This window comes from Coffea arabica, chromosome 3c (assembly GCF_036785885.1).
Source record: "Coffea arabica cultivar ET-39 chromosome 3c, Coffea Arabica ET-39 HiFi, whole genome shotgun sequence".
NCBI classification, from domain to species: Eukaryota; Viridiplantae; Streptophyta; class Magnoliopsida; order Gentianales; family Rubiaceae; genus Coffea; species Coffea arabica.
This window is the reverse complement of record NC_092314.1, coordinates 10,999,823-11,071,911: the sequence shown is the minus strand read 5'-3', so window position 1 is coordinate 11,071,911 and position 72,089 is coordinate 10,999,823. Positions and strand designations below refer to the sequence as shown.

At 36.1% G+C, this 72,089-nt stretch overlaps 3 protein-coding genes and 1 non-coding gene across 4 annotated transcripts; 3 read left to right on the top strand and 1 right to left on the bottom strand.

Moving 5' to 3' along the window:
- The first annotated feature begins 28,239 nt into the window (after positions 1 to 28,239).
- Positions 28,240 to 31,731, top strand: LOC113735591 (putative late blight resistance protein homolog R1A-3). Its single transcript, XM_027262585.2, has one exon. The coding sequence runs from the start codon at positions 28,240 to 28,242 to the stop codon at positions 31,729 to 31,731; it is 3,492 nt and encodes a 1,163-aa protein (XP_027118386.2).
- A 15,915-nt stretch (positions 31,732 to 47,646) lies between these two features.
- LOC140038205 (small nucleolar RNA R71) lies at positions 47,647 to 47,753 on the top strand. Its single transcript, XR_011842000.1, has one exon. It is a non-coding gene; the product is annotated as a small nucleolar RNA R71 (small nucleolar RNA).
- Positions 47,754 to 53,568: 5,815 nt separating this feature from the next.
- Positions 53,569 to 55,113, bottom strand: LOC140038052 (uncharacterized). The gene is made up of 2 exons (XM_072083229.1): positions 54,971 to 55,113; positions 53,569 to 54,109 (listed from the first exon to the last, which is right to left on the bottom strand). Exons 1-2 carry the CDS (start codon positions 55,080 to 55,082, stop codon positions 53,802 to 53,804), a joined length of 420 nt encoding a protein of 139 aa, XP_071939330.1. The 5' UTR covers positions 55,083 to 55,113; the 3' UTR covers positions 53,569 to 53,801.
- An 8,249-nt stretch (positions 55,114 to 63,362) lies between these two features.
- On the top strand, positions 63,363 to 66,827 carry LOC113734570 (putative late blight resistance protein homolog R1A-3). Its single transcript, XM_027261162.2, has one exon. The coding sequence runs from the start codon at positions 63,363 to 63,365 to the stop codon at positions 66,825 to 66,827; it is 3,465 nt and encodes a 1,154-aa protein (XP_027116963.2).
- Positions 66,828 to 72,089: the final 5,262 nt, after the last annotated feature.

Below are 72,089 nucleotides of genomic sequence, written 5' to 3'. Positions count from 1 at the left end.
TTTGGTAGCAGAAGGCAAGAGTGAAATGGTTTCGTAGTGGGGACCGGAACACCAAATACTTTCATGCGGTGGTTAAGCAGATGACAGGTTGTCGAGCCTGTGCAATAATAATTACCTACTCAAGAGAAATACAGCTTTTGTATATAGCGGTGAGTAGGGTCGAATCCACAGGGACTGGGGAGAAATTTGTTTCCTTTCAAGTCAAGTCAAACGGGGGTTTTCAGAATTAAATGCTAACTAAATAATTTAACTGCAGAAAAGTAAATAATTAAAAGAAATAATTAGGAGAGCTCTAGCCAAGGGTACACTTCAGAAATGGTTCATGCACTGATCATCGATTCACAGATAATTCCACATTTATTAATAGATTGGTTATAGTTGTCATACATGCGATAAACAACCAACCTTTTCTTACTTTCTCGATAGTTAAGGTACGATCGTTAACTATTTCTCTAACCCAAAAATAACCCTAAGTACGACCGTAGGATTTAATTTCTAGATTGCATTAAAAATTAGAAAGACCCAATCCTAACTAACAAACACGTTACGAGGGTTTGTTTAAATTAGATCGTATATTTCCCTGACATAAACCCAATTACGCCAGTTGCTACTGGGATAGAGATAACGAACAATTACCAATTACCCCTATTTAGCAAAATAGCCTATATGAATAATTAATTATTGCGCACTAATCAATCATACATAAGAGCTATAACAATTAGAAGCAGGAATAATATAAATACCAATAAATGAGGAAGCGATTAAAATAAATTCGATCTCACAGTAATTGCAGAACCAAATCTTCAGTTGTCCCTTGACTACAATTAAGAAGCTAGTTCTCCATTAATGGTTAATGGAGAACCAGCCGTGCAAATAATTGTTCCTAGCCAAAATCGGCCAACCAGCCAAAGCAAAACAATTTTTCTCTTTTTTCTTCCGTCTAAAGTAGATCCCCTGAATTTGTTGTTGGCTCCAGTCCTAATCCCGCGGGCTCCGGCTTTTTCTCCCTCAAATCCGTGCAAAGCAAATCAAAGACAAGGAAATGCTAACTATTGCCTTCTTTTTTGTCTCTAGCTACGAAGATGCTTAATTGGTTGCTGCCGAATTTGCCTCCTCCCAATTACCTAATTGATTGGTTTCCTAATACCAATCCAACTCTTAAAAAGATTTCTATTACAATTAATTTCCTCCACCTCTCCTTTTCCTTGAGAATGATTCACCAAAAATAAGGAGAGTCCTGTCAGCTAACAAACTAGGAAGTTGACTCAGATTGGGAGACTGTCCAATATCAATCCCGACTTTCTGGCCTTGAATGTAGGTTCCAAACGTACCACCATCAAATTAATTGAAAAATTATCACTTTTAATCACGTTTTGCTCCTTTTCCTACAATTGGCACCATTAACCAAATATAAGTAGAATCTATCAATTAAAATAATATTTGGTTAAAATCAAAGAGAAAAATAATTATAAATTTAGTAACAAATTATGACTTATCAGCAGAGGAAAGTGCACGAAATGATACACAGAATTAGGAAGGCAGATGGGCAATGGGTGGAGGATGACGATGCAATAGCAAATGAGGCGATCGCTCACTTTTCGGATCTTTTTTCTGGAGACACGACCTACGCTTCGAGTGGACTACTACATTTAATTCCATCCTTGATCACGGGGGAAGACAATTCGATGTTAGAGAAGGCGCCGACACTGGAGGAAGTCAAACGAGTTGTATTTGCAATGGATGGGGATAGTGCTGCAGGCCTGGATGGGTATACGGGTAGGTTCTTTACATTTGCGTGGGACATCATTGCTACTGATGTCCATAGGGCAGTGGTGAGTTTCTTTTGTGGAGCATAGCTACCTCGGTTTGTAACATCTACCTCTATACTGCTTCTTCCAAAAGTTTCGAATCCCCAAGATTTCTCCAAGTTTCGATCGATCAGCCTTTGTAATTTCTTTAATAAACTGATATCCAGGATATTGGTGGACCGTGTAGCTCTGATTTTACTAAAACTCATCCCCCCTCAACAGACGGGGTTTGTCAAAGGGCGAGCCATCACGAAAAATTATTTGTTAGCCCAGGAGCTGGTGAAGGACATTGGTAAGAAGTCGAGGAGGGGTAATGTGGATTTAAAACTGGACATAACGAAGGCATATAATCGCATGTCTTGGATGCATATTATTGCTATTCTGCGGAGATTTGGCTTTGGGGAAAGATTTATAGACATGGTATGGCGCCTAGTTTCGAATGTCTAGTTCTCGATTCTAATTAACGAGGTGTCTCATGGATTTTTTAGATCTAGCAGGGGTGTACGACAACGAGATCCCCTATCCCCCATACTTTTTATTATTGGGACGGAGATGTTATCACGCGGTTTTAATAATTTAACTCAACAAGTGGGTTTTTTGGGATTTAGGGTCCCAAGGGATTGTCCTACTGTTACGCATCTCGCTTTCGCAGACGACGTGCTAATTTTTTCGAATGGATCTACCGCTGCGTTAAAAAACGTTATGCAAGTTTTGGGGGAGTATCAGTAGTCATCGGGTCAATTGGTGAATGTCCAAAAAAGTGGGTATCTAGTGCACCCGGCTATATCCTCGACTTGCAGAAAGGTGATTGAGCGAGTTACACGATTTTCAAGGCAAGTTTTTCCATTTTGATATCTTGGTTTCCCTCTATACATCGGCAGAAGTAAACAGTCATACCTTGAGGAGGTTGGTCAGGCTATGCTGCGTCGAATCGTCCCCTGAAAATCTAATTTTCTTTCCTAAGGGGGGAAACTTACCTTGGTCAGGCATGTTTTGATGTCCACTCCAGTACATTTGCTGACAGCGACTGTGAAACCAACCTTGGTGTTCAAAATGGTGGAAAAGGTATGTGCAAATTTTCTTTAGGGTGAATTGGAGGCAAGGTTGAAATACCATTGGATTGGATGGTCTCAATTGTGTTACCTGCTTGGGGAGGGAGGAGTGGGGATTAGGCGTTTAGGTGATGTGTATGCGGCATTCTCTTGCAAACTGTGGTAGCAGTTTAGGACGGGCTCATCGCTTTGGGAAAGTTTTTTACGGGCTAAATACTGCAGAGATCTTGACCCATGTCAGGTTGAGCTGAGTCGGCAGGCCTCGGGGACATGGCAGAGGATGTTCAGTGTCAGTCGGCAAGTGGAGTTGTCTATGGTCTGACTGATCCAGGAGGAAATTTGTCATTTTTGGTATGATAACTGGCTGGGAACTGGCGCATTGTTTCTTAAAACTACAGTGCATCCAACCCTATCTTTCAAAGATTTCATTACACATGGGAAGTGGGATGCAAGTTTGCTCTCCCAGGTCATTACTCTTGACCTTCTCCCTTCGGTTTTACATCATTCGGTTCCCCAGCATGGGCGGGCGGATGAGGTCATTTGGAGCTTGTCGTCATCTGGCAAATTCTCTCTATCATCGGCGTTCAAGGAGATACGGCAAGGCCGAAGCTCCTTGATTGTTCTCTCTCGCATTTGGCATTGTCGCATTCCGACAAAGGTGTCATTCTTCATGCTGCGCTTGTTGCTCGGACGACTGCCAACCCCAGACGTCTTCGGTAAGATGGGATTTCATATGCCTTCCAAATGTTTCTGCTGTCATAATGGAGCAAATGAGACATTGGAGCATCTCTTCTTGGAGGGACAGATCGCGATGGAGGTATGGGCCTATTTTAATGACTTAAACGGGCTCCAGACTGTCGTGTCAACTTTGCGGGCTTGAGTAGTGGATTGGTGGATGGTGGGTCCGAGAGCTGAGAAAAGGCGCATACTCTTCAGGATTTTACCTTGTTATATTTGTTGGCACATATGGAAGGCAAGGAACCAAGCAGTATTTGATGGGATTCGGATGTGCGCGGTCACTATCCGACAAGCCATTATGTCAGACGTTGTCGCAGAACTGGAAATTCATTTTAATCATAGGCTGGGAAGGGTCACGTTTCCCCAACTATATGATTGGTCGGGTCAACAAGCGAGCGGCGTCAGCTATCAAATTGAACGGTGACAGGCAAAGAAACAGGGAGATTTAACGCTGAATACGGACGGGTGTTCCAAAGGCAACCCAGGTTGGAGTGGTGGGAGAGGGATATTGCGGGATTCTTCAGGCAGCCCCGTATTCGCTTACTCGGCATTCTTTGGGAGAAGATCCAGTTTGCACGCGGAAGCTTTGGCAATGCTAACGGGCTGCAGCTATGTGTAGAGAAGGGTTTCAGCAGTGTTGATATCCAATCAGATTCTCAAGTATTGGTGGGGATTGTACAACGCCGCTTGCGATGCCCGTGGCAGATTCGTCGAGAAATAGAGCAGATCTAGCAAATGGTGGGAGATGTGACACGGGTTTCTCATTGTTTTTGAGAGGCTAATCGTGTGGCAGACATTCTGGTTAGCGAGGGTGTTTATCATCAACAACGTGCTTGTACTGTCTATGAGCATATCCACAGTTATTCAAAACTAGCTAGAGAGGAATCCCGCCTGGATAGGCTAGGCATGTCAGCTGTTAGGAGGACATCAAGGGGGAGAGATTGACCGCTGATATTCAAGGATCATCCTTCACATTGACTGGAAGAGCTGAAGTTGAAAAGAGAAGATTTAATCTTAGTTTCAGATCTTAAATGCTTAAAATTTTTACTATGATGTAAATTTGTTGTTGAGTTGTGGGTTGATGGCAGGGAGTTTCGACCCTTTATAAGAGGAAACTCTATCGAAATTTTTTATACAAAAAAAAGTATGTTCAAAAAAAAAAAAAAAGGTAACCGCTACTTCATCTCTATGGAATAGAAGGCGCTCAAGTCATCTTCTTGTGCAAAAAATATATATATATCAGGCACCCTTAATATTTAATTAATATAACAACCGTAAGAAATAAAATCAGAAAATATTTGAATACTAGTAAATAAAAATAAATAAATATAATTAATTCGATCTCACAATTTTAGATGAATCAAATCCTTCGTTGTTTCTTGACTAGAATGAGAATCTTAGTTCATCTCCAAGGAAAATGCGCCAAGTATTGGAATTAATTGTCAAGACCATTTTCCAAGAATACAAGATGAAGTATTGAAAAAAAAAAAGGAAAAGACAAGTCATTCTAATTACTTGCCTCGTTGTTCCGCGAAAGAAAAGATAAAGAAGCAAAACATGCCTCTTCTTATTCCATTTCCTACTACTACTAAACTACTAATACTTATCCAACCAAAATTCAAATCTTAATAAGCTAAAAAATCATCTTCAAAAAGTCCTACAAATTAGTCTAGTCTAGTATTTCAACAAAAGTAGGAGGCTATCCATTCGATGGAGAATCCGACTTTCACTTCTTCAATTTAAAATAAGAGATCACGTGCCAAATCTCGAGCTTTCGAAAGTGCAAGTTAATGCTTTGACATGCCTACGTCGAACAGTATAAAATTTAGTGAAAATCACGTCTTTAATCCATTTTTTATCCAAATCCCTATGACCAATACCAATTACTAAAAATAAATAGAATATACCAATTAACGCAATATTTGGTAAAATAAAAGAGGAAAACAATCATAAAAGTTATAGCAAAAATGCAACCTATCATTATGATACTCGTTTGTGTGAAAGGGCGCTTCCTACCGCGCAAAAACTGCCTTGTGCATCTTCCAAACATTGGCCCTGCGCTGCCACTGGCACCTATGCTGTTGAACAGCCTCCTCCTTTGCGGAATGGGTCTCACCAGAGTCCTGAGAGCAGCATATTTTTTTGCAACTCAACTAGCCATTTTTCGGCACAACCATGAGCAGATGTCGAATCGCACACTCCAATTTATGTCACATTATTCCAGTGCATAACCTTTATGTCAATCACCAACAGTTTCGTTCCCCTCTTCAACTGTAGATTCCTTCTTCTTCAAGGATACAACAGTAATTTTTATACTCTACTAGGCCAATTTCATTGGCCCAATAAATGTGTGAATAGTAAAATGGTCTGACCCACGGCGCTTTGGGGGCCAAAGAGATCGCGAGATCAAACAGTATATCGACCATAAGGATCTCCTTCCCAGCCTTTGCTTAGCAAATCGTGCAAAGGGTCAGCAAGCTATCCCTCCTCATCGATCACTACGAAATTTGATACACTTCCTAGATTCTGATCAATAGCACCGGCAAAGTGAGGGTGTTCATATTTGAGACAAAACTAGAAGGACAAAATCAGTTGTAGGCGGAGAACGTCTTTCCGGTGACATGTCCAATCATCCTGCACTATTACGGCACATTGTATTCCTTACTTAATGACGAGAAGGGTCCACGAGTAGCCAAGTACAAGCTCTAAGACTTCAACACCAAGATGGGGATTAATTTCTGTAAGATCAATGTCTACATGAAATTGGCTACCACTAAAGTACCAGACAAGATCTAATTCTAACCACCGAGGGTGCAGATACTTTCTGATCAATTCACCGAGGAACATATAGACTTGTGACACTGCAACTATACCTCCAAGCAGCCTACACTTTGTCAATCCACATCAACATTAGTCAGGTCTGCTACCTCTCAACTCCTAATTGGGCAAAGTAATTCGCTGTCTTAGGCCTTTGCATCCATATTTGATGTTGGGTTTGGGCTCGTGATGACGGATTTGATCCAGGCCTATCGGCATCCCAAGTGGGCTACAATATTTCTCCATATTTGATGTTGGGTTCGAGATGATGGATCTGATCAAGAATCTGATTTAGGCCCATCGACATCGCAAGTGGTAGCAATGTGGGCCATAATATTTCTGTGGAGCAGTTGGACCATGTCATGGCCTAATCAATATCAATAGTCATGTCAACTATAAAGGTTCAGAATCAACCCAACTTAAAGTTTGAGGTCAAACTTCCAATTTAATTAGTCCAATGGACCACATATCGGCCCAATTATGTATTTATTTATGTTCCACTGCGCTTGCCCATGTAATAGAAAAGGTTTATCGTTCAATAAATTGATTGTTCTATTATATATTTGTTGCACACAATATTTCATGTTTTTTTTTAATTAAACGGCATAAATTAATAGATTTAGTCAATATATAACCGCAATCTCACTAATGATAGTATATCATCCAGGTATTAATATTTACAGTAGTGGGATTTTTGAGTATACTCTCCCACACTATGTATATCATAAGTGCATTTTCCTTGACACTATTGTAATGTTCATCCGTCAAGGTTTCGTAATCCTTAAACTAGACTTGTCAATCAGGGCTACTGAGCCGGGTTTTCATAAGCTCGAGTTCAGCTCATTTAATTTGTAACATTTTCGAATTTCAGACTATGAGTTTCGGATTAATAAATGTGAAACTCATACTCAATTTATATAATATTCGGTTGTGAGCCTTATTCGAGTTTAGCCCAAACTTACTTATTACCCCTTAATTTTCTTAATATAATTATTATAACTATTAAGTTGTAAAACTAATTTAATATTTACAAAACTGTAACATTAAAACTAAACATGAACAAGCAATAGTTTTTAAAAAGTATATAAACCAAAAAATTTTCAATAATATTTATATCTAATTCGTTCAAAATACATGAAAAATAGCAATAAAAAATGCAGTCATAAACCAATATATTTTTAAAGGTTGGAATTTCTTTATAGTCTTATGATTTGAATCCAAACATGCTTGATGATTTGTACTTCTCGATCAAAAGGAAATCAACCAATATTATGGCAATACAAAAATTCACTCAACCAATAAGAAAAGTCAGAGATTCAGTTATGCATACTAATATTGGCTCTCAAGAAAGTTAGTAGAAGAGTCTGTAAATGTATTTTTGTGTTTTATAATTTGTATATATTTAGTATTTAGTAATAATATATTTGGATATATAATTATACATAATATCAAAATATAAATATTATTCCCTCCGTCTCATTAAAAGTGTCATACTTTCCTTTTTGGGATGTTCCAAAACAATTGTCATGTTAGAAAAGTCAAAGCACCTTTTAACCTCTCTTTCCAATATAGCCCTTCTTTCTAATAATATACATGTTATCAGTCAAATTTAAATTTTGAATTTGTGGCAGTAAAACTTGAAAGAGAAATACGAACATCACAATCAAACCACTATTCTTAAAAAGTTGGATTTCCCAAACACAACTAAATAAATGGGATGGAAGGAGTATATATATATATATATATATATATATAGGTAATTAAATGGTCGGATCTATGTTGGATTTGAGCCTAATGAGGTTTGAGCCTATAATTCAGGGTCGAATCTATAAATATTATATATTTTTGTATTTTGTAATTTGTATATATTGGGTTTGAGCCTATAAGTCGGGTAACATTAATATTGCACATTATTGTTTATATTTATTATCTTAGTATTTACATTTATTAAGATAATACGGATATTTTATGATATAATTGACACTAGTAATTGCAGAAATCCCAAATTCTTTGCTTCCACAATTTCAAGGTTGAAGCCCTCAAAAAAAAATTTGCTTGGACTGTTTACTTGTTGGTCATGATTATTAATCTTCCAGATCAATGGTCATGATTATTAATACAAGGGAATTAGAAAAGAAAGTAGTCAGATTTAGTGGTTTGCTCAAGAAAGAAAACAATTGAAGAAAATTGGAGAGCTAGCTTCAAGATTCATGCTAAAAGGAAAATACTCTTCATGAAAGTCGCTTAATTCCTTTATATTTTTGTGTTTCATTATTTATTTTATGAAAGTTGCTTAATTCCTAATATACCCACACTAAATAAGATAATACCTTAACCATAATTGACGAAATTGTCATATTTAAAAGATGGATGAATTAAAAGAATCAACTCTTACTTCACATGTGCTATCAACACACGGCTTCTTAATTATAAAGTTAAACATATTAAGCTGTGGAGAGTCGATTTTTTTTACTCAAAATTCAGTATGTTTGGTTATCAAGAATTTCAAAAAAAATTTAAATTTTATTCGGCTTACATCATAAACATAATTTTCAAACACTTTTTTATTTCATATATATCACTTCACAAAAACTGATGCGATAATTATTTCAAATAAATATTTCAAATAACCTCCCATCCAAACAAACTTTGCAGCCTCGTGATAAGCAGTGGAATTATTGCAAAAACAGGACCCCGTTGTGTGGGAATGGAATACAATAATTCCCGATAATTCTATGAAACGGGACCCACTACTTGTGAAAGGTTCACAAGCACTGATATTAATGGCAGAAGAGGAGTAATTAGCGTTTAATGGATTTTTAAAAAATTAATAAGAATATATGGAGTTAACTAATTGAGGGTAATTTTGACATTTGAGAAAAATTTCCTTTGATAGGAATATTATTACTCTGGAAATATCACCAGCTCGAGCCCACCACTTGAATATGTTTGCAAGTACAACTTGTATTCCACTTTAGATTTCGGAAGGAATTTTTCTTTCTCACCCCATGTTTTTCCCCTATTGATTTAGTTATTTTCAATTTGAGGGAATATAAATGCATAATGGGATAATTTCACAAACTTCACTTGAATTTTTTTAAAAATTACAGAGAGCTCTTCTTAGGTTTTAAAAATTACTTATACCTCCCATATTTTTACTATTTATGGTGCAACAAGCTAGATTTTCTCTAGACAATTCTAAATTGCTCTTTTCTACAAAACTGAAAATGAAAAATATAGTATAGTCAATCACTTTCTCTTCCACACTTTGTACAAACCCACTATCTTAATCCCTAACAACTATTTAAGCATAAACTCAAGGTCCAAATCCAAGTAACCGCCAAAGAGATCCCACCCCTTACCCCCAAATCAACAACCAATTTTATACCCCAAACTTAAATGTAAATGTCCTAACACCTTTCCAATACAAGCTAATCTAGTCTAAAATCACCATTTGATAGGTTGCAATTTTACCATATATTTTGTAATTAATTTCCCCTATTACCTTACCAAATGTGGATTAACTGTCAGATTCCACTCACTTTTGGAAACTTGTAATTATTGTAGGGAGTAGAATAAATTACCATAAAAAGGTGCCAATTTGACGGTAGCTAGCAGAAGAGTTTGAGTGGTAACAGGAGACACGAGACCAATGAAAGACAGAATTGAAGATTGTTTCCTTATCTTCTGATAATGACAGTACAGCGGATGAGAAGCAGTTGAACTCTTTCCTTTTATTTCTCTTGGCAACCGTATAGTAGAGGATTTTTAGGGAGGAAAAATAGCAGCCAATTTTGACTCCTTTTTGGCTTTGGACAATTTCATCTTTTAGTGGCTAGGAGTCCACGTATGTTAGACATTTAGGTAGAAGCAATTAGGCATCTTTTGACTTGGTGGTATTCCGTTGTTCTTATTCTACCGTTTTTCATCTCAATTTCAGTGACAATGGCTGCGACTGGTTCTACAGTTTTGTGTGGGTTTTTCTTATCAAGGATGAACTAAATCCTTTTTTCTAGTCAAGGAACAACAGAGGCTTTGGTTTATCTAAAAATTGTGCGATCGAATTAATTTTATTTATTCTTCCTATTTACTGGTATTTGCATATTCTCTGTTTGCAGTGTTTATGGTTGTTTTGTTAATTAAATATCCTGGGCTCGGATATTGAATTAATTTAGCAACCTAATGTCAATTGGGGCGTTGAATCCGTAATTGTTTAACTGCTCTAAAATAGTGACAACTGGCATAATTAGATTTGTGTTAGGGGAATATGCAGGCTAATCTAAAATAACACTGGTAGGGTGTTAGTTGGCTAGAATAGGGTTTTATAATACGTAAGGTAGTTGGGAAATTAAATTTTACGGGCGTACCTAGGATTATTTCTTGATTAGAGTAGTGGTTAACGGGCGTACCTTAGTCATCGACACAATAAGGAGGAGTTGACTGTCATCGCTTGTTTGACAGTTATAACCTATTTATTAGTTAATAATTGTTATTATTAGTTGAATTGTTAATAATTATTGTTATCTCCGCATCGATGATCAATTAGTTGAACCATTGCCGAAATTGCTTCTTGACTAGAGCTGTCCAATACTATTTGAGTTTTTACCTTATTGCTATTTAATTGTTATTTAATTCTTATTCAACTGTAATATTTGGTTAGCATAGTTTATTGTTAATTTTCTTAAAATCCCCCCATAACTTGAACTTTAGTAGAAACGAATTACTTCCAATCCCTGTGGATTTGACCTTACTTATCCTATATACAAATTAACAAGTTCTCGGGAATAAATTCTGGTATATCGGATTTAACAAACTCTTTGAAATCAGGATAAATCTAGTAACCCATTGCACATCCAGAGTCCCTGTTGCAGTACTAGAATTGACTCGAAACTGCTTTTGTTGGCAACTAAGTTTATTTTATTATTGTACAGGCATCGACAACCTGTCAATTTTTGGCGCTGTTGTCGGGGACTGGTGTTAGTTAATTTGTTTTTTTTAAGTTTATTTCCGTTCTAATTTTCTGATATTTTTCTAGTGTATGCCCCGTTCCTCTTGGGCAGGTGAATTAATTTTTGACCATGAGATAAAGAAGACTGCGCATAATGCCAGCTCGAGCGATTCTGATCAAGAAGGTGATGCCATGACTAATGCTCGAATTTTAAGGGAATTGGCTGCTCCAAACTTAAATCAACAGTCATTATGCATTACCTTTTCAAATTTAGATGAAGAAACTCCTTTTGAATTAAAGTTTAGTCTAATTCACCTTTTACCGTCTTTTTATGATTTTTTGGGTGAGGATCTTTACAGACACTTGCACGAATTTGATGTAGTATGCACAAGTATGAAATCTTCGGCGATTACTGAGGAGTGGATAAAAATGAGCGTTTCCCTTTTCTCTCAAGGATGCGGCAAAAAATTGGTTCTATTATTTGCCACTAGGTAGTATAACAACTTGGAGACAGTTAAAGAAGAAGTTTTTGGAAAAATATTTCCCTGCGTCAAGAGTCGCCAATCTGAGGAAGGAAATATGCGGCATTACACAGCATCCGGGGGGAGTCTCTCTACGATTACTGGGAGTAATTCAAGAAATTATGCATCAAATGCCCTCAGCATCAAATAAGTGAGCAGTTGCTCATCCAGTATTTTTACGAGAGATTATTTTTCAGAGACAGGAGTATAATTGATGCTGCAAGTGGAGGGTGTTGGTGAATAAGACTTCTCGAGAAGCGTGAGAGTTGATCGAAGGGATGGCTGAGAACTCGCAGCAATTCAGTACAAGAGAGGATGTCCCGACACGTAGAGTGAATGAGGTAGAGACATCTTCTATCCAACAACAGTTGACTGAGTTGACATCATTTGTTAGGCAATTGGCTGTGAGAAGTGCCTCACAAGCCAAGGTATATGGGATTTGCATGGCTATGGGTCACTCTACAGAGATGTGCCCATTGACTCAAGAAAAGAATACGGAGCAAGTAAACATAGCTAGCCACGCGCCCGTGCCAAGAAAGTCATATGACCTGTATTTGAACACATATAATCCGAGTTGGAGAGATCACCCTAACCTCAATTATGGAGGGAATAGGCGATCAAATTTTGCACCGAACAGATAGCAAGGGTATCATCAGCAATACCAACCTTGGCCAGCACCATCACCATCTCCAAGATCAGGGCCGTCTTTGGATGAAATGATGAAGCAGTTAATTGCTAGCCAAGCGTAATTTCAACGAAAGATGGAATCTGACTTGTAAAGTCAAATGGGTCAGATACAAGCAGTGCAAAATCAAATGGTACAGATGTAAGCAATGGAGAGTCAGATGAGTTAGATGGCAATAGCAATCAACCGTTTGGAATCTCAAGTTTACGGAAGACTTCCATCTCAGCTTGAAGTTGACCCAAAGAACGTGAGTGCCATGACCTTCAGAAGTGAAAAAAAATTAAAAGGCCTACATTTCTGGAGGATAAGAATCATGATCAAATTCAAAAAGAGATAGAAGATGAAAGGCGTGAATTGGCATCTACACTGAGCAAATTGAATTCTCCAATTTATGAAGAATTGCCCTCACAGACCATCGTCGACGTTAAGAAAAATGAGGATGTAATTATTCGGACAAATGATATGGAATTGCAAGAGTTTCAAAAAAATGGATCTAAAGATGCAGTTGAAAAGGAACTTGAAGTGCAAGAAATAAGGCCTCATCATCAACTCGTTTAAGTGAATGAATTCAGTGAACAATCTCTAAATGCGGTGACATATTCTCCATTTCTTAATCAATATTCTCCTGACTCTTATTTTTCAATTCATGTTAGTGAGATTGACTTTATTATATTAGAAAATTTTAAATTTTATGACAGGAATAAGTTAAGAGTGGCGATGGAAAAATATCTTGAACCAATAAATACACGTGATGAAGGAATGAGTGAAGAATTTAGATTATTGTTGACTTGTTTGGCACCATCTACTAGTCCATGGAAGACCGTAGCTTGTGTGCTCAAGGATGAATCTATTTACGAGGGTTATCAGCACTATATAGAGGATAAATCACTGAAACGAGTTACAAGATTTTATCCTCCCTGAACAAACATGACAATGTCTACCCAAATATTGGTTTTGTTTATTTTTCGTTGTTCAATGCTTTAAATTTGTCGTTTCTCACTTGGGTACTAATTGATCTTGATGTTTTCCTCAACTATGACCAGAACAAGAAAACTTGGCGTGCCCACACGAGGAGGGCACACGTTAATCTCATAAGCCCCAACCTCATGGTTAGGAGACTTTTGTAAAACATGGCGTGCCCACGCGATGTTGATAAAACCTCAACATCTCGTGACATTGGCTGGAAGTGGAATCATGGCATGCCCACGCGAGGAAGGCACGCGTTAAATTGCAAAAAGTGACTCTCAAGTCAGAATACTTTTTCCAACCTTGGTGTGCCCACGCCGTGTTTGACGGCCCAAAAAAAATAAAAAATAAAACCAAAAACTATTTTTTTCTTTTCCCTTCTTTTTCTTACTTTCTTCTTTTTCTTTCCTCCTCTTTTCTTTCTATCTTCTTCCCCTTTTCCCCTGCTCTCCCCTGTTACTCATTCTCTTTTGGCCGCAAACCTTTTTGCCGCCGTCGCCGCCAACGCCGCTGTCTTGTAATCACCAAGCGCCACCCGCCGTTTCCCCCTCACTCTCTCCCTCCCCAGCCGGACGCTCCATCGTCACCAGCGCCGTGCCCGGCTCCCTCTCTACACCACTACCACTCCCGTTTTCTTCATTAGGACAACGGTGGAGGTATTTAAAAATCCATTCCCAATTTTTGGTATTGTTTGGTGTTGTTTGGGCTGGCCGTTTGAAATATTTCATTAATTGTGAGATGCCCAGCGGTATTAGTTGGGGTATTTTGACTAGATTTGTTAATTCTATCTGATTGGCCGCCTGATTGACAATTAAGAGCTTGTGGCTGAGTTGTTATTGTCAAATTTCTGAACTGCTATTGCTGGAATTGTCGAATTTTTGGGGCATTTTCTACGATTTTTGGTTGGTTGAATTATACAGTTAATTGTACCATTGGGGACATTTATTGAGTATTTGGGTGTACAAATTTTGCATTTGACTATTGAATTGGGGAACACCAGTGACTATTGATTTACATTTGTTGGTTGCTATCTTTGTTGGATATTCTGTCTTTTGTTGTTTGGAGTGATAATTGGTGACAATAGTGCGTGGCGCCACTTATGAGCACAAGTTCATCACGTAGATGAGCGAGTGATAAACATCGCCCATCAAGTGACTCAGATGTCTCAGAACCTAGTCGCCTACTTCCATCATATTGGCTTCACTCCACCGTTCCCGCCTATCTCTTAGCCACTCGAGAGGGAAGTTTCATTGTCCTATTTGCTCTAATTGCTATATTACCTCTATTGAGGACAATGTCGGATTTAGGTGTGAGGGGGACAACAGTGGTACTAGTATTTCTAGTTTTTAGTTTTAGATGTTCTTCCTTTATTTTTAGTTTGTTATTTGTCTATTTTTCATTTATTTTCTTTTTTTTTCTAGTGATCAGTTCTTCTGTGACTATCAAGGTTTGATGTTGGTTGTTTGGCTCCAATTCTACAATTGTCAAGTTTTAATAATAAAAGTGTATCAAGTTAATTTGGTTGAGTCTAAAAATATCTCTTTAGTGAATATCGATGATTTTGTGACTTTTATGATTTTTGGTTAACTTTTCTAGACATAGAGAATAACTGTTTGGCATTTTCAGGTAAATTGGTCCAATTAGTAACTTTAGTTCTCCATGTTTGAAGAAATAAGGCTAGCTGCTGCTATTTTCTTTGTGATATTTTGAATTATTTTGTTGTCTGACTGTGAATAAAAGGTGGTTGTACTCCGCTAGTTGTTACTACTGAGTAATTAGGGATCTTCACCAAAAGTGTCAATTCCCACGTAAAAAAATAGTAATTTCTATGAGTACATGGTCGTGTAGCGATAGGAGCTGAATAACCTGATTCCTTCATCTGACAAATGTTGGAGTTCTTGTCAAAAGACTCTAATGACTAGAGACTAGCCTATTATTACTCCAAAAGAAAAAAAAAAGAAGAAAACAGATCATAAAAACAAAAAGAAGTGTGAAGGTTGTGTCAATATGTGATTAAAGTCAGCTTGCCGATTTGTGGATTTAATGCTGAGATTTTGGTTAATAGTTAGACCATTTGCTGATAAATGTTGAGCGACCATTCCTTTTTCTTAGATTAGTTTGCCTTAAATTGGAGGAGTCCGCGATTTAGAAGCTAACCGGGGTGATGTTTCTTGGATCTTGACCATTGATGCTTGATATGTGTTTTTCTTGGTGTCTTGGCAATAAGGTAGATGGAGCAATAGCCATTATCAGGAGTTGGTGTATGTTTGTTGTTCTCATACTTGAGGACAAGCATGGTCTAGGTGTGAGAGGAATTAATAGGTTGCAATTTTACCATATATTTTGTAATTAATTTCCCCTATTACCTTTCCAAATGTAGATTAATTGTCAGATTCCACTCACTTTTGAAAATTTGTAATTATTGCAGGGAGGGGAATAAAATACCATAAAAATGTATCAATTTGACGGTAGCTAGCAGAAGAGTTTGAGTGATAACAGTAGACACGAGACCAATGGAAAACAGAATTGAAGATTGTTTCCGTATCTTCTGATAATGATAGTACGGCGGATGAGAAGCAGTAGAACTCTTTTCTTTTATTTCTCTTGGCAACCGTATAGTAGAGGATTTTTAGGGAGGAAAAATAACAACCAATTTTGACCCCTTTTTGGCTTTGGACAATTTCGTCTTTTAGTGGCTGGGAGTCCACGTATGTTGGATACTTAGGTCGAAGCAATTAGGCATCTTTTGACTTGGTGGTATTCCGTTGTTCTTATTCTACCATTTTTCATCTCAATTTCGGTGACAATGGCCGTGACTGGTTCTACATCTTTGTGTGGGTTTTTCTTATCAAGGATGAACTAAATCCTTTTTTCTAGTCAAGGAACAATGGAGGTTTTGATTCATCTAAAAATTGTGAGATCAGATTAATTTTATTTATTTCTCTTATTTACTGATATTTGCATATTCTCTTTTTGCAGTGTTTATGGTTGTTTTGTTAATTGAATATCTTGGGCCCGGACGTTGAATTAATTTAGCAACCTAATGTCAATTGGGGCATTGAATCCGTAATTATTTAACTGCTCTAAAATAGTAACAACTGACATAATTAGATTTGTGTCAGGAGAATACGCGGCTAATCTAAAATAACCCTGGTAGTGTGTTATTTGGTTAGAATATGACCCCTCTAATACGTAAGGCAATTGGGGAATTAAATCTTACGGGCGTACCTAGGATTATTTCTCGATTAGAGTAGTGATTAATGGGCGTACCTTAGTCATCGACACAGTAAGGAGGAGTTGACTGTCATCGCTTGTTTGACAATTATAACATATTTATTAGTTAATAATTGGAGTTATCTCTACATCTATGATCAATTAGTTGAACCATTATCGAAGTTGCTTCTTGACTAGAGCTGTCCAATACTATTTGAGTTTTTTCCTTATTGCTATTTAATTGTTATTTAATTCTTATTCAACTGCAATATTTGGTTAGTGTAGCTTATTGTTAATTTCCCTAAAATCCCCTCATAACTTGAACTTTAGTAGAAACGACTTACTTCCGGTCCCTGTGGATTCGGCCCTACTTGCCCTATATACAAATTAACAAATTTTCGGGGATAAATTCTGGTATATTGGACAAAGTGAATCTAACAACCCATTGCACATCCAGAATCCCTACTCCAGTACTAGAATTGACTCGAAACTGCTTTTGTTGGCAACTTGATTTATTTTTATTATTGTACAGGCATCAACATCCTGTCACCATTAAAACACTCGCATGTTTTTAAAAATATTAACATCTCAGAAGTAGAGAATAAATTCCACCTCCACAGAAAATTCATAACCAACAATTACTAATGCAACAAAAGAAATCCTTATGCAATTATTGACATTTTACAAAGATTTTTTCTTGATAACAAACAAAATACAACAAATTTCACATCTTTGGTCCTTCTTCCTATAACAATCATCAAATTCCTTATTTTTTTTTATCACCGTGAATATCTTCATTTTCTTCTGGTTTGATACACAATCTTCTATTGATTTTGCAATTTCAATTTGATGATCCATAAAACTAAAGATAATAAAAAGGGGCATAGCATTATAATAATTAGGAAAGAGAGAAGTAGAAATAGACAAGCAATAGAGAAATAGGATTCTTTTTTGTTATTGTAAATCTATTGCATTAAATAATGAATTATGTACCTAGTAGATGACATTATAGGGACTTTACTATATCAAGTAGGGGTGCAAACGAATCGAGCCGCTCGCGAGCGGCTCGATTCGAGCTCGACTCGAGCTCGATCAATATCGAGCTCGAGCTGGTCGAGCCAGAGTCGAGCTCGAGCTCGAGCTCAAAACATTAAGCTCATTAGGCTCGCGAGCTCGAATATATATATATTTATTTTTTTTATTTTTATTTTTAATAGTAAAATTACATAAATATCCTTAATATTTTATTATTTATTAAGAAAAAATATTATTTTATTTATTTTTTTAAAAATAAAATAATTATTTTTTATTTTTTTCGAACTCGAGCTCGAGCTTGAAAATTACCAGCTCGTCGAGCTCGAACTCGAGTTCGAGTTCGATGAAATTAAGTTAAGGCTCGACTCGATAAGGCCAAAGCTCGACTCGGCTCGACTCGTTTGCACCCCTAATATCAAGGGAGCTAAGTGTAATTACTTAAATCTAAGGGGAGCCGAGTGAAATTGTTAGAAATCTCAAGAAAGGTTTTTCAAATTATCCCATGTATAATAGGGAGGGGGCTGATCCATCTAGACTATTCTAGGTGGGGATTAATCCCACCTTTAATTTTTTATTCTACAAGCCTTGGACCGTAAAATCATCCAAGTGTCTCAAATTACCCAAACTACTACTGTTGTTGTGTATAAAAATCGACAAAAACATAGGTTTTTAATCATAGGAACTAATTATTATCTTCTGTCAAGTATATAGATCCATGTTATTCCTATACTCATACCAATGGTGTGTGAAACCATACTATTTTGAAATAATTAGCAATTTTAGATTGCAAAACGTCCAAAACAAAAGTCAAAGGAGCGATTTGGCATTAATTGATAACTTTCAAGTGCATATTACTCAAAATAAAAATTTAGAATGCAAAGTGAGAGTCAACGCAAAAATCAAGTGCAAAGTGGAATAAGTTCTTAGTAGCACTATTGATTTACAATTTGGGGTTAACTGCTACTAACCTCCTATGATTTTATCTACTACCACATAACTTTTTTAATGTTTTAAAATATCCATTGCACCCTCTATGGTTTGATGTAAACTAGAAACTTAATGGAAAATAGTCGATGTAACATCATTCATTGAAATATTAGTAGTACTCTTATTTAAATGCTTAATCAAACAACGAATTAGTCATCTTGAATAAAATTATAGGAGGATTATGTGGATAAATACAAAAATCACAAGAGGATAAAGTGAATATTTTTGTAAATCATAAGGGAGTAAAGTGGATAGTATAATTTTATCACACTTTTAGAGCACGTGTGGTCTAATCGTCATTATGCATTCCATCAATTTTTCACTTTACATAAAATCACAAAGGAGATATGTGGTTATTTTGAAAGCTTAGGTCAATTATCTGACATTATGCAAAACTATAGGGGAGTCATATGTAATTTACCCTACAATCTGCTAATAACTCAAACTCTTGGTTTTCAGAAGTGCAGTTTATCAAGTTTTCTTTTTCATACGTTCTAGCATCAGGATGGTTCGAATTCGATGGCTTTATATATAGATATAATTGATCCTTACTTAATTTGTGTACATTTTCCGTAAGTATGATAACACTTTGTTTGGAAATAAATCCCCAGAATAACTGAGAAGCCAATATAATGGTGCATATTAACACATTAATCATAACTTTACATTAAAAGTGTGTGGAGTTATAAAAAAAAATTTTATTTAAGAAAAATTGTGTGGAAATCCGTATTTTACATTAAAATATAAGCATATTAATGGAATCGGTTTTGTGACGTTGGAAATTTCTGTTTAACTTTAAGTCCTTATTTATTTTTCCTACTCACTGGTTGCATCATGGCAAGAAGTGGAATTAATCCCACCTTTAATTTTTATTCTACACGCTTTGGACCGTAAAATCATTAAAGTGTCTCAAATCACAAAAAAACAAAGCCTAGGTGCAGATGCAGGGTCCTTCCCAGAAATATGAGGATAAATAGTCCCAAAACAATAAAAATTTCTTTCCTTAAATCTTTCAAAACGAAAATCCTGGGTGCAGGTCCTTTCTTCTCAAAAAAACTCCAAAAAACTATGCAGTAGTCAATAAAATTTCTTTACTTTACTCAAGCCAAGATCATTTCCAGATTATTCGACTACTCTCTCGTTAACTTTGATTGATCTGTTCTTTCTTGCTCCGTTTGTCCGCTGAGTAATTGATTATCTCATTTATCTTCTTCAACTTCCCACCAGGAAAAAAGAAATTTCAGGAAAGAAATACTTGCTTGCTCTGCAGTCTGTGAGATCTGTTTCTATAAAAGGTGAGATTCCTGTAAACTTGCAAATTGTTCATTTCTAAATACCCTACTAGAAACCCTTCATGAATATAATAGGAAGGCGGCTGATCAGTCCAGACCATTCGTGGTGGGGCTAATTTTGGATGAATTATTAACTTTAGGTGCAAAATATCCAAAATAAATTTAAGGTGCAATTTCATGGTAATTAGTAATTTTAAAGTGCAAACTATCCAGAAATAAAAATTTGAGATGCAAAGTGGAAATCATTCAAAAGGGTGTAAAGTGAAATTGATTGCTTATTGCAAGCAAGCTTACAAGGAGGGAGGGTGAAAACAAGGAGTCTACTAAGGATTTTTGCGGTTAATTGATTAACATTTTATAGTTTTGCTTGCTCATATACCAAGGTTTGAGGACTTTGTTAAGATGTAATTATTTTCATTCAACTCAATGAATCCATTTAGCTGAAATATCTAATAAAGTCATTTTAAAATTTTCTTAGCAATTACAGGTTAAAAAATTGTTATTTCGTAAAATTTATGTTGTTTGTAATCATAGGATGTAAAACTTATTAAGCAACACTACTTGAATTTTGAAAGAAACTATCAATGAAAGTTAAAGTTCCTTTTACCCTTTCTGTTCTTTTTCTCTCTTGGACTATGGTAACTAGGCCAACATGTAAGAAAGTCTTACCTAATGAAAGGCACAAATCTTGGTTAAATTTATTTAGCTTCATGTGGTTCAGCACTTTTCATGTAAATCTTCTATTATTTTAAATATTATAAATAAGTTTTTCCATATTTTGGACTAAAATATCAAAGTAACAAAAACAGTTCTTGACAATGGAGCCAAACTAAATGTCAAGAATACCTTAATGTCCTGATAAAATATTTATTAACCACAAAGATTATGTATAACTTTTCGAAACATACGAGAGTTATGTTAGAAAGAACTAATCCACAAGATGCAAAAATGTATTTATCCTATATTTATATATCTTAGTCACTAAAGTTATTTTAGGTTTTGGTCTTGACATTTTAGCTAATTCCACCATGGAGGACAATATATATATATTGGAGGTGTGATGGAAGGGATAAGCCCTATTACATAGCAACTAGTGTGGTTTAGTTACACCCATTACATCTTTAGCTAAAATCAGGGACGGAGCTAGAAATTTATTTTTGGGGGGGCTGAAGTGTATTAAAATTTTTTTTTTGTGACGAAATAAATATATTTAACAAGTAAAATTTAGAATCAATAATTATAAAAATAATAAAAACATATAATTATACATACCCAAAAATTTGTTATTGATTAACACTTGAAGTATTGGTAGTTGTTGCACTCGAATAACGAAGAGGAGGCAATTGCATTCTGCGAGTCTTCATCCGTTGAGATGGGGGTTTAGATCATTAAAAAAAAAAGTGTTAAAAACCGTGACTACTTCCGAATAACACGGACATAAGCTAATGATCCATTTGCTCCAAGTCTCGGCCTCACAGACTTCCTTTTGCGATCCATTTGCAAATGGTGCAAGCATTTCACTCCACCGTGAAGCTTATAATGCGTCTGATTTCCAGAAAATTGAGGTAGGAGATCGAATTGTTTCAGGTTGTTTGACTTACTCTTTTTTTTTTTTTGTATAAGACTTTCCAGCAAAAATCAACGGTTTCTTGATCCTCTATTGTATGTATCCCAGCAATTGTTCGATGTCAGCTAGGGACAACAAACAATTACTCGAACCAGCCTTTTTAAAGGCCACGTTGCGAAATTCAGCTCACTTGGAACATTCATTTACAAATTACGTAATCGAGCGTTTCGCTCTAAGAACGCATCTTCCTAGTTGCTAGGGCTTAGGACTAAAATGCTTCTTAAACAATAAGGATTAGCGAGGAAGTTCCCTCCTATCTGCCGACATAATTGACAAGTACTGAGGATAAATAGTCCAAAAAACAATAAAAAAAAATTCTTTCAGAACGAAAAGCCAGAGTGTGGGGCAGGTCCTTTGTCAACGTCCAATGCCGGACCGGTTCTTGTCAACAACGAAACTATGCAGTAGTAGTCAATAAAATTCCTTTTACTTTATTCAAACCAACATCATTTCCAGCTTATTTGACCGCTCTCGTTAAATTTGATTCATCTGTTCTTTCTTGGCCTTGCTCCGTTTGTCTGTTGAATAACTTATTATCTCATTACTCTTCTTCACCTTCCCACTGGAAAAAAGAAATTTCAGGAAAGAAATACTTGCGTGCTCTCCAGTCGGCGAGATCTGTTTCTCCCTTAAAATTTGAGAGTGAAACTGGGGAAAAATCCATGCTCCGTTTCGGGTACAATGCGTTTGGAGAACTCAATTTTGGAGTGCCTAGAGTCACTCACCTTAGGTGGCTACAGCTTCTTAGGTTCACGGGAACATGTTTAGCTTTCTTTTCCCATGAATTTGAAAGAGTTGAGTCTTGAAGCTCTGAGTCTTCCCTGTAGAAAAATGTCATTGATTGAACAACTACCCAATCTTGAACTTCTCAAATTAAGACAGCGGTCAATGGACGGCAAAAAATGGGAGCTGGTGGAAGGAGGATTCCCTAAACTCAGGGTCTTGACTTTGCAATCTCTAGAGATTGTTGAGTGGATAGAGACAGACCCTGATAGTGATGAATGATGATTACTTCCCGTGCCTTCAGCAATTAAAACTCCTCAAAATTTTTAGCTTGAAAATGGTGCCTGCTTGTTTTGGGCGTATATCTACTCTTGAAACAATTAAGGTGAGTTTTTGCGGAGATGGTGTCAAATCTTTAGTACGGGAAATTGAAGAAGCACAGAAATATAATGGAAATGAGAATCCGAAGATCATTTATGGAAAATATTGAAGGGCATCAGCTGGTGCAATATCAGGTAATTTTTTTTTTTGTCATTACCATTAATTGGCCTGTAGAAATAATCATGCTTTTTTCATTCAAAGGAGTTTAATTTATATTTACATTCTGGTAGCTTTTTTGTACTTCAGTTGCCTATAATGTGTGCACGAGCACCAAACAACTAATTAAATGCTCTTTTTTTTTTTGGCTTTTGTTAATGAAATTGATGAACAAACAACTAATTAAATGCTCTTTTTTTTTTTTGGCTTTTGTTAATGAAATTGATGAACAAACAACTAATTATTGGTCTATTTTTTCTTGATGATATGTCATCAGGGAGTGCCACGGTACGTAGCAGTTTTTCTTCGAGATCGTAATTAGTCATCTGTATGGTCTGGCTTTCTTTGATGCTTTTGTGGAAGATTGAGGTAAAAATTGAAAGGATTGATGGCCTCCAGGGAGCTCCTGCGTTTTTTGCGGGCAAGGAATCTAAACACGTAATTGGGAGCCTCCTAAAGCCCCATGTCTTTGGGTAGCTACATCTTTTCCTATCAATTCCTCTTCTTTGGGTGGCTCAATTAGATTTCATTAGTTGGCTAAATTTTGGTTGTAAAAAATTCTCAACTGTTAACCACTTTAATGTTCTTTGATTTCCTCTTTTTCCCGTTGTCTGTTGGGTTGTATGGTATGATAGGAATAAATTTTTGTTTGGTTGTCATTAATTAATAAAGATTTGCAAGTTTATGTAACACAGGTTGTTTATTTTGATTAAAGAAATTCAAAAAATTGTAAACATTGATTCGATATGAACCGTAAATATAGGATACTCGAATTGGTTTTAATATGTGTAATTCGGATAGTAGCAGATCGGACCCAATTCATATGTAAGGGTATACTTATAATTTTGTCCGTTAAAACTAAAATTAATAGAGGAATATATAATCACCTTTCATCAAATATTTATGTTTGAGATGATATACTTGACTATCTCAACAATATAAAAGTCTTAACTTGTTTAACTTGCTAATTATCTAGTAATATATTTAGCTTTTGTTGCTGAGAATAAGTGATATTTACAAACTTGCTTTTACTATGAATATGCAAGTATTGATGGTTATGTGATCTTTCTTAACAAATAATGAATTATATTTAAATGAAGTCTTTTAGTTGTTTACTTATTTTCTAATTCTCAATTATGAAAATATGATTTCTTTTTTAACTTTGGTACTGAGTCTTAGTACCTCCGGGTCCGTGAACCGCTTTGCCAAATATCCGGTCATTCGAGTACTCTATAACCGTAGACACAGTTCTGATTTAATTTTTTGTCGAACCCATAGTTACAAATCTGTTAGGCGGAAAGAACACCCGACCCGTGAAGCGTAATCTCGGACTGATGCTGACTCCTCTTTAGTCTTTGTTCGTGGCTTAAGGCCCTTGTTAGTAATTATATAAACTCAAGTCAAAGATTCCATCAAACTAAAATCTCTATTGAAGTCATTTTACTATTTTCTTTTGAAAATAAAAACTAGCTATTGATTTTTGGAGCATGCATATTGAACAACAATGCTTGAATTTTGAACAAAAAGGAAAAAAAATGAAATAAAGCTAACATAGATGACTAATTATAAATTATCATTCTCTTTTTCCCTTTCACTTGAAAATGAAAGAAACTATTTTCGTGATAATAAAAATTCCTGTTCGACTTTAATTTTTTCCTTTCTTTTTTTTTTTGGCCTCTTATATGCTCTTTTTCTCCCGAAAATTCCAAGAAAGTCTTGCCTTATGGAAAGCGAAAATTTTTTAAATAAAAAAAAAAGGGTCTATGTGTAGGGTCCCTTTATTAGTGGACAATGCCGACACTGGTGCTTCTTGGCTACAAAATGAGAGTGAAATAATTCATTCAAAAACCATAAAGTAATGAATAAAAAAAATTCTTTGCTTTTACCAAACCGAGATGTAACTTTCTCGTAATTCCTACACTACTATCACCATTACTACGTTGTTACTTGTTAATCTTTTGTTTCTTGCTCCGTTTGTTTGTCTAATAATTGAATATCCCACAAGAGAAATACTTGCTAATATTTCTCCTCATGCTACACTAAAATTTGAGAGTCAAATTGAGGAAGTTCCTTGCATTATAAGAGATGGAGATGACGTCCACTTGTATAGATCGGATTTGATCGAGCTCATATGTAAGTGGATATTAATTATAATATTTTTTTTGAAGGAATTTAAAATAGATGATCAATAATAATGTTAAGAAGTATGCCTACATATCATGAGGTTTAAGAGTATTTTTTTAATCAAACTACTTAATCTGATACTTTGGTCAAATTGCTTGAGCTCAGCCAGCCAATATTGAGGCAATTTCGCTGCTAAAAAGTTGGTTTGCGAGATTCGTTTGTAGTTCTACCTAAAAGATAAATATAATTCCGTAAAATCCTTATCAATTCATTAACTGTGTATAATATTATTAAATTTAACCACAAGAGAATATGAAAATGTTCTTGCGATGTATATCAATTAGCTCAAAATTGTTCATGTCCAAAAATCTGAATAGAGTTACCCACACATGAAAAAGGGAGCATTGTGAATGAAATTTTCTCCCAACTAAAACATTGGCCGTTAAAGGATAAAGCTTGAATTAAAGAACAAGAAAAGGGATCGTCCAGCAGCCGTTCTTGACCAGAATACTATCCGGTCTCCATCAATCTATGAATGCTGCACAAGGACCACCCGAATGTGGAAGAAAGACTAATGTTAAGAGTTGAATTGATTTCCAACAGCTGTAACAGTATATGCTTCTATTAGCATGCATTTCGGTTCTGCCTTTTGAGAGTAGTGAGAGTAGGGTGATTTTGATAAGATTGAAATTTGAAATTTGAATCTATTAAATTATTTAATTATTAAATATTAAACTTGACATATTTGAATACATGTCACATTAAGTGTTAATGATAAATGAATATGTTATCACTTATTTTTTAGAGTAAATTTTATCAAGAAAATTCAGTGCTACGTAATTAATTCAAATGTTAATTTTTTGTTATCAAATGCGTTTGAACATATTAAGATCTGAATCCATCAAATTTAAGTGTTGAATTGAATTATCGAACAAGACCTAATTCTCAATCAACTCATGGAAGTTTTCTATGTGAATAATAAGAATTGATATCAAACATTTAAAAATATGGGTATGCCCTACCCACGAACCTTGTGTTAGAAATCAAGGAAAGGGAGGGTTCTCGGGCCGTGCTTGACCCGAAGAACGACCAGTCCCCTTCTCTCTCATTTTCTGAATGGACACCCTCAATGTTGAAGAAAGACTAAGGAGAAGACTTTCAATTAATTTCCAATGGCCCAAGTAACACTGAAATGGGCATATACTTGTGTCTGGATAGGAGATTATTTTGGATAATATTTTTTTATAAAAATTCTGTATCACTTTTTTATATAATATATATGAGATGAAAAGGTAATTGAAAAATATGCCTATTATACAAGTATATAAATTAGTATAAATAATTAGCCTACATTTAAGTCTTAACTCTTGAAAAGAAGTACTGCTACTAATTAGTAGAATTTTTTACTTCTTTAATCCAATCATTTTCTTTAACCAGTGTATATTGGTAACATCAATGCACTCATTAATTTTGAACGTTATCATTTTACTCTTTATATTTATTATCTTAGTGTTTATATTTATTACTATTAGGACTGTCAATGAGACCATGCTAGCCCGAGGTCGACTTGTTAGGTTCAAAAAAAGATGGATGAATCCGACCTTTTACTGAACCGATCTGAGTTTGAATCTAAAAATTATACCCGAATTAAATATGAATCGAGTTTGGGCCTCATTAGGCTCAAATCCAACTTAAGCTCGGCCCTTAAATTAGCTATATATATATATTGATATGCATATAATATAATTATATATCCAAATATATTATTACTAATACCAAATATATACAAATTACAAAACACAAAAATACATTTGAAGATTTCTCTACTAACTTTCTTGAAAGCTAATATTGATATTACATAACTGAAACTTTAACTTTTCTTATTAGTTGAGCAAAATTTTTGGTTGATTTCTTTTTGGTCTAGAAACATAAATCATCAAGTATGTTTTGATTCAAGTCACAAAAGTATGAAGAAGTTCCAACTTTTGAAAATGTATTGACTTATGACCGCGTGTTTTATTAGTATTTTTCATATATTTTGAATGAATTAGATATAAATATGTTGAAAATTTTTTGGTTTATGTACTTTTTAAGATTTTTTACTTGTTTATGTTTAGTTTTAATGTTATAGTCTTGTGAATATTAAATTAGTTTTATAACTTAATAGTTATAGTAATTATATTAAGAAAATTAAGGAGCAATAACTGAGCATGAACTAAGCCCCAATAAGACTCAAAATCCGAATATTTTATGAGTTGAGTATAATCATCACATTTATTAATCCGAAAGTCACGACCCGAAATTCAAAAGTGTTACAAATTAAATGAGTTAAAATTGAACTTATGAAAGCCCGACTCACATGACTTGAGTGGCAGTCCTAATTATGATAAAACAAGTCTGAACTGAGCAATTGGTTAAATTTTTAAGCTTTTGCAGTGTAGGTGCAGGAACCCTTTGCTAATGGAAAATACCAGAGTGCGCCTTCTCAACCCCAATATGAGTATGAAATAGTCCAAAAATAATAAACTTGTCAATGAAAACTTCTTTGCTCTGCTGAACACAAGATGTCTTTATGATAATTCCAACATTTTCTCTTTTACCTTGCTCTTCTTTTGTTTCTTCCTCTGTTTGAAAGCGTACAAAATTTTGATCAACTCCAATTAATGAGCTTGTAATGACTAGGGAAACTAATACATATTCACAGTTGTAATACAAACCAAAAACAACATTAGTTATCGAAATGACCACAACAGAAAATGTTTCAAGAATGCATTTCTCTGTAACCATGAGAGATTGCCATATCAAATTTCCCCATTAAAATGTTGATAACAGAGTCAACTAATTTTATCAACTTCCTTTTGTAGTTAGACATGAGCAAATAATATTGCTAATGACCCACGATTTATTTTCACACTAACTTTTGCTAAAATGACAAAATTGTGGTATCTTTTAAATCCTCCGGTGCCCAACTCCTAGTTGTAGTATTATCATTGTCTGGGTTCCACCTTGATGCCAATTCCACCTGGTTGAATAATTGATTATCTCAATACTCTTCAGAAGAAGAAAAGCAAAGAAGTAATTTTCAGGAAAGAAATACTTGCTGGCTCTGCAATTAGTGAGATTTGCTTCTCTCTTAAAATTTGAGACGAAAATCCCTGCATAGGAGATGGTCTCCACTTGCAGCATCGATCGGGTCTTACTTGATCTAGAGTTGCTGCTCCTGAACATCGTCCGAAGCCGGTATGCTACTTACATTGCTCCTCGTGTTCGTGATGCAATCAAACGCATGAAATTTCTCAGAACATTTCTTATGCATGCAAGAAAGTGGAGCCAAAGCAATGATTTGTACTTGCAATCTGACGATGTAGCGAAGAAGGTGATTCTTCCATCTTTCTTATCTTGCGTTGAAGATACATTCCACAAATACGAGGAGGACATTCACTATCTTTCCCTTATATCAAAAACGGATAAAGATCACTATTCTATTGTTAATCGTGGAGTGTTCCCCGAAATTGAGAAACAGATCGAGTTACTTAAGCAAGAAATCATCCAAATTTACTTTGCTATGGCAAGCAGCAGGTCATTGCAATCAAATTCTTGTATGACGGATGATGAACTAACGGAATTCATAGACCTCATCCTACAAAATCTAGCAGATTTGATAAATGGCTATATGGATGGGAAAATTAGTGAATCATCTATTTCTGCTGCTTTGAGTGCTCAAGTACAAGCCCTTGAGGCCAAGCTAACATTCTTGAAAAGCTTCATTCCATTTGCCAAATTGCGAGGAACTGTAGATATTCCTGCCCTGCTGTTGGCTCACTTTGAAGTGGTGGCTTTGAACGCAGCACGCCTCTCTTACATGTGTTCCTTTTGGGAAGATGAGCAACTGCACAATCCTGAGTTCTGCTCCATGATATATGAGCAACAACAGAAAATCACACCTATTGATTTTCAAGTCTATGAGATTTATATGGATGTTCTTAGAGCTACAAGATCCTCAAAATCACTGCATAATAAAATGATGGATAAGCAGATATTGAACAACTTAAATGATTCTCTGATAAGTTGTCTTTGGGAGCAGTTATGCTGCAGCTCTAGCTTTATGGATTCCTTGAAAGACGAAATGCAAATACTCTATGCAGGACTGAAGTTCTTGAGAAGCATTTTAAGGAAGCAGCAGGAGAAGATGGATGAACAAAATGAAAAAATTGGTGCTCTTCTTAGTGAGGCAGCCATTATAATTTGCTCGCCTTCTCTAAACAGAGTCAAAGAAGAAGTTAGTCTCTCAGAATCCACAGAGGCCCTTGACTGTTATGATATGCTGGCTAATACCAACATCCATATCAAGTATTTTAAGGATCAGATCAGTGGCTCAAGCATTATTGAAAGTATTCCTTCCTTTCATAGCTTAAGAGTACCAGAAGTTAGCAAGACTTCCAGCCGCGTGCTATCAAAAGGAAAAATGCCAATACCCCATGAAGTCATGGTTGGTCTTGATGATGAGGCAGAAAAAGTAATTGAACGACTTGTAAGCGGATCAAAACAGGTGGAAATTGTTCCCATTGTGGGAATGGCTGGGCTTGGTAAAACAACTTTAGCCAAAAAGGTTTACAATGATAGTTCAATTATCTATAACTTCCAGATTCGTCTTTGGTGTACTGTTTCTCAAGCCTATAACATGAAAAATGTATTACTTCAAATTTTGTGCTCTGAAGGCAAACATTCCAGGATGGATGATGAGTTAAAAAATCTGGATGAACATGTGTTGCTTGAAAAGCTATACAAAAAGCTAAAGGAGAATCGGTATCTTGTTGTTTTTGATGATGTCTGGGACATTAAGGTATGGAATGACCTGAGAATTTCATTCCCTGATGACAAGAAAGGAAGTAGAATCATCTTCACGAGTCGATCTTCTAATGTGGCTTTACAGGTTGAATATGGGGGGAAATCTCACAATCTTCGCCCACTCAGTGAGAAAGAAAGTTTTGAATTACTGCTGAAAAAGGTATTTGGAAAAGGAGATTGTCCTCAAGCATTGTGTGGAATCGCTATGAAGATTGCCAAGAAGTGCAGGGGATTGCCACTTGCACTTGTTGTTGTTGCTGGAGTTCTAGCAACTATAGAGCATGATATTTTGGTTTGGGAAGAATTTGCGGAAGGTTTAACTTTGACCATGGTGTCTAGTACAGACCAGTGCAAGAAGTCATTGGAGCTCAGTTATGAGCATTTACCATATCACTTGAAGGCATGCTTGCTGTATTTTGCTGCATTTCGAGAAGATGAAAAAATTGGTGCCAAGAATTTGATTCGTCTCTGGATTGCAGAAGGATTTGTGGAAAAAATTGAAGGAAAGAGATCAGAGGTCGTTGCAGAAGAATATTTGATGGACCTTATTGGTCGAAACTTAGTTATGGTAAGTAAAAGCAGATCCATTGGTGGAGTCAAAACTTGTTACATTCACGATTTGATATTTGAGTTCTGTAAAGGCGAGGCGAAAGAAAAGAAATTTCTTCAGGTCCTGCGAGGATATGATGAGCTTTCTACCTTTATTGAGCCTCCCAATCTACCTCGGTTGTCCATTTGTTCCAGTGGAGAAGATTTTATAAAGTCAAAGCTATTTTGTCCATGTTTAGGTACTCTGCTATTCTTTGATGCTACTCCAGGATATATTAAGTTTGAGTTGCGTAACATCTCCTTCCTTTTTTGCATCTACAAACAACTTAAAGTTTTGAATTTAGAGGGCATTAACCTAATGCTGAAGGAGCTTCCAGCTGAAGTCGAATCACTTCTTTGTTTGAGGTACTTATCCCTTAGAGCAGAGCGCATGGAATTCATTCCACCATCTATAGCCAAGCTCTCACATTTGGAAACCTTTTGTCTGTATTCTCATCGGATGGTTTCGTTGCCAGATAGCATCTGGAACATGAAGAAGTTGAGGCATGTACATGCAAGGAGTGGCGTTGTTATTCGTCTATCTTCCAACGACAACGTTGTTGAAAACCTCTCTACTTTACCCAATTTAGACACACTCTCTACTCTGCATCTTGATCTTGATAAAGAGGGAGAGAACCTATTGAGAAGGATTCCCAACGTTCACCGACTTAAAATTTTCGATTTGGGGCGACAAAATACAGTATGCTGCAACATGAGTCGACTAGAATGCCTAGAGTCACTCACCTTCAGGAGCTACGTTTTCCCAGGTTCGCGGGAACGTGTTGAGCTTTCCTTTCCCATGAATTTGAAAAAGTTGTGTCTTTCCCGTGTGAGTCTTCCCCGTAGAAAGATGTCACTGATTGAACAACTACCCAATCTTGAAGTCCTTAAATTAAGTGATCAGGCAATGGACGGCCAAAAATGGGAGCTGATGGAGGGAGGATTTCCTAAACTCAGGGTCTTGACTTTGGAATTTGTAAAGGTTGTGGAGTGGAAGGAGGCAGACCCTGACAGTGATGATTACTTCCCGTGTCTTCAGCAATTAAAACTCCGCGGAATTTCTAAATTGGAAATGATGCCTTCTTGTTTAGGGCGTGTATCTACTCTTGAAACAATTCAGGTGAGTTTATGTGGAAATGGTGTCGAATCTTTAGTACGGGAAATTGAAGAAGCACAGAAAAATTATGGAAATGAGAATCTGAAGATCATCATCATAGATTGAAGGGCATCAGCTGGTGCAATATCTGGTAAATTTTTTTTTTGTCATCACCATCAATTGGCTTGTAGAAATAATCATGTTTTTTCTTTTAAAAAAGTTTAATTTATATATGCCTTTTGGTAGCTTTTTTGTACTTTAGTTCCCTGTAATGCATGCACGAGAACATTGAAATTGATGAAAACACAACTAATTGTTACTCTTTTTTGCTTTTTTTTTTAATGATATTGATGAACGAACAACTAATTGTTATTGCTCTAATTTTTGTTGATGCTATCACCAGGGAGGGACTGCTACAGTAATTTTCCCTGTTGAGATTGTAATTTGTTATGTGACTTTCTTTGGTGCTAAAAGTTCAAAGGATTTAGAACGAATGAGGTGTCAATCTGCATGTCAGCATAAATGCTATTCAGATAATTTGCTGTTGGCGTATTTTGTGTAATTTCGTTTTGCAGAATTTAGTAATGGTTGTGTATTGTTTCCTTTCAAACATGTGTGAATTTGCTGAATTGGGACTTGGAAAATAGGAACAGTGTACGAAGATACTACTGCAAAACGATTGGCTTTTTGCTCTCAAGAAACTCTGTTATCTTTTTTCATTTTTTTTTTCTATTTGAGGTTGAAATTCCATCATTTTGACAGAATTGATTAGCAATTTATATTTGAACTCATGATTCTTGGAAGAATAAGACAGCCCAATTTGGGAATTAACAACATACATTTGATCTACAAATTCATGCCAAAATGAACCCTCTATGATCTTCTCTGTCCTGCTCAAAACAGGCTTAAGGTAAAAGTTGCAATTGGCTTCATCAGGATAGAGTAGTACTCCACCATAGAATTGGTTGAAGATGTATGCTCAATGTTAACTTCGAAATTTTCTAAATTTTCAGAATCATATTTTACTTCTTCAAGTTGAAGAATTTTGGCAAAGAATGAAGTATGGGACTTAGGTTCCTTTAAGAAGGATGTCTGCAACTTGGTTTTTCCTGCTGCTGGAAAGGACGTTAAGTAAAATAATTGATTCTCCAAAGAGCTTTAGGTGAAATGATTGTATGGATATTTAATCTTCCATTTTTGAATTCCACCCAATACGTTTCAGATGATATAAAGAGCGGGAGATAAAATATCTAAATTTTAGAGAAAATCATAGTCGTTCAAGGTCGTTCAAGGTAACTTGTTACATCCATAGTTAGCTTCATTACATACTTGACTATGGGACTAATTTCCTTTCCACTGCATCGATGATGTACTTCATCACTCGTATTAGTTACACACAAAATTTTGTATAAATTTAAATAAGTTTTGCTTGCTAATTAATCATTACACATTTTGTTATAATTTTGACTCATTTTTCACCATTCAAATGTTTACTGTAAATTGAATGCCAAAGTATATGCAAAAGAATACCATTTTTAATATGTTGATCTAAGAGATGAGAAGCAAAATAACACGACCAGACGAATTTATAGAGCTATAAAATTTTAGATAGGAGAGAACAATGGAGAGGAATCCAATGGAGTGGATATTAACCCCTTGGCTATGGCCTAGTAAATTGATAATCGTATACTTGTTTCCTTGTTTACACTAGCTTTTTTTGATGAGAATGATGGATAAATATGTTAATGAGGTTACCAAGGAAAGGCATTGACAGGTTGTGAGCCAATCAAAAATAAAATATCTACTCTGAAAAATAAGAGTTTGTATGCAGTGGTAATTAGAATCGTCTCTACAGGGATTGGATTGGTTTATTTCCTTTCAAAACAATGAATAAAAGGGCTGATCTTGGAGATTAAACTAACTTATTAGTTTAAACACAAAATAAACATACGAAAATTAACCAGAATTAAATTAACAATGATAGAGCTCTAGCAAAAGAAATAATATCAAAAATGGTTCATGCAATTAATTCTTGATACAAAGATAATTCAAATATTCATGAATAAATTGGTTATAATTGTTAACAAACTCTTATGACAAACCTTTCTTTATTTTGTCGACCGTTAACAATTTTCCTAATTAGAAGACAACTCTAAGTACGATCATAAAATTTAATCTTTTAACAGTATTATAGATTAGAAAAGTCCAATTCTAATCAACAAATATATTACAAGGATTCGTTTAAATTAGATTGTATACTTCCTTGACAAAAAATTAATCATGTCAGTTGCCACAAATATTAAAACAGTAAAATAATTATAGATTTAATTGTCTCAATTGGCAATAAACTATTGTGAATAATTAAATATTGTGCACCTATTTAATCACACACGGTAATTATTACAGGCATAATATAGGAAATACACAAATAAATTAATGAAATATAAAAGTAAATTAGATCTCACAATTGCCGTAGAACCAATTCTTCAATTTTCCTTTGACTACCAAATTAGGATTAACCACTCCCCGTGGAAAAACGTACCTAAAGAGAAGGATATCGACCTTTTTTCATCTTGGGAAAAGAGGAAAGAAAAACTAACTACTCTAATCCTCTTCTTTAAATGAGAGTAAGAGGTGAGAACATATCATCTTTCTCCTCAAAAAACATTGCTCCTAACAAAAGAATTATCTCTTCTCTAATAAAACCTTCCAGAAATAAATTATTCTCCTACATAAAGTTTGAATAGAAATCCTAACTAATTATCCTTCCAAATGTGTGGTTCCCAAAGAAAATAGTACTCTTGGTCTTTTTCCAAAGTTGTAGAGAATCAGTGGATCATCTACTTTAATTGCTGAAATTAATCTCGAGTCCCACAGCTTCTGAATTTCACAAGTATTTTAACACGCACTCATGCTTGAAAGTAAATAACCTCCACAGCAACTCTTTTTAGCCCTTTTTCATCCCAAATTTCTATGACACCATCAAAACACAAAACATAAGTAGAATCCACAAAGTAAAACAATAATCTATTAAATCAAAGGGAAAATTGACATAAATTGTATATTAATTAAGCACACGATCAAGCATTCATCAATCTACAACGAGAAAAGAAAAGGAAAAGGATGCAATCAAAACAAACAACAGGTGCTTGTCTATATTTGTTGTGCTTGGTATATACATTTTATAAAGTCATTACCTAGATCCATCTAATTCCGCTATTTAAAGCAAAAGGAAAAACAAAACTAAAATAAAAAATACGCTCACTAAGAATTCTAAATAGAGAAGAAAATTCTCACTAGATAGTTATACGAGAGGCTAAAACTCTCACTAAAATAGACTTATTATTTAAAAAAAAAGAAATAAAGCCATGGGAAGGAGAGAGACCAAGAGAACAATTAGTCTCCTTTGTGAAGAGAAAGATGTTCTGTTTGAAAACTAATACAATAAATTAAAAAAAATGCAGAAGAGATTTGAATTTTAAATCCTTAGTCTTTCAAGCTATACTAAAAGATTGTAATATTCCATGCGTGCAATTACCGTGGTATATGATGGCTGTTTAACCAAGTTGATACTCTTAGTGGTGGAGAGTTTTGAACAATTTACATATCAAAGTCAATAAGTTAGAAGTTTAGAATCCAAAACAATCTTTTTTTTTTTTAAATTCATAGTCTTTCAGTTTAATTTTGGTGATTTGACCCATCATATAGTATGATTTGGATAGTTTAAAGTACTAATTTACAGCATAGCTTTAGAATCTAAGGCTAAAATTTTTAATCCTTTTTTTTTTTAACAATGCTTGTTCAAGATAACTTGTCCCATCTGTAATTGGCCTGATTACATACTTAACTATGGCCTGAGAAGATTACATTTCAGTTGGTCCTATTACATAGGACCATTTTTTTTGACACTTTTGTTAAAATTATGAGAGGGTGATAGGTGCCGAACCTGTGCAATAATAATTACTAAAAAGTCCTAATTACCACCACAATTAATTATAAAACAAATCCAAGTACTGGAGCAGGGACCCTAAGTGTGCAATGGGTTATTTGATTTACCCTGTTCTCGAAGAGTTTGCTTGATCCGATATACCAGAATTGTCTATAAAAATATTAAATTTCCGTACAATGACAAGTAGGATCGATTCCACAGGGAACGGGTAGGAAGTTGTTTCTCTCCAAGTCAATAGAATAAAATCGGGGGATGATTAATGGGATGAAAATGAAAATAAAATAAGTAAAATTCAAAAGATAACTTCACAAGTACAATTTACTAAAAATAACAATTAATAAAATTCTACCCAAAGGATCAACTTTTCAAGCATGATCCAATTAAATGATCATCGATGCAAAGATATTTCATTCATCCGTCACTAGGTTGGTTATAGCTATCAACAAGTTCTGACAACCAGTTTTTCCTTACTTTTTCGACAGTCAAGGTACGACCATTGACTGCTTCTCTAACCAGAAAACAACCCTAGGTACGACCGTAGGAATTTAATTATCCAGTCGCATGAAAGCTAGAAGAACCCAACCCTAACCGATAAACACGCTAAGAGGGTTTATTTAAAGTAGATCTTACGTTTCTCCAACATAAATCCAATTACGGTGGTTGTCATTAGGTGTCAACTAAATGAACAATTATGGATTCAATTTAATTAACGTGACAGTAGGCTATTAGATTAAATTAAATATCCGGCCGTTGATATTCAATTAATAAAATAACCATAAACAATTAATCCAAGAAACGCACGAATAGTAACAAATTGGAAGAAATAATGAAAGTTTGATTAGATCTCACAGATGTTATGGACCGCGCCCTCGCATTGACCTTTAGGTAGAGGAGAAATTTAGCCGCTCCTTATCATATCAATCTCGCGTGATTCAATTGATATCATTCAACTAAATTACCAAAAAGTTGCAAAAGAAGGAATAACGAGGAGACAAGTGAAAGTCTCGCGTCTCTTTTGGGTTTCGTCTTCGTACTGGAGCCGCAAACGCAAGAACCAAAGCTAACGAAAGTTGTACAGAGCCAGAGTAAAAACCAAGGAGTCAAAATCGTACAAAGCCAAAAACTAAAGAGAGGTCTCCAACGTCTGACAAAATGGGAAAAGGAAACTAAAGCTAAGCTAACTAATTGCACGTGATTCTGGCTTTTTAGCCTTTTGAAGCCGCCGCCCAAAAGAAACGTCTGATTCCCCAATTGAAACTAAAGCTAATCTCCTCATTAGACGTGAATCTGGCCTTCTGTACGAATTCACGTACAACTCGCCGAAAAGAGAGGAAGAGCCGTTTTATTCTACTTCCCATTTGAGAAGGGTTTTAATCCCATGTATCTCTGCGGCCCACGAGCTCTTTTTGGTTTCCTGATGTTTCACTTGTTTTACCAATCCCGCGGGTCCGTCCTTTAGGTGTACCCCTTCGGTCTCTGGCGTGGGCACGCCATGAAATAAAGGGTCTTCTGGAAATTTGCCTCACGAGATTACTTTTAACACCAACCACCTACAATTTATACAAATATGAAATATGAGCAAATTCTCAATTCTTAGCATCATGAGTAGCCAAAACTAGGACAGAATAATAGTGCAAAATATGCCCAATAATTGCTCTATCAAATCCCCCCACACCTAGACAATGCTTGTCTTGAAGCATTACGAAGCTCAGAAATACAACCAAGAAAGCAAATGTTATGCAGAAATTTACACTAGCACCAGCATTTCAAATCCCTGACAGTGTCGCCAAAATTAGAATACACTGGACAAGTAGTTATCCAAAAAGTATGAACGGGAATATTCGTCACCTACAAGAGAATGTGTAAATACAAGGAACGCTCAAATCAACATCACGGAATGACATTACCATAGGCTTGCACATTTATCACATTTCCACCACTCAAAAGTGAACTAAATACACAAATCAAAGGAATTTTGATAGAGTTGTAATGGGGCTTAGGTGAAAGACGGGGTAAGAAGGTAAAAATAAGGCGTAATGTGTCAAGAGAATATCCGATATCCACCCCATACCCACAATGCTTCATCGGAGGAATTCCACAAACAAGGCAGTTTCATTCACTATACCCACTGTGCAGGTGTCGCCAAATTCTCTTTTTTTTTTTTTTTTTTTTTTTGAAAACTAGGCCGTCTTGCAAGGCGTGGGCACGCCCTGTAAGCCAGAGTTTGCTGTTCACCATCTTATTGACAATTTCTCCCCCTTTTTTCTTCTTTTCTTTTTTTTTTCCTTTTCTATTCTTTCGATCTCAGATGTACAGAAACAGCACCATACAGCATCTATTCTGACAACACTTGCGACCATAGATTTATTCACCTTGCACAAGTAATGAATTTCAGACATCTCTTAATGACACAAGGTTGAACAAGACAGTCTAAAAAGGTCATGGGTTATCAAACACGGCTAACAAACAAAAGCGAAGGGTAAAAGCTCAAATTGATTCACTATTGAGAGACAAGATGAATGCATGGTTTTTAGAAAGTTAAAGGAAGTTAAATCCTAAATGCCCTTATCATTTCAAAGGCATCCAGTTCAACAAAATGTGGTCTCGACATGTACAAAATCGCAAGTTCTAGAATGCCAATACCATGTGTGATACTCACTCAATCAAACAAAAATAGAGCAAACAAGAATAATGTACTCATGCATGACTCAAAAGCTCCCAAAAGTTACAAGAATGGGTCAAGTCCAGCACACTTAACATTTAACGATATTGCCCAGGAAAAACAAAATGCCCAACTAGCATATTTGACCACATACCTGTGCACCATGATTGTATAATTCATCATAGCAAAATGCTCTAACAAAAGTGAACTAACTACCCATTTTTTTCTTATTTTTTTTAAATTTTTTTTCTTTTTTTTAGCACGAAGAAATGATAGAAACAAAAAGAAATAATAAAAGGAAATCACCCCCCACACCTAAAACCTACATTGTCCTCAATGTATAAAGTGCGAAGATAAATGGAGCGAAACTTCCCTGACTACTGAGAGGCTGCAGCTAGACACTAAGGGGGAGGAGGATGAGGCGGAGTGAATCCAATATGAGCAAAGAAAGCAGCTTGATTCTCTGCCTGAATACGAGCGAAGACCTGCATCGCTGCAAGACGGGCACGTAGTCTCTCAATTCGGTCGCCCAGGTCATAGATAGAATCTTGGAGGGAATGGTACTGGGAATCCCAAGCAGGAGGAGTATGGTAGGAGGATGGACCCGCCTGATCAGTGTGGGGCGACAAATCAGTAGGAGGGACAGGCGGAGGAACCTGAGGTCGTGGCCCGCCCTCGCCAGGAGGCGTCATCTGGTACACATCTCCTACCACTTTGAAGATAACTCCCATTCTCTCCAAGCTACGCAAATCCAATGGTTCAAAATCGTGAACTAGAGTGAACTTGTGCTTTTTATCAAGGTCGAGCAATCCCAGCCGAACGGCCATGTGAGTAATAAGCAAGCCCATAATCACCGGCTTATGCCGCTTTTGAATGACTGACTGCATCTGTGTGGCTGCCCAACACCCAAAGTTGATCTGTACCCTGTTGCGCATGCACCAAAGAAAATAAAATTCAGCCTTGGCAAGGGTGCCGGAGGCGTCCTTCCGGCCTGAGAAATTGTAGGCCAAGAATCTCTGGATGACCTTCAAGACCGGATCCTTAAAATAGGAGGCCTTGGACTGACTCGGATCATAAAGTTGAGGGTCCGTGGACCACTCCCTCCAAATGTCAATGTAATCACTAGAAAAAAATCGAGTGTAATCACACGCACTATTTATATACGCCCCGTAGGAAATGGTATCCTCACTAACAAACCCCAAAAGCAAATTAAAATCATTAATGGACATATCCTGTGGAGTACCTCTTAATATAAATTTAATCACCCCTTCTCATCCAAAGTGATGAATTCATTTTTAGATAACTCAAAAGTGGAGTAGAATTTATAACACAACTCCTCAAATGTAGGATAGGCAATGGTCAGTTATGGCCCCCACCCAATTGCCGAGAGCAACTGTTCAACCTCTCGGGCAATTTGCAAGTGATCCAGAGTTGAGGCATGGAAACACTTACACGGAGCAAAAGGACGTGGAATCAAGCCATTCAATCGGTCCTTTTGTTCCCATGTAAGATCAGTAATAGGCTCCCCCCAGTCCCCAGGAGATATAGTGCTCTTGGATAAACTCAGGCGGGACCGAGTGGGAGGCTGGATTGGGGCTCGCCGCTTACGAGATTGGGACCCAGACGGTCTAGCAGTTGCTGCATTTTTCGGAGGCATTCCGAGACCACAGAATTGAGAATAACTAAGCAGAGAAATAACTAGATAACCAAAGGGGGACAAGGGACCACAGTCACAGATAATGCTTAACAGTCAGAGAGCCAATAGAAAAAAGAAACACAGTGACCCCACCAAAACCAGAATAGGCAAACCGACATAAAGACCCCCAACTGGCGTCACTTGGCGACCAATAATTAAGACAGATAGAATCGAGACCCCAGACAATGAATTTAGCAGTCAAATATGTCCAACAAAGGGCGAATCACTAGCCATGTGCACCAAATCTACGTTTCACTAGAACCCACAGATATAGCAAGTCCAAATTCGAGTCAAAGATAGCAACAAGAGTCCAAATGCGAAGACCAATTGACACAAATTTTGTAAAATAGGGGTACCACTATGTTTGTCCACGCTGGACGAAACTGTGGTGGAGACGCATGGCGAGAGGGGCACACGAGCGAGGTGCGTGCGCTGCTGGGCGCTTCGTGTTGCTGGTCGAAGGTGCGACGCGCTCGCGTACGGGCTGGGCAGGGGCGCACTGGTCGCGCCTAATCTGGTGGGCCGCGTGCTGAAGGGCGCGCTTCGGCTGGTGCTCGCCCGCAATTAGGCGCGCGCTGCTGGGCTGGCTCGTTGGGGTCACTGGTCGCCCGAGAGGAAGGGGCAAGCGTGCAGGTAGCGCACGCGCAGCAGGGGAGGTCGCGCGCTTGCAGAGAGGCCCGCGCACGCTCGGGTTGTCGCGCATAGGAGTTCGCGTGCGGTGATGGAGGCGTGCGGCGGCCCTAGTTGCCTGAATAGGCAGGCAATGAGCTACGCAAGGGAGGCGGCGACCTCAAAGCGCGAGAGAGGGGGGCGGCGCTCGATTGGCTGCGGCAGCGGACCTCCAACGACGGCGACGGACGGCAAACAAGAAAAGGGGAAGAAGAAAGTGAAACCAAGACAAAACAATGGAAATGGAAGACTAAAAACTGAATCAACGGACATTGACAAGACTAGAAAAGACAAAGAAAAGCGAAAAGTGGAAAAGTAGGGTTAGAGAGGTCCTGGTCAATTTTGATTTTTGTTGTCGCCCAGGTTGGAAGGCGTGGGCACGCCTTGGGGGCTGTAGTCTTCTGACCGTCGCATCTTAACAAAGTCCAAAAGAGTTCCTTCCAGGGCATGGGCACGCCTTGGAACTGCTAGTCTCCAATTTGCACAGTTGACCTGGCGTACCCCTTCTAAGGCGTGGGCATGCCTTGGAACCCCTAGTCTTCTGTTTATCACCACAAAAACAATCAAAATGGAAAAATAGAACTAGAAAATTGCAAAGTAATGAAAAATGACCACAACTAATTCTGTATTCCTTAGGTTGCCTCCCAAACGACGCCTTTCTTTAATGTCTTTGGCTAGACATGGCCATCAGCTGGTTAGACCTCACGACTTGGATCATCAAGAGATATAACCTCCACTTGCTCACTATTAAACCCTTCATAATAAGGCTTAAGACGGTGACCATTGACTACGAACTTTTTCTCCGTCTTCAGACTTTGGATTTCCACTGCACCATAATGGAAAATATTAGAAATGACAAATGGACCGATCCAACGAGAACGCAACTTACCGGGGAAAAGCTTAAATCTCGAGTGATAAAGGAGGATTTTTGCCCTACTATAAATGACTTGCTTGAGACTTGTTGGTCATGGAAGACTTTGCTCTTCTCCTTATAAATTGTTGAATTCTCATAGGCTTCATTCCTTAGTTCTTCCAACTCTTGTAATTGGAACTTTCCATGTTCTCCGGCATCCATAAGGTCCATGTTACACCGCTTAAGCACCCAGAATGCTCGATGTTCAAATTTCACTGGGAGATGGCACGGCTTTCCAAAGACTAACCTGTATGGGGACATCCCAATCGGCATTTTATATGCGATGCGGTAAGCCCAAAGAGTATCTTTCAACTTCAAACTCTAGTCCTTTCTATCAGGGCGCACCATTTTCTTTAGGATTGACTTAACCTCCCTATTTCACACTTCGGCCTGACCATTCGTCTGTGGATGGTAGGGAGTGGACACTTTGTGGAGCACGCCATACTTACGAAACAAAGCAGCGATCGTCTTATTGTAAAAATGGGTGCCCCTGTCACTGACTATAGCTCTCGGCATTCCGAAACGGACAAAAATGTTAGATTTAACAAATTTTGCAACTACTCTCGAATCATTAGTCCGGGTGGCCTTTGCCTCCACCCATTTAGAAACATAATCGACAGCAAGGAAAATGTATAAGAAACCAAAAGACGAGGGAAAAGGACCCATGAAATCTATACTCCAGACATCGAAAATTTCAACAAACAATATGGGGGTTTGACTCATTTGGTTTGTACGAGAAATATTTTCCACCCTTTGACACTTATCACAAGATTTGTAAAACAAATATGCATCTTTAAAAAGAGTAGGCCAATAAAAACCGCTCTCTAACACCTTACGAGCTGTTCGTTTTAGCCCAAAGTGCCCCCCACATGTAAATGAATGACAAAAAGTCAAAATAAAATGGAACTCACCGGCACTTACAAACCTTCTTATCACTTGATCAGAACACTACCTCCACAAGTAAGGGTCATCCCAAATATAATATTTGACGTCACTTCTCAACTTATCTCTTCTTGCTTTTGGCCAACTTGAAGGCAATTGATTCATTATCAAAAAATTTACAATGTCAGCATACCAGGGTACCGATGAATCCATGGCTAGCAATTGCTCCTCGGAAAATGACTCTCTCAACGGCAGATCCTCCTTATTCATGAGCAACAGGCTCAAATGATCAGTCACCAAATTCTCGGTTCTGCTCTTGTCCTTGATCTCTAGATTGAACTCCTGTAGGAGCAAGATCCACCTGATCAGCCTCGGTTTTGCATCCTTCTTCGCCAACAGGTACTTCAAGACTGCATGATCAGAGAAAACAATTACTTTCACACCCAATAAATATGACCTAAATTTTTCTAGTGCAAAAACAACGGCTAGTAATTCTTTCTCCGTCGTGGAGTAATTAAGTTGGGTTCCACTCAATGCTCTCGATGCATAGTAGATCGCGTGCGCCGCCTTGCCTATTTTCTGTCCTAACACGACCCCTACGGCATAATCACTTACGTCGCACATAATTTTAAACAGCCGGCTCCAATCTGGGAGTTGAATGATGGGTGGCGATGTCAACGACTCTTTCAATTTATTAAAGGCCACTTTGCATTCATGGGTGAACTCGAATGTCACGTCCTTTTGCAGCAACTTGAATAGGGGTGTTCCGATCTTTGAGAAATCCTTGATAAATTTCCTGTAAAATCCTGCGTGGCCAAAAAAATGTACTTTCCGTACACATACGGGGTAAGGTAGAGCAGAAATAAGGTCTATTTTAACTTTATCTACCTCTATTCTCTAAGCCGACACAACGTGCCCTAAGACAATACCATGCTCTACCATAAAGTGACAGTTCTCCCAATTAAGAACCGAATTCGTTTCTATGCACCTTTGTAGAATTAAAACTAGATTATCAAGACATTCATCAAAACTATCCCCGTATATGCTAAAATCATTCATAAACATCTCGATTATTTTTTCTACATATTTTGAGAAAATACTTACCATGCACCTTTGAAAAGTTGATGGAGCATTGCAAAGACCGAAAGGCATCCTATGATAGGCAAACTTACCAAATGGGGCAGGTGAACGTGATCTTTTCCTGATCCTCTGGTGCTATCGCGATCTGGAAGCACCTGAAAAATCATCCAAGAAACAATATTAAATACTACCAGCTAATCTTTCTATCATCTAATCAATAAAAGGGAGAGGGAAATGGTCATTTTTTATCACAAAATTTAGCCTCCGGTAGTCAATGTACTGACGCCAGCCAGTAGTTTTCTTAACCGGAACCATGTCACCATCCTGGTTCTCCTCCACAGTCACTCCTGCCTTTTTCGGAACCACTTGAACGGGGGCTCACCCAAGGACTGTCCGAGATAGTAAAAGTAATCCCCACCTCTAGGAGTTTAAGTATCTCATTTTTCACAACTTCCATCATCAGGGAATTCAACCTCCATTGTGCCTGTCTTACCGGTTTCGCATCATGCTCGAGCCTTATCCGGTGCATGCATAGGGACGGGTTTATCCCTTTGACATCTGTTATGCTTCACCCGATTGCCTCCTTATGATTCCTAAGGAGTCGCACCAGTCATTCCTCTTGACTTGGAGATAAGTGTGTGGAAATGATTACCGAAAGTGTCTCTCGGTCTTCCAAGAATGCGTACTTCAGATGTCTCGGGAGAGGCTTTAACTCTAATTCCGGTGCCTACACCATCGATGGCAATAATTTTGTATGAGTTGTTAGCACAAAAAGAGAAGTAAACTCATACCTTGGAGGGATGGTTGGAAGTGAATGTAAGGCTTCAACTGCATGGTGTAACTCATCCCTCATATCCACATTAGGGGTTACTCCCAACTCGAGATGCTTGGCCAGCGCCACCTCCAGTGTGTTTTCACTATCCAGTTCGAAAGTTTCCTGTACGATGGGCTCAAGAACACTCAAAACAAAGACTGAGTTAGACTCCTCTGGGTACTTCATCGCCTCAAAAATATTAAAGTTTACAGTTTCGCCATCAAACTCCATTGATAAAGTACCATCATTCACATCTATTTTAGTCCTGGCAGTGCTAAGAAACGGTCTACCTAACAAAATAGGTGACGGATTTAACGACTTTTCATATCCCATATCCAGAATATAAAAATCTGCAGAAAAGACTAATTCATTTACTTGAATAAAGACATCCTCAACTAGCCTCTCTGGGTAGGCATTGGTGCGGTCGGCTAGTTGAATTATAATGGCTGTTTCTTTTAATGGCCCAAGATTTAGGGACGCATAAATGATTTTTGGCATCACGTTAATTGATGCCCCTAAATCCAACATGGCTCTCCTGATCGGTGTATTTCCTATCTTGCAAGGGATCGCGAACATACCTGGATCCCCACATTTGGGTGGGAGTTTTCTTTGGAGTATGCTGATACATTTTCTCCCACCGCTACTCTTTCATCCCCTCTCAACTTTCTCTTATAGGTGCACAAGTCCTTGAGAAATTTCGCGTACTTCGGTACTTGCTTGATTGTATCCAACAAAGGGATGTTGATCTCCACTTTTCTGAATACGTCCAGGATTAGGTTTAATGGGTATTGATGGAGTAAGAGTTACCTTAGGGTCTCCATGAATGCGTCATTCTTTTTCAATCTCCTTTTCTATTTTCTCCTCACTTTTACTTTTCGAATTTTCCAATTTAGGTCCCTCCACCTCTTTGCCACTCCTTAATGTCATGACACTTACATTCTTGAGATTTGTCTCGGGTTGTGTTGGTAATTTTCCATAACGTGGGACTCCAGGCGATTAATGGCAGTTGCCATTTGACTCATTCGAATCTCCATGTCTTTCATGCCTGGTCTGGTGTCCTACTGGAATTGAGTAGTGCTCGCGACTAGGGTCCTAGTCTCCTGCTAGAGTTGAGTGGTAGTCGTGGCCAAACTCTTGACAATTTCCTCCAAGGAACTTCCTGAGTTGGAGAACGAGGGTTGAGATTTTTGTTGCCAAGGTTGCTAAAATCCCGGTGGATGATTGGAGAATGAATTCTGTGGCCTATTATCATAGCTGAAATTGAGGTGGTCTCTCCAACCCGGATTGTACGTGTTGGAGTATGGATCGTACTGCCTACGAGGCGCGGGCACGCCTCCAGCCATGTTCACTTGTTCAGACCCATTCTCTTGCAACATAGGGCATGAGTCAGTGGGGTGGTCCACTGATAGGGTACATTTTAGTGGAGTATTTTGGGCATTATTGCACAATTATTTGACTAAATATTTTCATTAATTGGATAGATTCTACTCATATATGATTTTGGTGTCAATTGCAGGATTTGATGCTAAAAAGTGCTTAAAATCAAAGTTTAGAATATTTGTCGTACGTTGGGACACTCCAAGCAGTAGGGTTCGCTTGAGAAGCTGAAGAAACTCAATTGTAATAGATATTATTTTATTCTATTTTGAGGGAGTGTTATTTTTTTTGAAAAAAATAACAATTTCCGAGAGGGAAAAATCCCTTCCTTGAACTTCGGACTACAACAGAGGGGGGATTTATTTTTTCTCGTGTGGCTTAGGTTTTCGGCTCGGCTTGCTTTTAGAATTGGGACTAGGGGCCGCAGCTTGAGAAACGATCAGAAGAGACAAGAGCCTCCATTATTGACTCTATATTGTGTTTGATTTTCTTGTTGACTTTGAAAATTGCTCTTTCAATTGCATTGACCGGCATTGGAAATCAAGCAAAAGCTTTTCTCGTAGCATTGTGGGCAATTAGGAGGCAGCCGCCATTGTGGACTTTGTGGATTTGTTTCTTTACTCAATTTTGACCGAAATTGGAAGGCAACATTAGACCATCGTATTTGTATGCTTTGGAGGAAATTGGAAGCGATAAAAACTTCCTTGCGCTTTCTCTTGGTGTTGACCGAAGCAGGGGAAAATTGATCTGCAAACTTTTCCAAACTCCACATGCGTAGTTTGTCCCCCATTAATGGAGGGCTAAGTCCCCAAATCTAGTCAAGGGGGCAACTGACGAATTGGTTCAGTAATTACTGTGAGATCTAAACCGTTTTTAATTATTTTCTTCGTTTATTGATATTTATATGTTCCCTGATTTTAATCGTTATAGCCTTGTGAATGATTGGTTAGTGCGCAATAATTAATTATTCATATAGGCTAATTTGCTATATAAGGGTAGTTGAATCCGTAATTGTTCGTTATCTCTATCTTAGTTGCAACTGACGTAATTGGGTTTATATCAGGGAAACATACGATCTAACTTAAACAAACCCTTGTAGCGTGTTTGTTAGTTAGGATTGGCCCTTTCTAATTATTAATGCAAGCTAAAAATTAAATCCTACGGTCGTATCTAGGGTTGTTTTTGGGTTAGAGAAATAGTTAACAGTTGTACCTTAGCTATCGATAAATTAAGGAAGGGTTGGTTGTTTATCGCGTACATGACAACTATAACTAATCTATTAATGAATGTTGGAATTATCTGTGAATCGATGATCAGTGCATGAACCATTTCTGAAGTGTACCCTTGGCTAGAGCTCTCCTTATTATTCCTTTTAATTAATTACTTTTCTGCAGTTAAATTGTTTAGTTAGCATTTAATTTTAGAACCCCCTATTTGTTTTGACTTGAAAAGAAATAAATTTCTCGCTAGTCCCTGAGGAGACGATCCTACTTGCCACTGTCTACTAGTTAGTGAAATCAGTTGAATAATTGATTCAGGTATATTGGATTAAGCAAACTTTTCGGGAACAGGGTGAATCAAGTAACCCATTGCACACCTAGAGTCCCTGCTCCAGTACTCGAATTGATTATTGACTATTTCAAGTGGTAGTTAGGTTTTATTTATTATTATTACACATGTTCAGCACCTGTCACCCACATTTGTGCAGATTCCACAGGCCTTTGCCTGGTGCCCATTTCCCACAGCAAATTGTCGAATGAAGGAAGTTAGCTCCGATAGCTGCTGCTGAATGGACGACGTCTCTACCTCATTAACCTTACGGGTAGGGTTACTCTCATGGAAACCAAACTGTTGAGAGTTCTTTGCCATCGATTCAATGAGTAGCCATGCTTCCCTTGGTGTCTTGTTCGCCAACCCTCCCCCACTCGCAGCATCAATGATACTCCTATCGGACGTTTGGAGTCCCTCATAGAAATATTGGATCAATAGTTGTTCACTAATTTGATGCTGTGGGCATCTAGTGCACAACTTATTGAATCTCTCCCAATAGTCATGTAAAGATTCTCCAGGATATTGCTTAATGCTGCATATCTCTTTTCTTAGACTTGCAGCCAGGAATGTAGGGAAGAATTTTTTCAAGAATTTCTTCTTAAGTTGTGCCCATGTTGTGATACTACCTGCAGGTAGGTAGTATAACCAATCATTCGCTGCATCCTTGAGGGAGAAAGGGAAGACTCTAAGTTTAATCTGTTCCTCAATAATTCCTGGAAGCTTCATACTGGAGCATACCACATCAAACTCCTGGATGTGTTTGTGGGGTTCCTCACCTGAGAGGCTATGGAACGTGGGTCGGAGGTGAATTAATCTTGACTTCAATTCGAATGAGGTATTTTCAGCTAAAGTTGGAAATGTAATGCACAAAGGCTGCTGGGGCAATTTCGAAGCAACCAACTCCCTTAGTGTTCTTGCATTCGCTATAAGGATGTCCTCTTGGCCTGGGTCACTTAAATTTTCACCACTTGAATATGTTGATTCAACCTCAGGATCCAGTCCCTGAGATGCAGTGCTAGATTGCTCCTCTCTGAGCTGTCTAGTCTCTTTCCTAGTTCGGCGCGCAGTCTTCTCTACTTCAGAGTTAAAAATCAATTCGCCTATACGAGAAAAACGGGACATAAACTAGAAATGTGTTAGACAAATTCAAAGAGAATAACTTAGAAAGAAACAAAATTAACCAAAACACTGTTCCCCGGCAACGGCGCCAAAAATTGACAGGTGCCAAACCTGTGCAATAATAATTACTAAAAAGTTCTAATTACCACCACAATTAATTATAAAACAAATCTAAGTATTGGTGCAGTGACCCTAGGTATGCAATGGGTTACTTGATTCACTCTGTTTCCGAAGAGTTTGCTTGATCCGATATACCAGAATTGTCTATAAAAATATTAAATTTACGTACAATGGCAAGTAGGGTCGATTCCACAGGGAACGGGTAGGAAGTTGTTTCTCTCCAAGTTAATAGAATAAAATCGGGGGATGATTAATGGGATGAAAATGAAAATAAAATAAGTAAAATTCAAAAGATAACTTCACAAGTACAATTTACTAAAAATGACAATTAATAAAATTCTACCCAAAGGATCAACTTTTCAAACACGATCCAATTAAATGATCATCGATGCAAAGATATTTCATTCATCCGTCACTAGGTTGGTTATAACTATCAACAAGTTCTGACAACCAGTTCTTCCTTACTTTTTCGACAGTTAAGGTACGACCATTGACTGCTTCTCTAACCAGAAAACAATCTTAGGTACGACCGTAGGAATTTAATTATCCAGTTGCATGAAAGTTAGAAGAACCCAACCCTAACCGATAAACACGCTAAGAGAGTTTATTTAAAGTAGATCTTACGTTTCCCCAACATAAATCCAATTACGGTGGTTGTCATTAGGTGTCAACTAAACGAACAATTACGGATTAAATTTAATTAACGTGACCGTAGGCTATTAGATTAAATTAAATATCCGGCCGTTGATATTCAATTAATAAAATAACCATAAATAATTAATCCAAGAAACGCACGAATACTAATAAATTGAAAGAAATAATGAAAGTTTGATTAAATCTCACAGATATTATGGACTGCACCCTCGCGTTAACCTTTAGGTAGAAGAAAAATTTAGCCGCTCCTCATCATATCAATCTCGCGTGATTCAATTGATATCATTCAACTAAATTACCAAAAAGTTGCAAAAGAAGGAATAACGAGGAGACAGGTGAAAGTCTCGCGTCTCTTTTGGGTTTCGTCTTCGTACTGGAGCCGCAAACGCAAGAACCAAAGCTAACGAAAGTTGTACAGAGCCAGAGTAAAAACCAAGGAGTCAAAATCATACAAAGCCAAAAACTAAAGAGAGGTCTCCAACGTCTGACAAAATAGGAAAAGGAAACTAAAGTTAAACTAATTGATTGCACGTGATTCTGGCTTTTTAGCCTTTTGAAGCCGCCGCCCAAAAGAAACGTCTGATTCCCCAATTGAAACTAAAGCTAATCTCCTCATTAGACGTGAATCTGGCCTTTTGTGCCAATTCACGTACAACTCGCCGAAAAGAGAGGAAGAGCCGTTTTATTCTACTTTCCCATTGAGAAGGGTTTTAATCCCATGCATGTCCGCGGCCCACGAGCTCATTTTGGTTTCCTGATGTTCCACTTGTTTTATCAATCCTGCGGATCCGTCCTTTAGGTGTACCCCTTTGGTCTCTGGCATGGGTACGTCATGAAATAAAGAGTCTTCTGGAAATTTGTCTCATGAGATCACTTTTAACACCAATCACCTACAATTTATACAAATATGAAATATGAGCAAATTCTCAATTCTTAGCATCATGAGTAGTCAAAATTAGGATAGAATAATAGTGCAAAATATGCCCAATAATTGCTCTATCAGAGGGTTATGTGTGTGTGTCTATATATGTGTGTGTGCATATATATATATATATATATATATATTAGTTTTAAAATCATAAGAGGGTTATGTAGAAAAGCTTTAAATTACAATGAAGTAAAGTGTAATTTACCCATAAAATTAGTGCTATGATTTGTAAATTATTTTTCTCTTTCTAAACCCAAGAACAAAATTTAATTGAATAAAACTCGAATGATATTTTGCCAACATCAGGCCTGAAATAAGGAAACATGCATAACAACAACAACAACAACAACAACAAAAAAGGGAGTTGGAAAAGGGGTTCAAAATTGTCCTGAATGGTAGAATCTGACCCAAAAACTGGGCTCAGGGATACGAGCCTAAGGGTCAATCAAGTTCCACCGAAATTCATGTAGTTATTTGAAGTTCCCACACCTTGTAATGATCTTGTGCGGCGGTGAGGCCCAAATTTCAGCAACTTGTCCCACATCTGTAACTCTCTAAATTAGTACGTGTATTTCTCTACTTTTTAAATCGACTAGCCATTGAATTTTAAATTGTTAATGCCAAAACCAAAAATTTCAAACACAGTCTCAATTTTCTTGTGCTTTTCTCCTGGCTCTGTTTGTGCGTTGAATAATTGAATACTATATCAGTTCTCTACCTCAATTTCCAAATAATAATAATAATGATAGAAAAGAAGAATCCGGAGCCAAAACGAGGTTTGGCTATTCTTTAGCTGCACTAAATTAAGAGAGTGAAATTGAGGAAGATCCCTGCAAAAGAGCTGGAGATGTCCTCCACTTGAGTCAATTGTGTCTTCTTACATGACCTCGAGTTGATCCGCAACAACATTAATTAAAGGTGTTCCTGTGAAACTGAAGCTTTGCAGAGACTCCTATTAATTATAAATTCTGCTTTCATCCTTTAAGTTTACACAGATTATCACTTTGCATATCTTATTTTTATTTTAGTAACTTCGGACCCAAAAATCCGTCAAAGCGTCTCAAATCACCCCAAACAACTCATATTGCGAATGAAAGTGCACTGAAGGATATGCATTCGCTCATGTTATTTACAATTTTTAATACATAATCCCCAACATAACTGATCAGAATTGGGTGTTTATAGTAATTGATGTTTGTAGCAATAACATATAAGTATATTAAAGGAAACGTAGATGACTAAGTCATCAGTTCTTTTTTTTTTTTTTTGGAAAATGAAAAGGTTAGTTTGTGATGTTGGAAATTTACGTTTAATTTAAAGTCAAATTTAAATAAGGTAACTAGGCCACCATGCAACAAAGTCGTACCCAATGGAAAGGAATAAATTTTTCAAAACGAAAAACGAGTCTACGTGCAGGGTCCTTTACAGCAATATGAGTCAATAAAAATTGGGTAATTTACCCTTTACCTCCTATGATTTAGTACTTTATTATATAATCCCCTTATAATTTCAAAAACTATACATAATCCCCTCATAGTTTGGATTAAAGTGTCAAAATGAAGGATTTTGTAATCCATAACGGAATCAACTAAAATATTAAAAATACTCTTATGTAAAGTTAAAAATTATTTATTAACTACAAGAGACTTATGTATATCTGTATATTAAAAACTATAAGGAGGTTTTATGGTAAAACATTAAACCAAAAGGGGCTTGTATTGTAAAATATAAAATCGTACGGAGTTAGAGTGTCATGCATATTATGTTTACATATATTGGTCACTTAATCCATTTTAGTTTTTAAACAAAAGTAATTTCGACATTTTTAAAAGTTTCATTACGGATAATCATTCCCGTCACTTTGACATTTTAAATCTAAACTATGAGGGGGTTATATATAGTTTTAAAAATTAGAGGGAGATTATATAAAAATTAACTATACCACAGGGAAGTAAAGTGTAATTTGCCTATAAAAATTTCTTTACTTAGAGATGACTTTTTGATTATTCCAGTACCGTCTCGAAAACCTGCCTCCTTCAAGAGAACTTTTTTTTTTTTTGCCCCTCCTGTTTCTTTTTCTGTCTTTAACTAAGGTAACTATGGGCCGATATGCAAAAGAGCCTTGCCTGATGAAAATTGAAAAGGAATAAATCTTCTCTTATTGGACAATACCGAACTGCCATTTCTCAGCTACATGGCGAGTATTAAACAGTCCAAAAATAATTAAAGTAGTCTATAAGAAACTGTTTTTGCTTTTTCTAAGCCGACATGAATTTCTGATGATTGTGGCATTGTCTCAACTACTTTGTTGATCTTTTTCTTTCTTGCTTCGTTTGTTTGTTGAATAATTGAATATCGTATTTCTCTTCTTCACGATCCAAGACAAAATAATAATAATAATAATAAAAATAATAAAAAAAGGGAGAGTAAATTTCAGGAAAGAAATGCTTGCTGGCTCTGGAGGTGAATTTATTTCTCTCTTAGCTGCAGTAAAATTTGAGATGGGGATTGAAGAATATCCCTGCATCATAAGAGATGGAGATGGCCTCCACTTACACAGATTGTGCCTTATTTGGTCTGAACATGCTCCTGAACAACTCCCAAAAACGCCATGGATATTATTGCTAATATATGAATATTCACATACATATATTGAACTTTTACAAATAAACAAATTAACCAGCAAATTAAGCAATAAGAGAGGCATACAAGAAGCGGCATGGCCAAAGGAAAAAACCCTTAGTTATATGTTGTGCCCCACTTTTAAGTGAAACAATCCATTCAAGAAAATCAAATCAAGGTTTAATCATGTTTGTGTACTTCTTGATTTCCGAATACCATTGCGGACATTAAGAATTTTTGTAATGAATTGGTCTGACGGCATAACTTGACTTGGTATAGTGATTGTATGGGAGTTTTCTCCTGCCAAAATTATTTGGTTTTGTCCACAAGGGGAACCTATATAGAATTCATAAAAAAAATATAAGAATTGTCTATAAACATACCACTAATTTTCTGCATCCTTTATTCTTTAAGCTAGCTTGTAAATTAACTACTAAATGATTGTATGGCTTAGTTACTAGTAGGCTATTTGCAGTCAAGTTCTCATAAAAGCTTTTCCTAGATGGTTCAATTGCAAATAAGGCACAGTTGTCGTACATAATCGGCAAATAATTGGCGATGCCCTCAAATAAAATGTAATATGAAGCGATACATTTCAGGAAGAAAGTTGAGGAACACATGAGTCCTTATTTAGTGTCGAAATGGTCAAATATAGCAATTGGCAAAATTTTTACACTAAGTGCTACATGAGTAGTGTACATTAGAAATAGGGTAATAGTCGGGAGAGTTTGTTTTCGTATCTTGTTTATATGGGATGTGTTTGGTTTAAACCAGTTCGTGAGGTGATATATTAATAAAGGGATAATTTCAGAAACGTCCCTTAAAGTTTTTGACAATTTCATTTAAATACCCTCTAATATTAAAAATTGCCAATCGAAAATGTCCTTGATTTAGTTGTTATTTTGAAATAGTAAAGGCATTACTCACTTTTTCAGTGGGAAATTACTGAAAGACTTCATATTACACGAGAATATTTTGACATCACATCAGGTGCCTTCATTGAAGGGACACATTATTACAAATTCACACAATTGAAACATCGATCTAGCAAGCAAGTACATAGACTGCATATTACAAAACACTAACCAAGCTCTTATTTGTATTTCACGCTACAAACCGCACACTATCACAGCGAGCGTGTTTAAGAATTCATGGCTTTACTAGTTCTGAGGCTCGGCCTCCACGGCTTGACCACCACCATAACCACCGTGGCCGCCACCATAACCTCCTCCACCTCCATAGCCGCCGCCACCATAACCACCATGGCCATAACCACCGCCATAACCACCATGGCCATAACCGCCATGGCCATAACCACCATAACCACCATGGCCATAACCGCCATGGCCATAACCACCATAACCACCATGGCCATAACCACCATAGCCGCCGCCACCATAACCGCCACCACCATAACCTCCACCCCACTTGGCTTCTTCTACGCCTTTCGTCTCATCAACAGTCTTGGCTGCAATTGGGAAAAAATAATGTACGCATGTTAGTGTGATTAGGAATGACTTTGTCAAATAAAATCATTTGGGGGTCAAACAACTTGAAATACTAAAATTTTCAACTAGTTTGTGTACATGATTTTACTACATCCCAAGTCAAACTTGAATTAACACCTTAGTTAGATACTTAGATTACTAGGACTCATCTATGTTTATTGATACTTCAACCGCTTACATGCATGTCCAACTGATATTATTACGTAATCAGAAATGTGAAATTCTATGGTCCTTTTTATGTTAATATATGTTAGACATAAACTTAAGAGAAGTTAGGAGAAACAAAATATAAAGGGCAAATTCCACTTTATCCCCCTGTGGTTTAGCATTTTTCCACATAACCCCCCTATGGTTTCAAAAGCTATACATAACCCCCTTATGGTTTGGATTAAAGTGTCAAAGTAACGGAAGTAGTCACTCGTAACGGCGTCACCTAAAATGTCAAAAATACCCTTATGTAAGGTTGAAATTTATGTATCAACCAAGGGGGGTTATGTGTATATTTTGAAAATCATAAGGGGGTTATATGGTAAAGTATTAAACCATAAGGGGGTTATATGATAAAATATAAAAATCATAGGGGGTTAATGTGTCATGTATTTATAAGGGTAATTTCGACATTTTTAGAAGTTCCGTTACGAGTGACTATTTCCTTTACTTTGACACTTTAATCCAAACCATGAGGGGGTTATGTATAGCTTTTGAAACCATAGTGGGGTTATGTAAAAAAAGGGTAAACCACAGGGGGGTAAAATGTAATTTACCCAAATATAAATAAATAAATAAAGGGATGAAATTAAATTAGAGAATAAATGTCTTACAATTGACAACGGACGGGGAAGTCTCAACCAATTCCCTAGCAGCCACCTGTGAGGTAATCATGAGAAATATAGCCAAGAAAATGCAGAAGAAAAGAAGAGTCTTGGAACCCATTTTTGCAAAAGGTATTTTATGTATTGGAAACTGAATTTGGGAAGGATGAAAAACCTGGCATGGATTGATCACTATTTATAGGAAAATCTTTGCCAGATTGCCGATGAAATGGTCGCAGTGTTGGCCCAGGAGCAGTTGGCTGGAATTGGTACAAAGTCCACAATTGAAGCTCCTTCTGAGGAAGTAAAGAATATACTACAAGCGTTTGATTATTGTTATTATTTTTTTATTAGGTCCAATTTTTTTGGCATCCATTCAGCTAAATAATAGAAAAATCACAACGGGGTCTTCTCTATCTTCTGTTTGTTACCTAAGTATACCCATTATATGATCTAGAAACTATTTTTATACAAAATTCTAGCAGTTTATGAAACAGAGAAGAAGCATCAATTCACAGTTACGACCCTCCTGAAATTGGCCCTCACCGGGTAGATATTTGTTGTTTTTCTTTTTCATTTTTCTCCATCCAATTGATTTATTCTGCGAAATGTCACTAATCAGGAGCCCCATCATAATTGTTCACTGTTTTTTTTTAGTGTAAAATACCAATTTAGTCCCTAATCTATTTTCTAAAGCCAAAATAACCCTCAAAATTTATTGTGAGTCAATTTAGTCCCTCAATTATTATGACAAAGCCGAAATAGTCCTTAAACTTTATTATGAACTAATTTAATCACTCAACTATTTTACTTAAACCGAAATAGTCCTCAACTATATTTAAGAAGCTAGTTTGATCCATATTTGGTTGATTACCTACTTTATCAACTCTCTGCACTGATAACTAAAGGCAAAATAGGTAACTCGATTTCTTATTTGGTCCCTGATTGTCAATGCAGAGTTCATAAATTGAATGAATCAGCCAAAAAAGGACAAAAGTGTCGCACAAATACAGTTGAGGAACTATTTCAGCTTAAGTGAAATAATTGAGGAACTAAATTTTCTCATAATAAAATCTAAGGACTATTTTAACTTTTCTAAAATAGTTGAGAGACCAAATTGATTCAATAATAAAGTTGAAGGACTGTTTTAGCTATAGTAAAATAGTTTAGGGGCCAACTTGGCGTTTTGTTCCTTTTCTTATGATTGAAATGGTAGCCAAACAAGCACGTCCCTCTAGCTCTGGACCTCTGGTATGTAGCTGGCGTAGTGGTGTTCCAACTTCCAACTTGACTAGGATCCATTATTATATTTGCAGATAAGATTATTATACTCGTCAATAAGTCCAAGTATTAATTTTTAATTCTGACTTTGGAGTGACTAGGATCGATTATATCTATTCCAAGTTGATTTAACAAGTCAAACAATTTTAAGAAAGAAAAGAAACAAGGATGAGCAAGTCAAACTTCCAATAGTTCCAAAGAAGTTTTATAGGCTGTTTGATTATGTAACATTTTGAATTACTAAAGCAATATCTTTTACAAAATATGTTATAGATCTATACGTTATAGAATGAAGGAACATTATATTGTATCCCAATGTAAGATTAAGATAACGTTGGATGACCGTTGATAGAATTGATCAAATTCGAGAGTGAGACCCAATATATAGAATTGTTTTAATCCTGGTCAGTCAGCCAGGGACGAGCTCCTGCTGGTAAGAAGCACAGCATCAGAAGTCAGTAGACATCCTTCTCCAAGGAACTTTTACCACAACTCTTCTGGAGAGGAAATGCGGTCAGGAGGTTCGATCCCTCCATCTTTGCTCAAGGAGAAAATTCTGTTTTCATGCTTTATACAGATTATCAATTTATCACGTTGCATCCTTTACATATTTGAGATGCCTTTCTGATGATTCCAACCAGCCACGGATTTAAGGGGGGGCTGGTGGGGGCTTAAGCCCCCCCAAGCCGCCGGAAAACCCCCTAAGTTTCTGACTGTTCTGCAATACTCCAGTGAAATTATGCAGGCGCTGTTTTTTTTTTTTTTGACTATTGTTTTCTTACTGTTCACTAATTAGTAGTTTCCGCACTAGAATGTTAGAGGACGTGGACATGTTTTTAACTAAATATTCTGGGTTCATGTGTAAAGCTCAAAACTAGACGAAACCTTTCTTTCACTTCTTTTTGATGTTCTTATGCTGCTGCACTCGTGTCTTTGTTTTTATTTCCTTTTCATTGATTTTCCCACTCGTGAATTCTCATCCCAAACTGTCCTAAGCCCTAGCAACTAGGAAGATGCGTTCTTAGAGCGAAACGCTCGATTACGTAATTTGTAAATGAATGTTCCAAGTGAGCTGAATTTCGCAACGTGGCCTTTAAAAAGGCTGGTTCGAGTAATTGTTTGTTGTCCCTAGCTGACATCGAACAATTGCTGGGATACATACAATAGAGGATCAAGAAACCGTTGATTTTTGCTGGAAAGTCTTATACAAAAAAAAAAAAAGAGTAAGTCAAACAACCTGAAACAATTCGATCTCCTACCTCAATTTTCTGGAAATCAGACGCATTATAAGCTTCACGGTGGAGTGAAATGCTTGCACCATTTGCAAATGGATCGCAAAAGGAAGTCTGTGAGGCCGAGACTTGGAGCAAATGGATCATTAGCTTATGTCCGTGTTATTCGGAAGTAGTCACGGTTTTTAACACTTTTTTTTTTAATGATCTAAACCCCCATCTCAACGGATGAAGACTCGCAGAATGCAATTGCCTCCTCTTCGTTATTCGAGTGCAACAACTACCAATACTTCAAGTGTTAATCATTAACAAATTTTTGGGTATGTATAATTATATGTTTTTATTATTTTTATAATTATTGATTCTAAATTTTACTTGTTAAATATATTTATTTCGTCACAAAAAAAAAATTTTAATACACTTCAGCCCCCCCAAAAATAAATTTCTAGCTCCGTCCCTGATTCCAACACTCTCTTGAAAACATGTCTTCGTTAAAAAATATATATATAATAATAATATTTTGGCCCCTTCTGTCCTTTTTCTCTATTTAATTAAGGCTACCAGGCCAACATGCAAGAAAGTCTTATCTAATGAAAAGGAATGAATCTTTTAAAACGAAAAATAAAGTCCAAGTAATAGGTATAGGCATGTCAGGTCCGCTTCTTAATGGACAATAGAGGTGTCAAAATGAGTGACTTGAGTGGGTTTTGGTTGGTTAAAATAGGTAATGGATATAAGTGAGTCAATTCATTTATACCTATTTAATTAGATGAGTATAAATGTATAAGTCGAAAAATGAGTTGGGTGACCCAATTATCCATTTATTTTAACTTTTTGTAAACTCATTTAAATTTATTTTTGCAAACTAAGTTATCAATTTATACCCCCATTTGCACCTATCATTAGTTTTAAATATTTACTTATAATGCTTAATAAGCTTAATTACTAATTTTTTTCCATTCGTACTCTATGTCGCAAAATTACATACTATTTAATAATTAAATGATAAGAATATAAAATTTTGAACTAAGTACTATGAAAGTTAACATAAAAACTTAATCCAAAAACTTTGAACCCCTAGCATTTTTTGCATGTGGAAATTTAAAATTTCATTTTGGAAAGGTAGGAAAAGATGCTAAAACTTGTCATAAATTGGTAATACTAAAAAATGAGTAAGTTAAGAAACTACGAGAAAAGAAAAGGATAAGGTAAAAGTAGTTAACATTATGATAAAATGAAGAATCTAAAAAAATGGGTGGGGAAGAAAGGATATTTGAGGGAAGACAATTCTAAATGGATTAATTGAATTTGATGGGTTAGGTATTATTGGGTAATCCATTTATATGCATATGCAAAAACTTAAGATATCCATATTCATTTATTCATGGATAAGTATGGATAAATTTAGTTAAATGGGTTTGTTTGCCACCTATAACGGACAGTACCGGAGTAGTCCTTCTCAACTCCAATCCGCATATGAAATAGTCCAAAAATAATAATTTTTGATGTTATTGTAACTAAAATTATTAATGAAAACTTCTTTACTCTTCTAAACATAAGATTACTTTATGATAATTCCAACATTTTGTCTTTTACTTTACTGATGTTCTGTTTCTTGCTCTGTTACTTGTAATGACTAGGGGAACTAATACAGATTTCTCTGTAATCATGAGAGATTGTCCATTAAAATTTTGATAACAGAGTCAACTAATTTGATCAACTTCCTTTTGCAAGATAAATTTGGATTTTGGGTGAAGCGAATTTCTTAATGCATTCTCATAATATGTGTGAGAGACATGGTCAAATAATATTGCCATGACCCGCGATTTATTTCCACACTAACTTTTGCTAAAATGACAAAATTGTAGTATCTTTTAAATCCTCAGATGCCCAACACCTAGTTGTAGTATTATCATTATCTGGAATCGATGAACAAACAACTAATTATTGCTCTATTTTTTCTTGATGATATCATCAGGGAGTGCTACGATAGCTTTTCCTTTTGAGATTGTAATTGGTTATTTGTGTGTTCTGACTTTCTTTGGTACTTTTGTGAAAGATTGAGGTAAAGGTTAAAAGAATCGATGGCTCTTTTCTTGTCAAGATACAGCGGAAACGATCAATGAGGTTCATACACCGTGCACCATTTTATCAATCTGCACGGCAGCATAAAGGCTTAAAAATTATGACTTGTTTTCAAAATTGTGTGTGAATCTTGCGTAATTTTTGTGTTGCTGAATTTAGTGATTGTTGTGTGCTTTTTCTTTTCAAAAATGTGTCAATTTGTAGCATTGGTACTTGGAAAATAGGGACTTCGTACCAAGGCAAGAAGCTCTGTTAGCTTTTTTCCATTTTTTTTTCTTTCCTGAGCTTGAAACTCCATCATTTTGACACGATTGATTAACAATTTGTGTTTGAGCTCATGACTCTTGGACAAATGAGACCGCGCGATTAAGAAGGGTGTCTACAACTTTGGTGCTCTGTTTCTTGAGTTAATTGCTGGAAAGGAAATTAGCGAAATAATGGGATAATATTAGAAACCTCTTCTAAGATTTCTCTTAATATTACTTGGCACGCTTGAGGTTTTAGAAATGTCACTTATCTCTCCTAGTAATTGTGAAAAGATTATAATAACCCTCACTTGACACATAATTTACAACATATCAAATAAATGGAACTCAAAAATTTTTAAAAAAAAAAAAAGAAACAAAAGTCACTTTCTTCTTTTTCCCTTTTTCCATCATTCTCTCTTACTCATTTTTTGGATGACTATGCAATATTTTATTTGTAAATTATAATAAATGGAATTATGTTTATCTTTTACTTTTGTGACTATGATAAAGTGGAGTATGATTTATTTGCTTATTTTAAGATGATTTTTATAATGATTGGTACAATTTAATGGTTTGAGCAAGAGTATGTTGGAAAAAATATAAATTCATAAGAAACCAGTTTTGAACAAATAGAGTTAAATTGATGCAAGTGTATTTCTTTTCAATTTTTTTTTATTTTTTAAATTTATATTTTTATGAGGTATAGTATTATGATGTGGTAGTACTATAAAAAATTGTTTTTTAGGTGATGCTTTTTTCATAACATCATTCATGGACCCCTGTCTCTAGGAGATGATAACATTTTAGTGAAGGAGGTGCTTTCTAACACTAGCTCTAGCACTTGGGATTTCCCTATTTTATCATTCGTACTCCCTGACTTTATCATGCAAAGGATTCTAGACGCAAAAATCTAATCAATTTCTCTGTTACTGTTGCCGCTGAATATCTTCATTTGGGGCCTAGCGTTGTGATTGGCGGAGAGTTTTACTCTGCCAAATTCAGTTGGTCACATTTAAGCATATCTACATATAGGCAAAGAGGACTACGGTCTTCAAGGCAAATCTATTTGGGATATAACCAATTGGAAGAGTTTGCTTTGCATGTAGAACCACCTAATCTATTTGGGAATATTTGTGTGGAAGATGTAAGAAGCATTAAGTTTCCTAAAATGATTGAGTCTGACTCATTTGTAATTTAATTTATGTAGCTCTCTTTTTCACTTTGGAAAAAAAAAAAAAAAAGTTGTTCACAAGCAGTGAGCCCACCACTTACATATGCCTCCAAGAGCCCGTTGCGGTAGCAAATAAAAAATACTAAATGTAAAATGAGAGTTCAATAAATTATAATTAGGAGTAAGAAATTTATAAAACATAAAGACAAAATATAAAGGAAAATATAAAAATTAGACTCTATACTGTTATATTTACTATGAATGTGACGCATTCATAATCATAGTTGAACTTCTTCAATTTATAGGATAGTTGATTTTTTTTTTCCTTTGATTTCCTATGTAACGTGTACATTGTTATCTTTGTTGCTATTTTAAAGTTATAGTAATCAAACAAACTAATAGTACGTTCGTTATAAGAAATTTGGTTAAAAAAGTTTGGATTGTGATTTTTCACAGAAAAATTTTTACGTTTTTCATGAATATATTTTTCAATCACTTTTTTACCTCACATACATGAAATTGTTATAATATATTTTTTTTCTACAAAAACTCTTAGAAATAGCAATCCAAACAGGAATTATTATTCAAAGTAATACTAATCGTACGGTAAGTACATACCAATCATATACATTTTTAAGGAAGTTAATTGTTAGTTTGGTATAGGACCCTTTATCAAAAGAAATTAAACAAAATAACAAATAAAATTTACTTATAATTATATTTAGGAGAGCCAAAATAATATAATTTTAGTTGACAACTAGAATTATAGGAAGGATTTTAAAATTCTGAAAACTTTTGCAGGGCGGCTGTCCCTGCCCATCCCCCTGTGTCAATTAAATTTTAGTTTAAAGATCTGCCAATCTTGTGGGACATAATCATTGAACTTGCTCATTAATTATTCAAGAGGGTTAGGTTAAAGCATCTTTGCCAATGTTCGTGTGGTATAAAATTTAATTGCTTTCGGCTGACTCTAAGCTGTACTAAGCTTTAAAAAAAAAAAATTGCTATACTAAGCTCCAAAAAACTTTCTGCTGAAGCGTATATATAAAACATGACAAATATCTTTCCAGCACTTATATTCTAGCATATAAACACGAACTAATCACCTTTCCTGAACAGCTAGACATCTGTTTAAGCACAAAACTAGCCCATGCAGGACTATACATTTCTGCATCCTTAAACAATTACATTTCGTTTTTAAGTTTCCTGATTCTATACTGAAATCCGCATCGATTAGCCGCCGTGCTAACTCTCATAATTCCTCATCTACTTCCTTAGTCATTTTCTTTGACGATTGTATATTGGTAACACTAATGCACTCCGGTAACATTAATTTTGTACATTATCGTTTTACTGTTTATATTTATTATCTTAGCGTTTATATTTATTATGATAATGCGCATTTATTATGCTACTGGTAATTGTTGAAATCCCAAATTCTCTATTTCCACAATCTCGAGGGTTGAAGAAGCCTCAATTTTTTTTTCTCGGACTCTTTACTTTGTTGGTCATGATTATTAATCTCCCAGATCAATGGTCATGATTATTAATACGAGAGCATTAGAAGAGAAAGTGATCAAATTTAGAGGTTTGCTCGAGAAAGAAAATTAGAGAGTTAGCTTGAAGATTTCACCACGCAGGACAACGTATGTTATTATTTATACTTTAATTTTCTAATACTTCAGCTTGGTTTGGTTTAACATAAGTGTAAATAATAACAGGACACTTGGCACAATATTATAAGTGGCATTGGATTGGCATAGAAAACATGACACCGAGGATCCCAAGTGCTTTTTTTGACCGCTCTCTTTCGTTATAACATTTCTCAGAACATTTGTTATGTGTGCAAGTTTACTTTACTTTGGCAAGTAGCAGATCATTGGAATCAAATTCTTGCATGCCAGTTGATGAACTAATGGAATTTATAGACCGCATTCTACAAAATCTAGCGGATTTAGACAATATTAGAAAATGTTCCAATAATGCATTTCTCTGTAATCATGAGAGATTGCCATACCAAATTTCCCCATTAAAATGTTGACAACAGAGTCAACTAATTTTATCAACTTCCTTTTGTAATTAGACATGAGCAAATAATATTGCTAATGACCCACGATTTATTTTCACACTAACTTTTGCTAAAATGACAAAATTGTAGTATCTTTTAAATCCTCAGATGCCCAACTCCCTAGTTGTAGTAGTATCAGTGTCTCGGGTCCACCTCGATGCCGATTCCACCTTGTTGCCAATAATTGATTGTCTCAATACTCTTCAGAAGAAGAAAAGCAAAGAAGTAATTCTCAGGAAAGAAATACTTGCTGGCTCTGCAATTAGTGAGATTTGCTTCTCTCTTAAAATTTGAGACCGAAATCCCTGCATAAGAGATGGAGATGGTCTCCACTTGCAGCATCGATCGGGTCTTACTTGATCTAGAGTTGCTCCTGAACAGCTTCCGAAGCCGGGATGATCCTTACCATGATCGGGTCTTACTTGATCGTGTTCGTGATGCAATCAAACGCATGAAATTTCTCAAAACATTTGTTATGTGTGCAAGAAAGTGGAGCCACTGCAATGATTTGTACTTGGAATCTGATAATGTAGTGAAGAAGGTGAGTCTTCCATCTTTCTTATCTTGCATTGAAGATACCGTTCACTCTCTTTTCCTTGTGTTGAAATCTGATGCACGTGACGTACGTTATGTTGGCAATGAAGTGTTCCCCAAATTGTTGAAACAAATCAAATCATTTAAGCAAGAAATCATCCAAGTTTACTTCACTTTGGCGAGCAGCAGATCATTGGAATCAAATTGCATGCCAGCTGATGAACTAATAGAATTTATCGACCTTATTCTACAAAATCTAGCGGATTTAACAATTAGCGATTTGTGTATTTTTGATATGGATCCCCAAGTTATTGCTCAATTCCAAGCCCTTGAAGAAAAGCTAACATTCTTGAAAAGCTTCATACCCTTTGCCAAATTGCGAGGAACTGCAGATATTCCTGCTTTGCTATTGGCTCACTTTGAAGTGATGGCTTTGAACGCAGCACGCCTCTCTTACATGTGTTCTTTTTGGGATGATGAGGAACGGCACAATCCTGAGTTCTGCTCCATGATATATGAGCAACAACAGAAAATCACGGCTGTTGATTTTCAAGTCTTTGGGATTCACATGGAAGTTCTTAGAGCTACAAGGTCCTCAAAATCATTGCATGATAGAATGATGGATAAGCAGATATTGAACAACTTCAATGATTCTCTGATAAGTTGTCTCTGGGAGCTGTTATGCTGCAGCTCTAGCTTTGTGGATTCTATGAAAGATGAAATGCGAATACTCTATGCAGGACTGAGGTTTTTTAGAAGCATTTTAAGGGAGCTGCAGGAGAAGATGGATGAGCAAAACGAAAAAATTGGTGCTCTTCTTAGTGAGGCAGGCATTATAATTTGCTCGCCCTCTCTAAACAGAGTGAAGGAAGGAGAAGTTAGATTCTCAGAATCCACAGAGGCCCTTGACTGTTATGATATGCTGGCTAATACCAACATCCATATCAAGCATTTTAAGGATCAGATCAGTGGCTCAAGCATTATTGAAAGTCTTCCTTCCTTTCATAGCTTAAGAGCGCCAGAAGTTAGCAAGACTTCCAGCCACATGCTATCAAAAGGTAAAATGCCAATAGCCCATGAAGTCATGGTTGGTCTTGATGATGAGGCAGGAGAAGTAATTGAACGACTTATATGGGGACCAGAACATGTGGAAATTGTTCCCATTGTGGGAATGGCTGGGCTTGGTAAGACAACTTTAGCCCAAAAAGTTTACAATGATAGTTCAGTAATCTGTAACTTCCACATTCGTCTTTGGTGTACTGTTTCTCAAGCCTATAACATGAAAAATGTGTTACTTCAAATTTTGTGCTCTGAAGGCAAACATTCCAGGATGGATGATGAGTTTCAAAATCTGGATGAACATGCGCTGCTTGAAAAGCTCTACAAAAAGCTAAAGGAGAATCGGTATCTTGTTGTTTTTGATGATGTCTGGGACATTAAGGTATGGAATGAGCTGAGAATTTCATTCCCGGATGACAAGAAAGGAAGTAAAATCATCTTCACGAGCCGATCTTCTAATGTGGCTTCACAGGTTGAATATGGGGGGAAACCTCACTATCTTCGCCCGCTCGGTGAGAAAGAAAGTTTTGAATTACTGCAGAAGAAGGTTTTTGGAAAAGAAGATTGTCCTCAAGCATTGCATGGGTTGGGAATGGAGATTGCCGAAAAGTGCAGGGGATTGCCACTTGCACTCGTTGTTGTAGCTGGGGTCCTAGCAACTATAGAGCATGATATTTGGGTTTGGGAAAAATTTGCTAAAAGTTTAACTTTAACCATGGTGTCTGGTACAGACCAGTGCAAGAAGTCGTTGGAGCTCAGTTATGAGCATTTACCATATCACTTGAAGGCATGCCTGCTGTATTTTGCTGCATTTCGAGAAGATGAAAAAATTAATGCCGAGACTTTGATGCGTCTCTGGATTGCAGAAGGGTTTGTGGAAAAAATTGAAGGAAAGAGATCAGAGGGCATTGCAGAAGAATATCTGATGGACCTTATTGGTCGAAACTTAGTTATGGTAAGTAAAAGCAGATCCATTGGTGGAGTCAAAACTTGTTACATTCACGATTTGATATTTGAGTTCTGTAAGGGCGAGGCGAAAGAAAAGAATTTTCTTCAGGTTTTGCGAGGATATGATGAGCTTTCTACCTTTAATGAGCCTCCCAACCTACCTCGGTTGTCCATTTGCTCCAGTGGAGAAGATTTTAGGAAGTCAAAGCTATTTTGCCCATATTTAGGTACTCTATTCGTTGATGGTACTCCAGGATATAATGAGTTTCAGTTCCATAACATCTCCTTCCTTTTTTACATCTACAAACATCTTAAAGTTCTGAAGTTAGAGGGCATTAACCTAAGGCTGAAGGAGCTTCCAACTGAAGTCGAATCACTTCTTTGTTTAAGGTACTTAGCCCTTGAAGCAGAGCGCATGAAATTCATTCCACCATCTATAGCCAAGCTCTCACATTTGGAAACCTTCTGTCTGGATTCTACAGCGGTTGTTTCATTGCCAGATAGCATCTGGAACATGAAGAAGTTGATGCATGTACATGTAAGACCCGTTTTTGATATTCGTCTGTCTTCCAACGACAATGTTGTTGAAAACCTCTCTACTTTACCCAATTTAGACACACTCTCTACTCTGTTTCTTTATCGTGACATTGAGAACATATTGAGAAGGATTCTCAACGTTCGCCGACTTAAAATTTTATATGTGCGGCAACAAAATAGAGTATGCTGCAACATGAGTCGACTAGTATGCCTAGAATCACTCACCTTAGATGGCCACGGCTCCTTTGATTCGCTGGAATATGTGGAGCTTTCTTTTCCCATGAATTTGAAGAAGTTGTGTCTTTTCAATCTGGGTCTTCCCTGTAGAAAAATGTCATTGATTGAACAACTACCCAATCTTGAAGTCCTCAAATTAAGACAGTGGTCAATGGAGGGCCAAAAATGGGAGCTGATGGAAGGAGGATTCCCTAAACTCAAGGTCTTGACATTAGAAGATGTAAAGGTTATGGAGTGGGCAGAGACAGACCCTGACAGTGATGATTACTTCCCGTGCCTTCATCAATTAAATCTCTACGGAATTTCTAATTTGGAAATGGTGCCTGCTTGTTTAGGCCGTATATCAACTCTTGAAACAATTAGAGTGCTACGCTGTGTAGATGGTGTCAAATCTTTGGCACGGGAAATTGAAGAAGCACAAAAAAATTATGGAAATGAGAATCTGAAGATCATCATCATAGATTGAAGGGCATCAGCTGGTTCAATATCTGGTATTTTTTTTTTTTGTCATTACTGTTAATTGGCTTGTAGCTTCTTTTGGTAGCTTTTTTGGACTTCAACTGCCTGTAATGCATGCACGAGCACATTGAAATTGATGAGCAAACAACTAGTTATTGCTCTGTTTTTTTCTTGATGATATCATCAGGGAGTGCTTCGGTTGGTTTTTCCTCTTGAGATTGTAATTGGTCATCTGCGTGGTCTGGCTTTCTTTGGTGCTTTTGTGGAAAATTAAGGTAAAAGTTGAAAAGATCGATGGCTCTTTTCTTGTCAAAAAATGGTGGAAACAATCAATGAGATTATTCTGATATTTTGCTGTTGGCCTATTTTGTGTAATTTCATTTTTCTGAATTTAATGATGGTTGTGTGCTATTTCTTTTCAAACATGTGTCAATTTGCCATTAAGGAACTTTGTTATCTTTCTTTTTTTTTTTTTTTTTTCTATTTGAGGTTCAAACTCCATCATTTTGATAGCATTGATTAACAATTTATGTTTGAACTCATGATTCTTGGAAGAATATGATAGCCCAATTTGGAAACCGCTATGATCATTTCTTTTCGGGTTATTATTACTTTACTCCCTTAACGTTAGATGTCATTATCAATTTCCCCCTTAACGTTATCTTTTAGTCACTTTGCCCCCAAAACTAACCGTCAAACTTAACGGAGTTTGTTAATTAAAGTGAAAAGACAAGTTTACTCTTAAAGTTATTATCACTTTACCCCTATAAACTATGGTCTAATTATCAATTTACCCATAAAATTATTTTTTAGATAATTTATCCCACCATTAAACCAACTTAACAAGTTAAAAAATTTTAGAAGAAAGTACTCTTCTCTTTGTATAATAAAAATAATAAAAAATTTAGAGTGACTCTTCTCCTTTTTAGTATCAAGAAAAAAGTCAAAGTATTAATTTCTTTCTTCTTAACAATCTTATTAATATTAAAAAAAAAGATGGTGAAGGGGAGGGAGAGAGGGAGAGAGAGATTGAAAGAGAGCTCAATTATTTTTTTTTTAAAAAAATTACAAATAAGAAAGAATTAAATACTTTTATTATTTTAAAATTATTTCACTTTACTGTTTACCACTAGATTTCAATTCTAATCCCAATAATCTTAAATTAATATAATAATATTAGACTTTTCTTTATTTTTTTTTTTGCAAAATCTAATTTTTACCATACTAGTTAGATTAACGATGAAGTAAAATGCCTAGAAATAATGTTAAGAATTAAAGCAATTATATCACTATAATTTAAAGGAATAAAGTAACAATAACAATGTAGTAATGCTACAGAATAAAAGGATATTTTTATCCAAATTTTCTTAACATGTTAAGTTGAATTACTTATGCGGGTGAAGTAACTAAAAAATAATATTAGGGGGTAAACTGATAGTAGTAATATAGTTTAAGGGGGTAAAGTAATAACAACACTTTCTTTTCTGCCCAAAACAGGTTTACGGTAAAAATTGCAATGGGGATTGCAAAAGGCATTACGTGGCTTAATCAGGATAGAATTAGTACTCCATTTTCTTAGGTTTGGATTTAGGATATCCAATTTTGAGATTTGCTAAATTTTCAGAATCATATTTTACTTCTTCAAATTGGAGAATTTTTGCAAAGAATGAAAGTATGGGACTTAAGTTCGTTTAAGAAGGATGTCTGCAATTTGGTTTTCGGCTGCTTGAGACAACTGCTGGAAAGGGCATTAGTAAAATTATTGATTCCCCAAAGAGCTTTAAAGGTGATATGTTTGTACGAATATTTAATTTTCCAATTTTGAATTCCACACCATATGTTTTAGATGATATATAGAGCTAGGGATAAATTACCCAAATTGGAGAGAAAATGTGTATAAATTTTACAAGGGATAATTTCAGAAGCCTCCCTTGAGGTTTCTGACAGTCTCACTCACCTCCCCTAAACTTTGCAAAATATCAGATACCTCCCCTGAACTTATAGTTGGAGTAACAAGATGAGCCCATGTCAGAAAAATGAGCATTAAAAAAATATTTTGAGGAGTGAGATGATATTTGTGTTCCGCATATGCCCTTTTTGCTTATCCACAACTTGAGCTAAAGCAAAAGCAAAAAAAAAAAAAAAGAAGTAATAAGTTGAACCAAATAGAGACAAATGCAGATGGCTTCTTCAAGCAATGTTACAATGCTATTTATATTTTTTTGTTTTAGCTATTAGACATTTATTTAGCTAATATGATCATTCAATTAATTGAAACATACTTCTGGTGATATAAAAAAATGTATAGTTTTATAATTTGAGTGATTAAAAGTACAAATTTTTATTAGTTAAGTCATAAAAAATATTATTTGAGTGACTAAAAGTATAAATCTTTACTAGTTAAGTCACAAAAAATTTTTCACTATTTGGTTAATTGAGTGAATGGCAATTGCAGTTAAATAAATAGTGTAACGATCAAATAACCAAATTCTCAATAGTTTAATAATTCTTTTTGCGATTTTCTCTGTGGAAAATGAAATGAACTAGCAAGATACTTCATTTCATTTAGTGCTAGATACTTTAGTTGAGATTTAAAAAAAAATTAATTCACACTGTAGTTAGTCGAATTTATTCAACAAGCTTCGTTTGAATACCAGAACTTAGGTAGATTCGATTTTCAAAAAATTCAATAATCCAAATTGTGTCGCATTACTTTATGAGATGATGTAATGTACAATTTACGTCATTGATTTTTTGAAAACCAAATTTACCCAAATATAAGTAATGAGGTACACTAGATAATTGTCTTACAAAAAAAAATGAAATACATGACTTTAGAAAAAGTTAACACTAGTGCTAAACTCTTCATTGGTGATTGTACTACGAATAAAAAATGTAAAGTGGAATAGAAGGTATATCATAAGTTATATCTCTATTACTCATTTAAATAATTCTGTCAAAATAGCTTCAAAATATATCATAAGTTATGAGGGTATATCTGTCAATTCATCACCAATGATATCACAAATAAGGCCCAATAATCTGACAAGGGAGATATCTGATATTTTGCAAAGTTCAGGGGAGAAGAGTGAGACTGTCAGAAACCTCAGGGGAGGTTTCTGAAATTATCCCATTTTACAATTGTACAATAGGTCAATGCCTTTATTTGTACTCTGTCTCAAGTGAACCTAGACAACTAGTACAATGAATTTTGGGTTAATTAACGTATAATCAAAAGAAAAAAAAAAGAGATTTGGAGATTTCCATGGTTAAAAAAAAGAACAACTAACTGAATTCTTCGTGATGGAAGAACGAAAAAAGTAATCTCTCTTTTTCTAAAACCATGAATGAAATTTAATTGAATAAAACAGGAATCACATTTTGCCAACATCAGGCCTAAAACAAAAGAAACACATAAATGATTAAATATTAAAACTATCAAAACAAACAGAAAAAGGGGTTCAACAGCGTCCTGAAAAACAGGGCTTTAAGGGACGATACGTAGGCCCATAAGCTCCTCTCAAGCTGCAAAGTGACTCATTTAATGTTTGTGGGACATTTTGGACTCCCTCTCACCTCAACCCACATTGTATTGATCTTGTAAGGTCCAAATTTCATCACTTGTTTCAACTATGATTTGTTCTGAATAATTGTGATAAATTGATGAGAATGGACTTGAACTCGTAATCTATTTTCGCTTCTCTTTAGGGTAAATTCGCCGTCTATTTATTGCGAATCAATGGACAAATTCTCTTTACTACTACTTGATAACACTTTGTGCTAGTATATTAAGACTATAAATGAGTATGTTATCCTCTTTACAGAACTTCCAAAAGTTGCGATTATGATTTTTTACAGAAAAGCATGTCTCAATTAGTCTTTTATAGGTTAAGGATATTAACCGTTAGTTAATAATCTTTTCAAGTCATGCCCCACTTTCATCACACATGCTATCAAAGGCTTAGTTAACTTTAACCAAATGAGAAAGTAAGGGTAACAAATAACAACAACGTGGTTCTCCTTGCAAAAACTAGGACGCGCGCAAGCTGCAAGTCTTACCTAACGAAAAATGAACAAATTTGTAAGACGATGTCAGATTGGCCCTTCTCAACTATAAAAATGATTAATCATCTAATTGTGAATCTACAATACAAAATATGATAGAATTTGCTGACATAATTTTAGATGGATTTGGTTCCTCTCTAGTGAGTTCTTTTTTCATTTCGTATAATACACATCTATATCTATATGTATTGCAGAGGGGGTTTTGGATAAGGAGCTTTCAAAATTGTCAAAAGTCTGAATGCTATTTTAATAGAATTTTATATTTTTATAATTAATAAATGTTTATCTCTTAACAAATTCTATAATCACTCCCACAAATCCTATAATCATACTCACGTTTTCCTCACATTTCCCCCACATTTTCCCCAAGTTTTCCCCACTAATCCATAAAATTAAAACTCCTAAACTTTAATTAACAGATAATAACCACCCCTGTAAAATGATATCTGTAAATTTCAATTCACGTCTCACATTTATTACTGACACTTACCACATCATTGATAGTAATAACTAACTGTTAATTGAAGAAATTCGCAACTATGAAAGTTGTGATAGCCCCATCTCCCCCTAAGCCGAACCAAAGGGTTCGGCGGACCGCCTGCCCAACTCTCGCCGGGACTACAGGGTCGAATCACTCCCACTTCTGTAGCACGCGTGAAAGAAACCAAAGAAAACGAACGATTGGGAAACCTCCAAGTTAAATGTAACTTACCAACCCATAGTATTGTCGAAATCCCTGCTAGATTTTTTTTTTCTTTTCACACTTGAATACTATACTCGTCCAAAATCTCAGTAATTTCATTAAACTCCATGTAGGTGTAAAGAATGAACACGTTTGATCGGGGTAACCCATGTACATGATTAAACACTTATATATATATATATATATATATATATATAAATACATGATTGCAAATTTACAAATAAAAAAGGGAGTTGTTGGATCGAAATACATTCAAGGTTTATATCTCTTGAGGAGCTATACAAAAGAATATATATCTAGCTCAACTCATGCTTCCAAACATCATTGTTCCCAAAAGATTTTTCTGTAAGGAAAACAAGGATAACAAAACGGGGTGAGCTATAAGCTCAATGAGGTACCAAAAATAATAACAGTCAAGAACCAAGGAATTTCATGCTCAATTAATCACATAGGTGTACCAAATAAGGAGATATATAAACAACTTAGACAGAAAGGATACAG

Coding starts and splice junctions, on each gene's coding strand:
- LOC113734570 (XM_027261162.2), top strand. CDS start 63,363: ATGGAGATGGTCTCCACTTGCAGCATCGATCGGGTCTTACTTGATCTA.
- LOC113735591 (XM_027262585.2), top strand. CDS start 28,240: ATGGTCTCCACTTGCAGCATCGATCGGGTCTTACTTGATCTAGAGTTG.
- LOC140038052 (XM_072083229.1), bottom strand. CDS start 55,082: ATGGGTTCCAAGACTCTTCTTTTCTTCTGCATTTTCTTGGCTATATTT. Junction 54,110..54,970: donor TTCCCCGTCCGTTGTCAATT/GTAAGACATTTA, acceptor TCCCAATTGCAG/CCAAGACTGTTGATGAGACG.